A 72,089-nucleotide genomic window follows, 5' to 3' on the forward strand; every position below is an offset into this window, starting at 1 on the left:
AATAATCTAAAAACATAAGCAACATAAGGCTCACACCAGGGTTCAAGAAGTCACACCCTTTTCTCTTTCGCAAACAAGAAAACTCGAATCAAAGATAATTACACATATCTTAATCATTTCAATATCCAGAAAGAGAGAGATAAAGAGAGAGAAATGGTGATCATCATTTAATTTTCTACAAAATAAGCATTCAATAATTGCCATATTAATCCTTCAAGTGGAAAACATTAAGTTAGATCATAATTTTTAAACAAACATAATTCGCACTTTCAAATTCAAGACAAGCACGGACCAATCCAAATAGATTAGTCTAAAGAGTACAACACTTAATAAGGGAAGGTACATATGACTCTCTTTCAGAATAAGAGTAATCATAGACCAAGACAACAATAAGCACACAATGCACAAATAAGCACTCAAACACCAACATCAAGAAGGCGAAAACAAGGTGTGAACACACACGTTACAAACCCAACAAGGTCTTCTCAATCACTCACATGCAAAAGGAGGACAAGCATACACATAAGGTCGATACACCTCACACAAATAGAGGGCACACGCGACACCAGAGATCCCAATGTTTGCAACATGGGCTCTGATACCAAATGTAATGCCCTGCCAGGAAACCCCGAAGGGATTAAGCTATAACACAAGAATAGAGTGCAATTTTTTTTTTTTTAAGGTTACAACACATAAGATGCAACAAGATATCAAAGATTCATATAACAAAGCGGAAGACTTCAACTAACTCCTAAAGAGTTTCCCAACGAGATTACTTAAATTCACGATTCACTTTACTCACACCATTAATCCAAAAGCTGAATATCTTAATAACGAGGTAATTCATATTCAGGATAATTTCTTCCAAAAGATGGAAATATAAATCATAACAAAGATTCACCCATTAAGATATAATCATAATCTTCATTCAAGATTTTCATTTAAAATTACAAGTTATACATCGAATATTCTAATACACTAAAATTCCATCATAACATAAGAGATCTTTTCCAAGCATATTTAAATTCCTTAACAACAACTGAGTATAATTCATTACTCTAAGTTACATTCTTTCATACTCCAATCCATTGCATTTAAAAAGATGATTACATACATGCACCTACGATAAATATCATCTAAACCACTTATGCATTCGATCGACATGACATTCAAGAAGGAACTGAATATAAGCATTTAAAGTTAATTCCATTTATCCACTTAACCATTCTAACATAAGTTAATCATACATGATAAAGCTGAATAAAGGAAACATAAGAGAATAACATCACATAACACCATAATGATCTCGGAGTTCACCCCTAAAGGGCTACATCTCAGGGTCTACTCAACTGCAAGACCCCTCTGATAATTAATAAAGTTAAGAATACAAGAGGTTACACTATACAATCCAACCATCAAGGCGATACATAAACAATATACAAACGACCGCATTGGTCAATTAATACATAAACGATCCTTGAAAAGAACAGGATCCAGCTGAACATAATCAAAGCTAAAACACGAGGTCCATGAGAGCATCCATAAAACTGAGCCATCACCACCCAAGGTCTAACATGAAACCGACACTCACAAGGGCAGAGACAAAAGGACGACCCACGAAGGTACTCTAAACAGGACAAAACGACAACACACTAGCGAACGTAGGGACAAGTGTCATCACACGACCTGGTATGGTTACCAGGGCAAGTCTTCATAGGTCCCGGTCCCATACACTGGGTCACCCTGGCAACCTAATCCGAGCTTCCGGCCCATCCCAGCCTCATGTGGACCCACACATCCTCTCATGAAGACAAGGGAGATGGTTTGCCATTTCAGGCCTTCTCACAGCATGTCGAATCTATGATAGCACTCGTCTCATGTGTGAGGCACATTATCTTATTTAGAGATTACATTCTAATCTACTTAAAGGTTATCACTTATTAGACTCACTTTCGACGGGTTACCCAGCAGCCACTTTGGGCGTGGCCCCCAATCGAAAGCCACTTTCCCATACGACACTAGACCATACTCAGACGAACTCAAACCAAGGAATACACATGGTCAGACGAACGGAGTTCAAGAAGAGAGAAACAATCATCTGGTCAAACACGACTCAAGGGTAATCACTTACTGACGGTACTCTAACTAGAGACCTGACAACTAAGGTTAACCACGAATCATCATTCGACTCACACACAAGAGGATATGACCAACTATGACAACACCACAATACAACAGTCAACTCGGAATCGAGGACTGGAACAGGTACACCAAGTCAATCCATACGACAGGGTCCTACTAAACAAAGCAAAACATGCCATTTCATAATTAAAGGCGAATACAGAAATTAAACTCGCAAGGCAATAATCAGAAAAGACAATATTCCTCAAATTGATTTAATCATTACAAGTCGATCAAGTTTTCTACAAGATCTAAATCAAATTACAGTTATCTACCTCATCAAGGGATAAGTTGTTCTTGGTTTTCTAACTCCTAAGGTTCAAAGCATCGAACAGGCAAATTAAGCCATAATGAGTTTTTAACCAAATCATATTAATAAAATTCAGACAACCATTAATCAACTAAAATAAGATATTTAATCTCCAATCAAAACGTCATAGACCTACTGGTTCAAAATCAATCTCTACATATTCATATTTTCAATTCCAGATGTACTATACGGATCACGGAAATATAAATATAAAAAGGAAGTCCAAATACAGATAATCATTATCAAAAGCATAACGTTAAATTTCTAATGCCCAACGATAATTATTTCACTACTTTACAATTACTCAAATGATATGTTCTACGATAAAATTTAACATCATCAAGCAGTAATTACATCGTATTTCAACGATCAAGATCTAGATTCATTAATCCAAGATCGATCAGAATATAATCTACAATATTAAATTGCAATATTACAGTCGTAGACCTTAATTGGAAAGAGGGCATAAGTCACGAAATGAAGCTAAATAACAATTAACCTATAAGCTCTATTATAAGATTAATCATTATCAAACTGACATTTGGGACGATGAATGCCTCCTTAAACAAAATTAAGAACTAAAAAAAAACTCAACATTAAAATAACATACCTCAAAATGTCATTACATAACATATGCATTTTTTTTGATACAAAAAAAAACACATTAAAAAAAACGTTTTATAAACTATGCTTAAAACGAAGCTCATTAAAAAAGAAAAAAAAATGCAAAGCGAGGCGGCCGTGCCCTAACCCTAGCCAAGGGAAAGGGGCGGCGGCGCTCGCGGGCCGCACCACGGTGGTGCCCGCAGGTGCCGCGGCGCCCTGCGGCCACCGCCCTGGGCCGCAGCCAAAGCAACAACACAGGCGAGCGGAGGTAAGGGGGGGGGGGGTGCGAGTGGGGAAATGGTGGATGTGCGGGGGAGGAGGGGAGGAGGAGCGGGTGGAGCTTCGCTCCCCGCCTCCAATCCCCAAATCACAGTCCGAAACAATTAAAAACGCGCCCAGCTCGGTTATCATAACAAATTTTGATTAAAACACGCACAGTTCGAACATAAAATAATATAGTTCGAACATAAAATAAAATATTTTCTGTTTACACAGTTCGAACTTGGCTAAAAACGCCATGCCCAAATACGTTTAATAAATTTCGATTTGCCATGATCTAGGTTTAAACGAACTGCATTAGGATCTCTTTTTTTTTTTTTTTTTAGATGGTTTTGCTCATCCTTAACATACACCCAAGGGTTTCAAATGCCCAAAAGCAAGGAGGAATTAACAATACCTCAACAACACTACCAGCCAAGCTGGTTAATTTACTAAATCAAACAAAAACATGGCATTCAATGGAGAATCCAAAGCCAAGATAAAACCCCCATTTTCATTTCAAACAAAAAAAACTAAAATTGAGAGAGTTGGATCCTACCTTAACATGCAATCCTGGCATAGCTGAAGGAGAGCCCACCTCCTAGATCCAGCAAAACTGCCTCCTCTCCAAAAACCTCCAATTTCATTTCCAATTTTCTTTCCAACCAAAATTTTCCAAAAAATGTCCCTTTTTCAAAATTTCCCCAAATTTGGGTTATATGGAAGAGTTGACCCAGAATTTCTATTTTTGGAATTTAAAATTCTTATTTACAAATAATACTCAAAAATTAATTCTTTTCAACTATAGCAACAATTTAACTTGCTTTTTAATTCAAAAATGATTTTTCAATCAATTGAAATTTAATTTTTCTAATTTAATAATCCAACAGAATACAAACAATCTATTGCGATAACATACAAAGCTTTCCTTTTCAAAAGCATATATATAATGCATTTGATAATCAAAATCAGTCATTTAATCGAATTCACTCCCAATAAAAAAAATAAGCAATTCATATCAACGAAAATCGCATAACGAATTTCCGATTAATTTAATCCATAAATCTTCAATGCACAAATGCATATTTAATCAAGAAATTACTAAGGACTAATTAATCAAATTAACCAAACACACCAAGCATGCAAATCGAGAAAGCCAACCAAACAGACGACTCGCAAACCCAAACAAGAAGGGATCACCGACGACGACTGATGATGCTCACTTGAGCACGACTAAGGTCAACTAGGGTCTTACGACCACCTAATCCAACTCTAAGGATTAAAAAGGGTATGCTCAAACCTGCAAAACTAGGTGACGATGAACCTCGCACTCATGCGACTTCGTACCTGAAATCTCCTGCAACCAAAGATCATACATGCATACATATATAATAACTTAATGAAAGCATTAGCTCAATATTGATACCACGAAATAGGTACACTAACAACTTGCATACAACTAGTGAGAAAGCCACATCAATAGCTATGCGTAAAATCAACATCTGACTATAACATAATATTACGATAATCTAACCAAGATTAAACCAAGATTAGAGATCGATTACGGTAGGGGTACTACAACTTCAGTCTATAACCTTCACAAACTAAGCAAAATGATGTTGCAAGTACTGAAGTCTTCTTAGAACTAGTTAGAAAGAACTTCAAATGTTAGTTATGAAATGATGTTGCAGTATAATATACCAAATTGAAATACTTAAACATAGAAAAATTACAAAATGAACCAAAACCATTGCACATTCAACACAGTAACATCATGAGCAATAGTCATTGACATATCACAAGATAAATAGATATATTACAACAATGTCAAAGCACTCTGATAAGATCAAAGTAGTGATAAGGTCAGGAAGTTTCACAAAGATTTGAGGGATCCCATAGCCTCTTTGCATCACTAGGATTCTCTAGAGTTTGCAAACTAGGCCAAGCAGTAAGTCAAGAGTAGCTACATTTAAAGGAGATTGAAGGTGACCAACTCCCATCATTTTATGGTTTGGCTCCTGTAAAACAACCATCAGCTAGGTAGCTTGAAGGTGGCACTAAGATGAGACAAGGCAGACAGAGATCCTCTCAAGGTGCAGATTGGAAGATAGAAAGCTTATCAGACATTTATTGGAGCGATAAAAAATGCAAATGTGATTGTGACTACTTATCAAATGGTTTTCAAGATTCCTTTGAAGCAAAAACATGTGTTGTTATTAGATGGTAGATATGGATGAGCTTTCACTTTGACAATTTTTGCCAAAGCTTCAAAAGTATCTTACAGAATAACTAGGAATAGTGGAGTCCATTTTGTGTTAGAAGTTTTGTTCAGTTTATATTGAACCCATTAAGAAAATTATAAACATTTGTATTCATAAGGAAAATCAAAAGTTACGAAAAAAATTGAAATATGCACTATCGGCAAAAGTCAACCTGATGGTAACACTTAAGACAAGTAGAAGCATGTGATTGGGATAGAATACACCAATAAAGTCCATCAACAGAACACACACAAGCGGAAATGGAGAAATTGTGTCTTACTGATAGCCGATGAGGCTATCAGTAAGACTATTCTCAATGAGAATTTTGGCAAAGCTTATGTTGAGGAGACATAACATATCGGGAGGAACTAAGCCAAGGGAAAAGACATCAGGGAAATGATGCCCATCGCCTAAACACATTTTAAGCTATCTTGATGTCCGATGAGACTAGTAGGATAACTCGCACCGATCAACAGGAAGAGAGGTCATCAAATTATGTTATCCCGATGAGTAAGAAGAAATCAGGAGGCTGTGAAAATAATTGGATCGTATGCCGATCAATAGGTAATATCAATGTATTGAAGAAAGGGAGAGAGTTATGCCGATGGCACCAAAATAAAATTACATCAGGGATGCCTGTGCCTATGAGCCGTTGTCAAATCAAATTTCAAAACTAAAGCAAAGAACTTATTAAATGCTTGCATCGGGTTCACACAAAGCCAATTTATGGGATGCTAATCATTGCAAGTTTGGCATTGAATGCATTTGTTATATAATTGAAGTTGCCTAACATAAATCTCACACGGTGAAGGAAATTGGCAGAATAGAGACTTCTAATTCGTAAAGGGTAGAGTGAGAAATTGCAGTTGTAGAAATGGAGGCATCTATTTCTACAAGGAAAAAGAGATTAGCCAAGAGTTCAGAGTTAGGAGCCAAGAAATCCAAAATAGGAGAAGACGCCCCGGTTAGAAAATTGAACCAGGAAAAGATTGATCAAATGCAAGTGTCTGGCCCTAAGTCTAGAAGATCGAAACAACATCTACCTGGTCAAGATCAATTGGAAGATAGATACAAGGATGTTGGGGATGTTTGGACTAGGGTAAGGAGCTATGAGTTATCTTTATTCCATAGTTTGAGGAGAAATAGGGAGGTGTCACTCTACAACCCCTGGGTTACAAATCTAGGTAAGCTAATTCTCCCTAATGATTTTGTAAATCTGATAGTTTTAGATATTCTAGTGAGAAATTATAATTCTGTGGGTAGATACATTCAAACTCCAAATGGAGAAGCCTTCATAAGGTTTTCAGTAAACACTATAAATGAAGTGCTCAACCTAGATTCTGGTTTTGATAAACCTTTGTCTTTTGAGGAATTGGAAGAGGAATATCAAAGAATGGACACTACATACCTTGGGTGGAAACTAGCTGTCCATAAAGAAGAAGTGAGAGAACTTACAAAACAGGATGGGCCACCATTTAACATTGATTTTTTCAGACATTATCTTTAGTACACTTATATGTCTTATGGGTAGTTAGGAGGCATTGAGGTTCTAGACCTCACGAGTATTGGGCCATTAGTTTTATCTTCAGACATTCAAATGTATGAATACAAGCTATTTAATTATGCGTCATATTTGGTGGAGAGTTTGCATGAGGGTTTTTTGAACCTCGGGGATAATAATTGCCCTAATTTTAATTTTTACTCATTATCGATGCATTTAATCTTATTCTATGGATGTTTTAGGGGTATGTGGCCTGAGGAATTGAGGCTTAACGTCAAAAATAGGCAAGGGGAGGAGAAACCTATTCAATTATGGACTTTTATTTGGGATTCTCGTTACACAAGATCAAATTATATCAAATTTGAGGAATGGATAATAAAGCCAATTTATCGGATGTATGGATTTCCTTGTGATGGATCAATCTCAGATGAGATTAAAAGATTTTTAAGACCTAAATATTTTGATGAAAGAAAGATAGTGAATCGTAACTGGGGAGATTGGTATATCCATAAGGACTTCACATGTTTTAGGATATATGGCTTTGAAGGAACTCCCTATATGTTGCCAAAATGTGTTCCTGACCAAATAGCATACTTGGAGATTTTCAGGCAATTGAGTGTCTCAAATACTAAAAACTTTGGGGATCCGCGTAAGAAGGCTTTCTTGTCGGGTACTCTCAGCTTTGGAAATTTCACAATTGTTTTAAAATCCTATGATGTAATTGATAAGAAATTAATAGAATAATTTAATTTATTCAAACATTTTGTAGGAAAGAATTATGACCTGGAAGGATATATCCACTACTGCAAGAAAAGTTAAAATCTAGGTGATTATTTGCATGTGAGTCTAGAAGTGGGAGATATATTTAGGAACATGGAAGATGCAGAGGCTCAAGAAGTGATTGATAACCTAAACAAACAATTGGAGGAGAAAAGAAAGAGGTTAATGGAGATGGACTCAGAAGAAGAAATGTCAGAAAATGAACCAGAAGACACTGAAGCCATTTCTAGGTCATAGGCAAAAGATGTGAAAGAAGAATTCAATGAAGATGACCAAATTGTAACTAAAATGAAATTTATAAAGATGCAAGATTGGATGGACATGATGCTTTTGTGGAAGATGATGTATTTGTTAAATCCAAAGAATTTAAGTCTTTTCTTTATAATTTCAAAGACAAAAGGTTGAGGGAGTCTATCCCAAATGTGGCACCTTAAAATGAGGCAGAATTATTGAAGAAACTAGAAGAGAATATAGAAGCAGAATTGGTGAAAATGACTCCACAGAGAGGGAGACAATTACTGATAGAGGTCAAAGTAATTCTTTTTCTAGGATGGGACCTGAGTTCCTCTTTTATTTTTGATATTTTATTACACTCTGATAATAAGGAATTCAAATTAGATATTCAAGGAGTTAATGGCATTTTTATTGGGTCAAGGTTTGATCTAGATGCGGAAGAACTAATGTTATGGGCATTGTATCCACCCAACAAGAGACCAACAATCATTGATGTGGATAGGGCTTTTGGACACATGATGAAATTAAAGATGGGATAAATTGATCCTATTGTCTCAACAAATATAGGAGTACATATTTTCAAATTCAACAAGACATGAATGGTGTAAGGTCTTCCCCAAACCAAGCTTTGATTAACTTAGTTGACCAGGTTTGACCCTACTAATAAATGCTAAGATTCAATAGGATGGGCTATGTTAGATAGATAGATTGGTGAGAAAAGCAATTGAACTAGGTTACGGAATCATCTCACCTTGAGTTGTACATTTTTATGCATTATGGATTTAGAACTTATAAGATTCCAGGATTTGGATAACATTGATGTATGTTGATGCTTCATTTATATGCTTTATGATATAGAACTCTATATGATTCTAGAATAGGATAAATTGGAGATGATGTATGTCATTATTGGATTTGCAGGACTTTACTATGATGATAGAATTAGGATGTATGTGTTATGTGTGGATCAAAATTATGAGAATTATGATAATTGCTTATGAGGATTTATTTGGATATGAGATATATGGAATTGTGCAAATGAAAATTATATGTGAAGTGTTTGATGTGTATTCTAATTCATGTGTTTAATATTATTCGAGGTTATTGGAAATTACTAATGTGTATTTGAGTGGCATAGGAAAGGATAACCATGTGACCATGGAAATATTATGGAGAACCAAACCTAGACCTATGTATGTTCGTAAAACCAGGGTTTGTCTATTTGGAGAGACAACACCCCATTTGTGTTGTATTTTATTCATAATAGTAAATGATGCATGTGTGTTAAATGTTATTTATTTGATTTATTTAAATCCAACAAGAGACAAGATTTCATGTATGATTTTGTAAAAGTATTTTCTTTGTGGCACTTGACACATGTGTTGATTTATGTTTGAGTTTTCAAATTTGTCTCTTGGAGGGAGTTGTTTAACTATAGCTTTTTCAATTAAATTTAATGAGATTCCATGATTGCCTTAGGTAGAGAATCTTTGGGGTAGTCAACTTAGGTTTGACCCGAAAATTAACTTCAGAGGGGTTTAAAAAGGGTTAAATGGACTCCTAGGGGTAGTTTATTAGGGTTTCCTAAAGCCCATAAGGTATACCTAAGGGTTAGGAGTAATTTTAGGCATGCTTCAACTCTCATGTGACCATTTAGACACCCTAAAAAGTGGCTTTTCTAAGTTGTGCGAAAATTGAAATTAGAAGGTTTGAACTAAGTTGTGAACCTTCCTTTTCGAATGAGAGTTCTCTTTCCCATTTTACCTTACGTTCCTTTTCAATTTTTAGAAACTTGTGAGAACTCTCACTAGGGTCTTCTTAAGCAAGAATGAGAGATTTTGGGGGTAATCACCCACTCTCCATTTTTGGAGACAAAAGAATTTTGAAAAAAAAAAAGATAGATTTGGGATATAGAATTTGGCTAAGGGTAGAAAGAAAAGACTTGTGGAGTTGGGCTGCTCATCCTCAACAAAACTAGCATACTTTTGGGTAGTTTAAGGTTGGTTCTACCTTTCTTGTAACATCTTCTTATTGCATGTTGTTTTGAAAGAAATGTTTGTGTAAAAGACTAGTTTTCTTGCAAGTATCTCTTGGAAATTTATTTGGTGTTTGGTGCTTATGCAATGTAAGTGTTTTGGGAGTAATCAAGAACTCTACTCTTGGGAGAGAGGATGGTCTTGGGGGGTGGTAGAAGTGATAGCCCTTGAGTGAGAGGCTCTCATTATGAGAGTGATCACACGGGATTTTATGTGACCCTTGCTACATGGCTTGTTTATGCATTGGGGGTCATAAGGAGGGAAATAAGGCATGAGTGCCTTGGGGGGGCCTAAGGAATGTGGGGTGCAGTGTAGCCTAGGTTGGGATTGTGTTTGAGATTGTGTTTTCCCTTTTCTTTTGTGTTTGCATGTGTGTTACCTATCTAGGGCTTGGTTCTCCAAGCTCGGGGGGTGGCTACTAGTTAGCCTAGGCTGGGAGGTGAGCACTCCATGGTCATAGCCTATGTTTTATTTGCAGGTTGTTGGAAGAAAGAAAAGAGGTCAAGAAGAGGTTGCTGGTTTTATTTTTTTTATAGAAAAGATTTGGGAATGGAAAATTTATGTTTTTAAGTTGCAGCAATGTAATAGGAAATTATGTTGTATCTATTTTTCGAAAAGAAATGTATCAAATATTTTTAAGATCCTCATTTAATAGAAATGAGAGATCCATTTGCCTTGAAGATTATATCGTATTTTAAATGTACTTTAAAGAAATGAAATATTGTATTATGCTATACTGCAGAAAAGGAATAAGTGATTTCTGATTTTAATTTTTTATGGTTCAGAAAGAAAAAAATAATAATAACATTTGCTATGTATTGAATATTTTGAAAAGAAAGTAAATTGTTTATTTCCGTTACGCATATAAAACAAATTATTAGAAAGGAAATGGGAATTAGATTTGCATGCATATAGTAGGTTGGTAATAAAACATTTGATCTATACATGGAAAGGTTAAATTTAGTTTGTTTAAGTCTGTTATTTAAATTATTTGCAGAAAATAAAATCAAAAATATTATATCTATCTCTAAGGTTAAAATTAATTAATAAAACATTTAATTGCTATTAAAATTATTGAATTTTGTCATTTATATAGATGCTGATTAATTTATTGAATTCTATAAATTACTTGGTTACAGAATATCAAATCTAAAGTTAAATGGTGAATCTATTTTAAATAATACCTTATTATATAGTTGTTGTACAAATTTATTTAATTCTGTCAGATAATTAATTGAAGAGGACAAATAAAAAAAAAATAGTATGATCATCTCTAAGTTTTATTTCAATATTTTCTAGTCTAAAAATAGTGTTGTATAAATTAATTTAATTTTGACATTTTACTTGTTTGCAGAAATTAACATCTAGAATTAAATAGTCTATCTATTTTTAAAAAATATATATATATATAAATATATACATTGTAATAAATCTATTTTGGTATGGCAGAGTTAGTCTGGGATTTAGATGCACCTATCAAATATATATATATATATATATATATACAAAATATATATTTAAACCTATATATATACAAAATATATATATAAACCTATATATATATATACAAAATATTATATTATAAAAGGAATATTTAAAAACAAAAAAATATATATAATAAAACGAAAATGGGCATAGATGAGGGGGTTTCAGGGAAGGAGTTGAAGGGCTAACCATTGTGTGTACACACAGTGGCGCCCGCGGCTTCCACTGTGTGGACACACAATGGACGGCCACGCGGCCGCCACTCTCTGCTCATACAATGGATGACCCCGCGGCCGCCACTGTGTGGTCACATACTGGATGGCCCCGCAGTCGCCACTGTGTGAACACACAGTGGCGGCGGCGCACGACATCCACCCCTCCCTTGTGCTCGGCCGCCGCTACTCCCACATGGAGACCTCCGCCCTGCATTCAACGAGATAAGTAAAACCTTAGCCCGAGTAGGGTTAGGGTGGAATAAGAGAAAAAAAATAGATTATAAATTGTAGAGTATTTTATAATATATATATTGCTAGTTTAGGGTTTTGCAAGGTTATTTTATAATAATATAAAGGCATATTTAGTTATATTTATAAATATATCTTTATATATATAAGAATATATAGAGAGTTTATAACTATGATTGGTTAGGATATAATTTAGATTAAATATTTTATTAAGCGATTATAACTTATATATGTTTTAATAAACATATGGAGCTATTATAAAAAAAAAATGTTTAAATTTTAAATTACTTAGGAAGTTTAATCTTTTATAAACTTATTAATAAAGTTGGGTAAGTTATTTTGGCTATGGGGAAATATTTTCTTTTAGTCCACTAAATATAGGTTTTGATTAAGATTAAACTTTATAGGAAAATATTCATCTGAATTTAACTGACCCCCTTTCGTCGATTTAACTTAAATTCCTTTTAGTTATTGAAAAAAATAAAAATTACACATTATAAACTAAGTTCTAGGACTAACTTAATTAGTTCCTAAAATCAATTATTGGTTATTGGAGATTAATTTTATCTACGTCAAATTAAGGGACTAAATGAATTTATTAGTTAAGATCGATGAGATAATAATTAAGTCATTTAGTAAAACTGCAATTTAATTCTATTTAAGTTATTTCTGCTTAATTGAGTTAGTGGTTAGAGTTAGCTCACACATAGTTAAGACGAAACTTACTAGTGCATTTCATATTCACAAAATTAATAGAAGCCCTAATTAAGTAAGCTATTAAGGAAGGATGTAGTAACAGGATGGAGGAAAACTCGATATTTAGTAAATGATTGATATCCAACCAAATAAATTTTATTAATGTCTATTTAGTAGAAACTAATCTAATTAAGTATTAATATGCACAACTGTAATGAAAAGGACGTTTGAGTGAATTTATTATTACTCCTATAGAATTTATTCGATCTGCTTGATAATAGGAGTTATCGTATTTGTTATGATAGTATTCAATATCATTTAAGAATTCACTTGGAACAACTTGTTAAGATGTATCAACTCAATTAAGCAATGGTTACACGTAATTTAGTGTTATAAAAAAAAATTTGTTGGTCGTGTTTTGCCCAAAAGTTTGGGCATGACATTTTGGTATCAGAGCCCTAGGTTCATACACTAGTGAACATGGGCTACATTCATAACTTAGTTGAAAACAAACTATGGCTTGAAGTATAACATCTAGGTGGAAACTTGTGATATAATAAAGTGGAACATAAGTGAAAATTCTTTTAAATCAACATATCAACAAATATCAATTCAAGGGGTTCCAAAGGTCACTAAAAGCCCTGAATTTGAAACTTATTAGTCAGAATATTTATGACTCAAATAAAACCTTAAAGGGCATGAAATTTTCAATTATTAATTTATAAGAAATATTTTCGGTGTTTAATCATGGAATTTAGCTCTTTAGTACTTATGGGGTTACCATTCACTTGGAACCTAAACACAATAATTGCCCTAATCAAATCAAGTATGAGGAGTTAATTCTACAATAAAATACCTCTAATGGTAACTAAAGAAATGCCATCCATCGAGATATGATCTTGACATGACAAGTCAAGCAAGACAATTAGACATAAGATAAAGGCAATAAATAAGATCGAGATAGTTCAAGTTAAGTTTTTTAAGCTATGTGAAATTATGATGGTTAAAAGATCAAGGCCGCCATTGGAGACATAAATGAGGAAGAGTTAAAAGGGACTCTTGCAAATCTCAGATAGAAGCATTAACCTATCCTAATGACTAGGTATCTTAAGAAGGTGGTTATGCTAGATTTCTTATAAAGAGCATTTGTTAGACAATTCTTGTAGCAATGCATTGAAGCTAGAGTTGGATAAACCTAAAGATAGAAACTAAACTGATGAATGGCAATCCCCCTTGATCAGAAAACCCTAGTGATTCTATAGGTGAGTTAAATAAGGAGAAAGGAGGCATGAACTTCTTGGGTTAAAACACGTAATTACAATAAACCCTAAGTTCATCCTTGGTTATGTAATTGGGGAAACAAGCAAGTAAAACCTCAACTAGTCCCTTTATGGGAAGATAATCTTGGAGAAAGTAAATAGTGGTAGAGAGAGTGGAGCTAATTTGGGAATTGTACAAAAACAAAGAATCTCCATTGAAGTGCAAGGAGTATAAAATTATTAGGATCTTATAATCTGGGAATGAGTAACTAATATTTGTTCAGAAACTAAGGAGAAAAGTGCAACCCAATCATGGTTAGTCGCTAGGTACAAGACAATATGTATCACAATTTAACTACTAGGCACAATCGAAGAAGCTTTACAAAATATGGCACTCAAGTGTGAAAGTATACGAAAACATCAAGTATGGATGAAGCAACATGCGGATGGAAATGGCTTATGGAAAGATAGTATAACAGTAATATAATACCGAAGATTTAATGAGAATTAGTTGGCAATATAAAATATTTTAAAAGAACATTGATAAGGAGCCAAATTATGTGGTTAGCTAAGGGAGAACTTGGAAATTATGGGAATCTTGAGACATTGGTAAGTAATGAGCATCTTTATGTTATACCGTAATTGGGTAACTGGATATTAGGATGGTAAGATGGTTTATTTAGATTGGAGAGATCGAAGGTTGTGATATGCCGAAATTTGGCTAGTAAGTAAATATAAATAAGTAATATGGAATGAGATAACTAACTAAATTTTAATTAAAAAGGATGGGTGTTGGTCACCTTTCGAGTGCACACCCCCTTGATTTCATAATTGCATAAGTGAAGTAGGAAAGGATAAGTCCACGCTCCGAGTTGTTTGAGTTATGTCATGAAATGTGTGGGTAGAAATTGTTGTCAACCATTATTGACCTTACTTGACAATAATTCCAGCCCGAATGGCTCTTAACCATAAGTGTTAGTAATTTGGCAACAAGCTCCTACCTAATGAAGGCAAGTGAATGTTAGAGGTGAAAATATAAGAAGCTAGCATAAGGTGCTAAGAAAACAAATGATGTCCCTAGTTTAAAAATAAAAATTAAAAATAAAATTATATGATTACATTATAAAAATCCTAAGTGGTTCTAAGTAAACAAGTGTCAATTTTGTACCAAACTATCAACCGTGTATGTAAGACATGAAAGTGTCGATGCTTGAGTTACCACGTAACATTGAATCAAGGTTTAGCATATTAAGATAAGTAATGGAAGTCCAAGAAGAATGGACGGAGAATGGTAGAGTTAGTGCAATCACCTGTTAGATATAATTAAGGATGTTAATAACCCTAAATAGATAGCGGATTATATTGGAAAGTGTTGCTGGAAATAGTAAGCACGTGAAGTTTAAAATGGAACATGAGCTATTAAACGATTGCAATCTCTTGTGTATAATCTCAAAAGTCTAATAATCACTTCCTAACACACTCAGGACATGTGATCTTGAGTGATGTGTTGCGGTTACTCCCTATAGCATCACTAGAATGGTCATCTTGTTTCGAGTTTGATTCGACATTATTTTTATTTTATTTTCTTGAATAGCACTTCGTGACCTGGGGGCTAGTACTTTCTGTTTATTTATTTATTTTTATTTTTATGATGAAAGGACCACTAAATTTATGTTTCTTTTTATTTGAGCTATGGCACTTGCCACGTTTCTAGTTTTAATATCTTTCAATTGCCGGCATTCTTCTTCTTTTATTGGACTTGGTAGAAGTAACTTGTATTTTTGTAAGTGTCAAGTGATCATTTTGATGGTTGATATAACTAGCCCTAGTGATGTGATTTGTGTAATATCTATCATGTTCGTTGAACCATTGATAGTGTGTCAAGGGAGAATACCGCAAGGAGTGAAATTAGGCACAAAAGATTAACAAAGGATATATTTTTATCAAATCAAGATAAAGGAAGGAAGATCCTCCTAAATAGAGTAATTGAGAGTAACTTGAAAAAGGAAAAATTTATAACAATAGTGTGATCTAGACCAAATGAATTGCAAAAGTAATAATTGTCGATGGGCAAATTTCACATGTGAATGGAGATCATTGCGTGGATGATGTCTAATAAGTAATAATAAATTCCATCACTCCCTTAGAATGGGATTGTTATGTACCTTAATGTTTGGGAATTGGGAATAATGTACCCTATAAAACTTAAACCTTGGTGCCTAGAAATAAAAACATTTTAATCCCTAGTGATAGAAAACTACCCTATATAGGGGCGGATTTGAAGAACCTAAATTTGATTATGCCTTGTTACCTAAGAAAGTTGGAAGAAATTATGCACCTAGGATGGTTTAGCAAATATTATATTAACACCCTAATGAGGTGCCTTGATGTAGGATAAGTATATTCATTTTGGTTAAGTATGACGTCAATTTCCTTAAGTAACATGCATGGATGGGAATTGCAGTAGCACAAACATGTTTTAAAACAAATCCTAAATAAAGTAGGACTCCTAGGAATTCAATATGTGTAACCTTGATTGTGGGAGTTGATGTGTGTTATTGATATGATTTGGATGGCGCATTAGTGTAAATTGTTGAAAGATAGAACATTGTAAAACACCTACCTAAGACCGAAGGGAAATGTAATATTAATACTAAGAATTTAAACTTGTGAAGATAGTAAGTTAATTACAATAATAAGTTGGTTTTGGTATTTCATACTTCTAGTAGGCAAGATAAGATTTTGAGTAACCCATTGAAATTGTGGGAAATGTTATGTCCCTAATTCATAATTCTACTCATGTGACTTCTAGGAGTAAATAAAACTCTAGGGGAGGAGGATGTAAGGCCTTCCCCAAACCAAGCTTTGATTAACTTAGTTGACCAGGTTTGACCCTACTAATAAATGCTATAATTTAATAGGATGGGCAATGTTAGATAGATAGATTGGTGAGAAAAGCAATTTAACCAGGTTACAGAATCATCTCACCTTGAGGTGTACATTTTTATGCATTATGGATTTAGAACTTATAAGATTCCAGGATTTGGATAACATTAATGTATGCTGATGCTTCATTTATATGCTTTATGATATAGAACTTAATATGATTCTAGAATAGGATAAATTGGAGATGATGTATGTCATTATTGGATTTGCAAGACTTTACTATGATGATAGAATTAGGATGTATGTGTTATGTGTGGATCAAAATTATGATAATTATGATAATTGCTTATGAGGATTTATTTGGATATGAGATATATGGAATTGTGCAAATGTAAATTGTATTCGAAGGGTTTGATGTGTATTCTAATTCATGTGTTTAATATTATACGAGTTTATTGGAAATTACTAATGTGTATTTGAGTGGCACAGGAAAGGATATCCATGTGACAATGGAAATATTATGGAGAACCAAACCTAGACCTATGTATGTTCGTAAAACCAAGGTTTGTCTATTTGGAGAGACAACACCCTATTTGTGTCGTATTTTATTTGCAATAGTAAATGATGCATGTGTGTTAAATGTTATTTATTTGATTTATTTAAATCCAGCAAGAGACAAGATTTCATGTATGATTTTGTAAAAGTATTTTCTTTGTGGCACTTGACACGTGTTGATTTATGTTTGAGTTTTTAAATTTGTCTCTTGGAGGGAGTTGTTTAACTATAGCTTTTTCAATTAAATTTAATGAGATTCCATGATTGCCTTAGGTAGAGAATCTTTGGGGTAGTCAGCTTAGGTTTGACCTAAAAATTAACTTCAAAGGGGTTTAAAAAGGGTTAAATGGACTCCTAGGGGTAGTTTATTAGGGTTTCCTAAAGCCCATAAGTTATACCTAAGGGTTAGGAGTAATTTTAGGCATGCTTCAACTCTCATGTGACCATTTAGACACCCTAAAAAGTGGCTTTTCTAAGTTGTGCGAAAATTGAAATTAGAAGGATTGAACTAAGTTGTGAACCTTCCTTTTCAAATGAGAGTTCCCTTTCCCGTTTTACCTTACCTTCCTTTTCAATTTTTAGAAACTTATGAGAACTCTCACTAGGGTCTTCTTAAGCAAGAATGAGAGATTTTGGGGGTAATCACCCACTCTCCATTTTTGGACAAAAGAATTTTGAAAAAAAAAATATAGATTTGGGATATAGAATTTGGCTAAGGGTAGAAAGAAAAGACTTGTGGAGTTGGGCTGCTCATCCTCAACAAAACTAGCATACCTTTGGGCAGTTTAAGGTTGGTTCTACCTTTCTTGTAACATCTTCTTATTGCATGTTGTTTTGAAAGAAATGTTTGTGTAAAAGACTAGTTTTCTTGCATGTATCTCTTGGAAATTTATTTGGTGTTTGGTGCTTATGCAATGTAAGTGTTTTTGGGAGTAATCAAGACTTCCTACTCTTCGGAGAAAGGATGGTCTTGGGGGGTGGTAGAAGTGATAGCCCTCGAGTGAGAGGCTCTCGTTATGAGAGTGATCACAAGGGATTTTATGTGACCCTTGTTGCATGGCTTGTTTATGCATTGGGGGTCATAAGGAGGGAAATAAGGCATGAATGCCTTGGGGGGGCATAAGGAATGTGGGGTTGTTATACTTGAGGTATTTGATTTGCCATGAGGTGGCTATATGTTTTGGTTTGCCATGAGGTGGCTATATGTTTTACCATACTTGCAGTCTCCTCAAGGTACTTGGTCCACTACCACCCTTGAAAAGACATCACAAATGTGTGGTGCAATGTAGCCTGGGTTGGGATTGTGTTTGAGATTGTGCTTTCCCTTGTCTTTTGTGTTTGCATGTGTGTTACCTGTCTAGGGCTTGGTTCTTCGAGCTCGAGGGTGGCTACTAGTTAGCCTAGGCTGGGAGGTGAGCACTCCATGGTCATAGCCTATGTTTTATTTGCAGGTTGCTAGAAGAAAGAAAAGAGGTCAAGAAGAGGTTGTTGGTTTTACTTTTTTTACAGAAAAGATTTGGGAATGGAAAATTTATGTTTGTAAGTTGCACCAATGTAATAGGAAATTATGTTGTATCTATTTTTCGAAAAGAAATGTATCAATTATTTTAAGATCCTCATTTAATAGAAATGAGAGATCCATTTGCATTGAAGATTATATCATATTTTAAATGTACTTTAAAGAAAAGAAATATTGTATTATGCTATATTGCAGAAAAGGAATACGTAATTTTTGGTTTTAAGTTTTTATGGTTCTGAAAAAAAAAAATGAAACATTTGCTGTGTATTGAATATTTTGAAAAGAAAGTAAATTGTTTATTTTTGTTGCGCATATAAAAAAAATTATTAGAAAGGAAATGGGAGTTAGATTTGCATGCATATAGTAGGTTGGTAATAAAACATTTGATCTATACATGGAAATGTTAAATTTAGTTTGTTTAAGTCTGTTGTTTAAATTATTTGCAGAAAATAAAATCAATAATATTATATCTATCTCTAAGGTTAAAATTAATTAATAAAACATTTAATTGATTTTAAAATTATTGAATTCTGTCATTTATATAGATGTTGATTAATTTATTGAATTTTATAAATTACTTGGTTACAGAATATCAAATCTAAAGTTAAATGGTCAATCTATTTTAAATAATACCTTATTATATAGTTGTTGTACAAATTTATCTAATTCTGTCAGATAATTAATTGAAGGGGACAAATAAAAAAAAATAGTATGATCATCTCTAAGTTTTATTTCAATATTTTCTAGTCTAAAAATAGTGTTGTATAAATTAATTTAATTCTGACATTTTACTTGTTTGTAGAAATTAACATCTAGAATTAAATGGTTTATCTATTTTCTTTTAAAAAAAAAATATAAATATATACATTGTAATAAATCTATTTTGGTATGGTAGAGTTGGTCTGGGATTCAGATGCACCTATCATATATATATATATATATATATATATATATATATATAGTTATTCTTTAAAAAAAAAAAATAATAAGGAGATTTTGTAGATGCAAAATATATATATAAACCTATATATATATACAAAAATAATATATTATAAAAGGAATATTTAAAAACTATATATATATATATATATATAATAAAACAAAAATGGGCATAGACGGGGGGTTTCGGGGAAGGAGCCGAAGGGCTAACCACTGTGTGTACACACAGTGGCGCCCGCGGCTTCCACTATGTGGACACACAGTGGACGGTCCCGCAGCTGCCACTGTGTGGTCACACAGTGGACAACCCCACAGCCACTGACCACAGTGGACGGCCCCGCAGTCACCACTATGTGAACACATAGCGGCGACAGCGCACGACATCCACCCCTCCCTTGTGCTCGGTCGCTGCTACTCCCACATGGAGACCTCCGCACTGCATTCAATGAGATAAGTAAAACCCTAGCCCAGGTAGGGTTAGGGTGGAATAAGAGAAAAAAAAAATAGATTATAAATTGTAGAGTATTTTGTAATATATATATTGCTAGTTTAGGGTTTTGCAAGGTTATTTTATAATAATATAAAGGCATATTTAGTTATATTTATAAATATATCTTTATATATATAAGAATATATATAGAGTTTATAACTATGATTGGTTAGGATATAATGTAGATTAAATATTTTATTAAGCAATTATAACTTATATATGTTTTAATAAACATATGGAGCTATTATAAAAAAAAAAAAATGTTTAAATTTTAAATTACTTAGGAAGTTTAGTCTTTTATAAACTTATTAATAAAGTTGGGTAAGTTATTTTGGCTATGGGGAAATAGTTTCTTTTAGTCCACTAAATATAGGTTTTGATTAAGATTAAACTTTATAGGAAAATATTCATTTGAATTTAATTGACCCCCTTTCATCGATTTAACTTAAATTCCTTTTAATTATTGAAAAAAATAAAAATTACACATTATAAACTAAGTTCTAGGACTAACTTAATTAGTTCCTAAAATCAATTATTGGTTATTGGAGATTAATTTTATCTACGTCAAATTAAGGGACTAAATGAATTTATTAGTTAAGATCAATGAGATAATAATTAAGTCATTTAGTAAAACCGCAATTTAATTCTATTTAAGTTATTTCCGCTTAATTGAGTTAGTGGTTAGAGTTAGCTCACACATAGTTAAGACGAAACTTGCTAGTGCATTTCATATTCGCAAAATTAATAGAAGCCCTAATTAAGTAAGCTATTAAGGAAGGATGTAGTAACAGGATGGAGGAAAACTCGATATTTAGTAAATGATTGATATCCAACCAAATAAATTTTATTAATGTCTATTTAGTAGAAACGGATCTAATTAAGTATTAATATGCACAACTGTAATGAAAGGGACTTTTGTGTGAATTTATTATTACTCTTATAGAATTTATTCAATCCGCTTGATAATAGGAGTTATCGTATTTGTTATGATAGTATTCAATATCATTTAAGAATTCACTTGGAACAACTTGTTAAGATGTATCAACTCAATTAAGCAATGGTTACATGTAATTTAGTGTTATAAGAAAAAAAATTGTTGGTCGTGTTTTGCCCAAAAGTTTGGGCATGACAAATGGTTAGAGTGGTAAGGGAAAGGAATCAGTACAAAACTATGTATGAGAAGGCCATCAGAAGAAGTGGACAGTCTGAACCCATGTTTCTTTCTCCTAAAAATTCAAAATGAAAGAAGAAATGTGAGGAATTGCAATAGGAAAATCAAAGAATTCTCAAACATATGCAAAGTGTAAGAATTGATACTGCTTCTTTCTTATTGAATAAAAGATTTGAAAAGTTGCAGGGTCACTTGGAAGACTTTTGGGCTGTGTTTTAGAAAAATGTGGATAATGCAATATCACATAACAAGATAAAAAATAGACTGGGGGTCAAGCTGCATGAGATGAATTTGGAGGGAGCAGATGCCAAAGAGATTGAGAAAATTGAGAGGCTACTTGCAAAGCATGATAAATTTGATGCATAATTACAAAACAAATATGATGAGTGTAAATATGTAATCCAACATGGTATTCCTATGTTAGTTGGCCATAAAGGTGAAATTAAGAATAAGGATAAATGGATTGTTGAATGCCAGAGTATCCACAGGGTTGCCCGAATAGATGGAATAGAGTTAAAGGAAACCACTGCACAGATGGAGCAGTTTGTCACATTGGAGATCATGGTTAGGGACATGATTTATGATGTAGATACCTAAAAGTCATAAAAGTATTTGGAGCATATTAAGAACTTTGGCTAAGTGCTTGGCAATTAGCTCTTGTTTCGAATGTTTCAATTTGTTGTCTTTTAAAGTCTTATGTAATATGTTTGTTATGTTGGTATTTGTGTTAGGGTCAGTTAGTTGGTTTTTTTAGTTAAGATATTAGTTAGTGTAATTCTGAATGAAGGGGTATTCCCTTTCATTTTGAAATTGAATCCTCATTTGTATATATAGAGTATATTTTGATGAAATGAGAGATAGATTTAGAGATGCAACTATATACAATACTCTTGGGGTTTATTTTCTGGAAATGCCAAACTGGTGAAAAGACATTGTGCTATATGTAATCAGTTGATTATCTTATGTTTATTTGAATACAAAGATCAAGTGTTTTTTAATCTCTGATGGTGTTTATCTTTTTGATTGTTTGATTAGTTCCCTGTGATAAATCTATTCATTTAGATTGTTTCAATGTGCTATCATATGTTATTATAGTTTGGGTTAAGTTTAAGTTTGATGATCAGTTTGAAGGATTGGATGTCAAGATTCATTATGTCTTATTGGTCTTTCAGAGCAAAGTTAAATTCAGTAAGACTAACTACAACATTATGTCAGGGGTGAAGGTACTGGTCTACTATTGTTTGAAGATAATTTAATCAGGTGTTTTAAGAGTAATCTCAATTAAGAAATCTGTAATGTCCCCACTTTGAAATAGGATTCAATAATATATAATAATAATAATAATAAAATTAAAATATAAAAGATTAAAAAAATTACATTTGAATTAAAATGTAAATTAAATATAACAAAAATTTAATATTAAGTTAATGAATGATCAAAAGACATAAAATGAAAAGGTGTGACTCCCTCAAACATGAGATATAAAAGGGAGAAGATAACCTCATTTGAAAGGGGGATAATTGGGGAATGAGAGGTGTAGATCCTATTTAAATAAGAAGTGCAAATCTGATTGTGAAAGGTTGTGTCCCTTTCAAAGGGCAGAAAGAATGAAGAGGTGCACTCTTTCAAAGGGTGCTAATGGTGAAAAGGTGTGTCTCTTTCCAAAAGGAATACATGAAGAGAATTTGATAGTAATATTAATATAGAACATAGAGGAAACTATAGGCGATTGTAATCTGGTCTATGCACACGATAATCACATCCAAGCTTCCACCCTTTTTCTAGTATGTATTTTTGTTTGCATATACTGCAACCCCCATATTAATCTATATATATTCTTGGTCCAATACTTCTACAATAATAAGTTTTACAATAATGATAATAACCTTTATATATACATATATATTAGAATGATCAGTGATATTCAGTGGCCAATGTCACTTGAAGATAAAACTAGAAATAATCTAAAAATTACTAATTCTCTAAAATTGTAAGTGTTGATGGATAAACTGGAATTTAATAACCATTCTAATTGTTGGTAATAGATTAGATAACTGATGATATTTTAAGCACTGGTAACAAAGTAAATAACTGGTAATAATCTGAGTATTGACAATAACTTCAATAACTGATAATAATTCAAACAACTGATAATAAATTTGAATGTTGGTTATGATTCAAATATTGATAATCTGAATAAACTAAATCAATTCATGTGGAGTAGGGAGAACTACTAAAGGGTAGCCTACATGATAATATGGGTAGGAAGAACTGCTAAAGGGCACCCTACAGGATCATTAAGTGGGGAGAACTGTTGAAGGGAACCCTACCTGATAAATGGGTAGGGAGAACTGCTACAAGGCACTCTACAGGATAATTAAGTGGGGAGAACTGTTGAAGGGAACCCTACCTAATAAATGGGTTGGGATAACTGTTATAGGGTACCCTACATGATCATTGGGTAGGGAGAACTGCTATAGGGAACTCTACATGACATTATTGGGTAGGGGAAACTGTTGTGTAAGGCACCCTACATGGTTATATTGGATAAGAGGAAATGGTCAATCAAGACACCCCACCAAATCCCATATCACAACTCACTAACATAACTTATGATTCTATCTTTGATATTATAACAAGGATCCCTCTTTATGTTATATGTAGTTAATTATGTATATAGTCATTTATATGACCATTCCTTAATGAAATTTGTAGCACCTTCTGAGTTTATTTTTGTAGGTTTTTTACTAGAGTAGAGGCTAAGGTATTTTCTCTTAACCCCTACACTAAGAACTAAGATCCATAACTGGGATATTTTAAGGCATTTTATTAGGGGACATTACAAAATCATACTTATAATAAAGTAACCTTTTATTTAAAGCATTCATTTACAAGTAAGCAATTCAAATTTTTTAGTAATTATTTAATTGAAGTGACAATCTCAAGAATCATTTACCCTCTAATGCACATAAACCTTGGAAACATTCAATTCCAATCAGGCATACTTGACAACAATGGGACTAATACACATCAAAAACAATGGGACTAATACCCATCAAAAGTCTCCTCTCAACCTTCAAAACACCCTTACAAGACAACAACTTAATAGACACCAACCATACTTTGAGGAAGACAAACATGAAAAAGGAATCCATTACCTAGTAATGAAGCCAATCACCCTGGTCAGTCTCTTGATATCATTGTTATAGACTTATCCTCCAATTTATAGAAAGATCCAACAGTTCAAATGAAAGTTATGATAATTATTCCAAAACTGCTACATGATACAAGAAAGACAATATTAAGATAAACTATACAAGGTACACATCATGAAGAAAACTACTCAAAATTCTTGATAACATCAAATGAAATATAGTGTTTGATTAGATTCTACTTTCTTTTAAAGTTCTATACAATACCCAGATTTCTATTAACCCATAACAAAATACGCAACTAACAAATAAAATGAAATAAATTATTCATATTTCAAGCCTCGAACTCAAAATGATTCTGCATGATAGAACCAATATCCATTAGGACTCGTTTCACCTTATGTTTTATGATGATGAATTCAATGTGTGGTGAAAAATTTATGGGTTGGATCACTCAGTAGAATATCATTTTGATTTAAGGCTAGTTGATAAGAGGATGATAGATGGCATACTGGTGCTTGGAATTGGGTAGGATGAATGTTAGTAGGCACATGGGCATCTTTTAACAATTTAGTAAGGATCTCTTGATGGATAGATGATAATTTTTAAATATCAAAAATAGATCAATCAATCCTTCTGGGAGAAGAACATCTATAGTAGGGATTGTGAGGCATGTTGTGGCTCTTCGTCGGTATCTTCTGAATCCATTGGCCATGGTTGCAACATTATGTGGTCCTAGCAAAGAGATATTATCATTGAAGATTCATTCACTGGAACATTTCCTTAGTCCAGATGACAAGTGTGAATTTGTGGAACAGGTAATGGTTACAATAACCAACCAAGTTGGTGTTGACATAAACCTAGCAGCATCACATGAATGGATGTTTTCTCCTCTGCAATTTGTAGCTGGCCTTGGGCCTAGAAAAGATGCTTCCATACAAAGGGCTATTTTTAGGGCTGGAAGGGTTTACAGTCGTAGAGAATTGTTGACCCCTCTAGGAGCTATGAAGTGACTCATCTTTATAAATGCTGCTAGTTTTTTAAAGGTTAGAGGGACCAGGCAAGCAACTTCTGGGAACCATGTTATGGATCCTGTTGGTGCCCAAAAATGGGTTTACACTGCCATAGGGCAGAGACCAAGTTCATTCCTTTGAATACATATAGAAATCCACTTTCAACTATCAATATCCTTCAGGCTTGGACCAACTATGACAAGGATACAAAATCCTTCTTCACTTCGCGCTTTGCAAAACCCAGGAGAGTAATCCCTTTAGTGAACCTCCTGATCTTTGCAACACACTCAAGAATTCACTAAAAGAAAAGCATATTATCTCATTAAAGGGCTCGACAAAAAGGGAGAATGTTCAAGGAAGGAAAATCCTTTAGTGATCCTTGACCTTAAACTGGAGCATGAGAGAGGCGAGACAACTCAAAAAATACATGAAAACTTTTAGCAATGATGTTCTCATATTTAAAATATTGTAGTGATTCATCAGTAAAACTGAAACAAGGCTGATTAATAAAACCGATTACAAGCAATGATTAGTGCCTTACTCCATTGGGAAACTGAAGATATGAAACATAAACTTGAAAATGTGACATAGTTTCATCTAATAGTATAAGATCTAAGATAATACAGCCTTACAGTATATCTCATTTGCAATCCCAACCCGAACTACTTATCTAAAAATCCCTACAAAAGCCCTATCATTTTGCAACTATATTCAAGTAGTTTAATTGGCCCCTTGGGCCAAAGAATAAATAGAAAGCTACATACATCACAACAATGCACTAAATAAAATAAACCCTTAGTTGATTTCATTCAAAAATTGATAGAATCATGCAATGGAGAGAAAAGAGTCATAATTCTATTTTTGTTTGAATAAAAATACTATTTCTATCATAGGATGAAATTTACATATAAATCCTTCAAGAACCTGTACAAAGCTTGATGCCAAAACATTTCTTTATTTTTCTCTGTAAAAGACTTTACAGCTTGCTTACTTAACCTAAACTCACTACTGGAAACAAACAAGGAAAAACCAAAGGAACAAGAAAGTTGAACCTACAAGAGATTCCCCAAAAATTTGAACCCCTCTTTTGGCCTTGATTTCTCTTTTTATAGAAGAAAGGGAGCAACAAGCTTTCGAACAGAAGACACATGTCAATAGCAGATTCATTTTTGACAATTAGGCCTAAAAGGCCATATGCAATTCTATTATAGAGATATTTCTATATCCATGTGATGCCACCTGTGAATCAATATCTTCAACTGAAAATTGATAGAAGAAAAACTGCTTGAACCATGTCGTTATCACCCTGACACCTTTGGATGGAGTGTGATATGTTATGCTTCTGTCCTACAGAGAATTTCCCTTCTTGGAAAGGAAATCGGGTCCCAACAAGAAGATAAGTTGCCTCCAAAATAGAAGAGGGTCTCAAGCCTTCATGCCTAGGATCAGAGAAAGTGGAAGGAGGAGCTACAGGAGAAACATAATATGTTGGGTAGGGGTTGTAGCTTCCATGCAGCCACATGGATGATTAGCTACCTGTCATGCCCAAACTTTTGGGCAAAAATGCAACAACAAAAAATAAATTAAACACTTAATTACTTGATGACCTACGTTTAACTAGGTGTGACAACTTATTAAGTTTCACTTAAAAGAGATCTTAATTGACATTAAGAATGGATTTCTAAAGTGAGCGATAATTTATTTAATCTAATTAGGAGACTTAAGTCTTATCTCAATCTCCTAAGCGATCTAAAAAACAATTTAGATTTTAACTTACTTAACAATTACAATAATTACCATTACTTAAATTGATTCATTTACCCCTTTAAAGTCACCGCAACTTAATTAATTAATTAATTTGCCCAATTAAATCCCCCAATAATATTAAGAGTTAATAATAATATCTCGCAATATTTAAATAACTTCAAAATTCATTGAGTTAACATTAATACAATTATTTATAATAATAATTAAACAGGCAATTAATTGAAAACACCTCCACTGTCCTTAAATAACTATATTTAGTTGACTAAGAAAATTAAATCTTCCAATAGATTAAACATTAAAATTAAATCAACTCTTATAAATGTAAATTAATCGTGTATAATTAAATTACCCCCTTAGGGGTTTAATTGACCATTAAAATTTAATATCCCCAAAGATAGATGTTAATAAAAATATTAAACATATATATATATATATATATATATATATATAGAGAGAGAGAGAGAGAGAGAGAGAGAGAGAGAGAGAGAGAGAGAGAATAAAATAGTCTAACCAAGAAAATAAAACCCCATAATTTTTTTATAAAATCAATTAATTCTTATAAATTACCCCCCATACAATAATAAAATCTCTATTAATAATGGAGAAATTTTCCCCCCAAAACTTATTTTAATTTCAAACCCCTTCAATATAATACTTCTTTAAATAAACATATGTGGGTTAACCCTATTTAGGTTTTCCCCATTTAATTTAACAATAATCTATCTATCCCCACTTTTCTTTCTTTTAAATTTCTTATATTCTTTATCTAACCCTAACCCTAAATCGAGTTAGGGTTTCCATGAGAAATTCATTTTAGATCTATTTCTATCTTTTGTTTGAAAACCTCTTATTTTATTTTATGTCTCTTATGCTGCAAGGTTTTCGGCCATGGTAGAGGAATGGTGGAGGCCAAAGAATGGCAGCCAAGGGGGAAGGAGGCAGCGGTAGGTTGCAGATCGATCTTAGGAAGAGGGCAGGGTAGATAAGAGGAAGGGCGGAAGAGGGAAGCAAAGTGGTGGTCATGGGTGGCACCACTGTGTGTGTCATGACCCACACTATGTGTGTCGTGGCCCACATTGTGTGTGCCACGACCCACACAATGTGTGTTGTAGCCTACACTGTGTGTGTCACGGACCACACAGTGCAGTCACAGTCCACACAAGTGTGTCGCGGCCCTGTTGTGTGTGCCTCGATCTACAACTCGCCCTTCCCAATGCACATCAACATTTCTTTGTTGCTAGGTTAATAGTATTTTATTTTTTTTGTTTAAAACAAAATAAACAGTTTGTTAAATTGATATGTAATGTATATTTATATATATATATATTTATGTATGTATATATATATATATATGTATGTATATATATATATACAAATGAGATTCACAGTTTTAGAACAAATTCAATAAATTTTACAGTAGCTTATATTTACATGTTTATATATATATATGGATGAACAACAAAACACATTCATTGATATCCAGTGTATTTTATAGATTGGCATGCTAGTAGTATTATTATTTTATAAACATGTATTCTATAGATATATTTATATCAACATACATTTACTGTGCAAATGTGTTTCCCAAAATAGACTATAATACAACAACATTTAATTTACAAGTAAAATATTTATATTTTCTTAAAGAAGGTCTCACAGAAAAATTACCAAAATAGTTTATATATATAACAGTAATGACTTTTTTTATTTTTTTTAAAGACTAACCAGCAATATAAGTTAGTGTAGATAATGAATAAATCACTATATTTAAATATGAACTTTATCTTGTTGATTTTACATTCTGCTAAATATTTATTTTCTATTGTAGATTTACTACTAGCACCTTTTTATCATAAAGAATATGCTCAAATAAATAAATGATTTGTAAATATATATTTAATCAACACTGCATATTTAGAAATCATACTAAGCTAGTTTTCACCATAAAGATGAGTAAAGAGATAAACTGCATTTTATTTAAATGTTTATCTACTCTTTTATTTTATATATTTTTCTTTTTCCAATAGACATTAAAGAAGAAATAAGTTTACATTTCCTACTCCATTTCATGATAATAAATAACAATATAGGAATATTGTTCAAATGCTTCTTTGATTTCTTTGAAATGAATATACAACAAAGTAAATATACAATCTTTTCTTTTTTAATCCACTTTACAATATTAACACAGTTACAATTTCAAGCCTCTTACATTTCTACAAGAATGAGGGCTTGTTACAATACATATTTTTTTTAATTTCCAAATGAATCTAATAGGAGACTTGCACATGAACTTGGCTTTTCTCCATCCTTTATCCCATATAAATACTTGCAAATAAAATTGATAGGTTGTGACCAAAGCTAAACGGGTTACAAATAAACACAACCACAAAAGAAAGAAGAACTCAAACAACACATGAACTCTGAACCCAAGGATTTACAATGTCACTATGTGACTAACTTTGTGGGGTGAAGGTGGACCAAGTACCTAGAGGAGATCTGCAAGAAAGAGGAACAAATGCCTTCACAAGGCTATCAAAATATAACCAACTCAAGTCACATACTTGACCCAAAACAAATGGTATGTCCCCCATAGCCTACAAGCCCATATCTCCCCTTATGAGCCCCTTTGCATAAGCATAAAAATAATGTAGCAAGGGTCTCATAACCCTTGTGTATCCCTGTCTTCCAAGAAGAGAGTCTCTACACTCATAGGCTGTCAAGCAACCCTTCACCCCCAAGGCTACTCTACCCTCCCAAGGGTGAGTATGGCCTTGAAACACCCATAACACAAATAATAATACAACTTGTTGGGTCTCAAATCAACAGATTGGATAGGTTCTAAGGAAATGCCAACTTCTATGATCAAACCCTCCAATTGACTTGGCCAACATGTAGAGTGAACCTGTTTGGTTGCTACCTCTCTCACTTTAGGCTCTGCAGGACCTAGGCGGGTATACCTATTCACTGAATGTCTCCGGTAACCAGTGCTTTTTATAGCAGATGTATTATCCTAATTTGATACCTCCTGATCTTTGAAATGGCATGAGTTCCTTGGATGGAGATATAGCAGATGAGTTCAAGATTGTTGTTGTAGAAGCTATTCGATCTATGTTTCCTAACTACTTCTATTTGCTTTTTGAAATAACAAATGGTGAAATATAATGATGAGTGTAATCTGTTTTGACCAGTGCCTTCTTTGCTGTTTGGGCTACAGAGTCATTGCACTTTCTTCAGGACTTATTATGCGAGCCTGTGAGACAGTTTTTTAATCCACCCTTTTGTAGACCTGTCGGTTATTATTTCTTTTGAGATCAATTTGAATGCTTATATCATGTGTTAATTGAATGAATTTTAACCCTACCTTTAAGGGACCAATCAATGAAGTACTGCAAGGAACAATTACAATTCGCAAGCAAAACTTTTGTTTCAACGTTATAACATGAAGCACATATTTGATTTCAAGAATATGAATAACCTTATCACTTTAGATAATATCACAGACGATTGCCAAAACAAAGTGAGATAATCCACAACACATACGCAAAGAAAAGCAATAGTTCATAGCATGTATTCCATCGAAATTTGTAAAACTTACAGGCTGTCATACATCGCCATCTTTCTCTTATCTGATCTTTTTTTCTTTTTTCTTTTTTTTCATTACAAAAATCATTCTCATATATATATGAGGATGAAGGCTTTTCACGAAGAGACACGACTTTTCAAAATACTAGTCGTTAACTTGAGTGTTTCTAAATTTAAGCAAAAAGAGATTTAGAAGTCCTAGATGATGAATATAGTCGTCATCTCTGAAGGTTTTGATTCGAGGAGTTTGTTTTTTCAATTCATCTCCCAGCGACAAATATTTGAATATTATCTGGTTGACAGTAGGAGCCATATCTTTACTTCGATCTATCTCTGATAAGGCCCAATCCTTGACGCTGGTAAGCTCTTTTCGCAAATCCTCCAAAGATATCACTTCCCCCTCTTTGTAAACGGAGGGCATTCCAACAGGTTTCTCATCATCTAATTCTTTTAAGTCTCTTCTCAGCGTATCTTCAAGTTTGACATGATTTTCTATATACGCATTCCCCTCAGCCTTTTCCTCTGGTGTCATGGTATCGACATTGTTTAGTACTTCTTGCAATCGTGCTCTTAACCTTTCATGCTTTGTTAGCACTTTTATCATTCCGTTGTATACTATCCAATATGGTTCGACCTGTAAGAGCATGGTGTTAAACCGATGTCCTATGATGTCATTGACCAATTTGTCCATCTTTTGTTGGATATTGTCTGCACGTTTATTGGCCTTTTCTGCTTGATACTTCCAGTACAGAGCATCGGAGACATCGTCCAAGCTGCGCCCCGCGGGGTATGAGGTGTATTCGCTGATAGGAGTCCCCGTCTCTAGTTGCAATACTTTTGCCTGCAGCTTCTGATTTTCCTCCTTAGATTTTTCATACAGTCCTTTATAGGTGACGTTCTCTCTGATCAAAATTTCTGTCTGGTCCAGGTTCAATCTTGCAACATCCAAGTTGAGCTTTGCAGTGACCCTAGGATCAGTTTTCCCAACCTGATGAACCATGAGGTGTCCAAAAGTTTCTTCAATGTCTACAATGATAGGCCTCTTCCCCTTTGGATACAGTGCCCACTGTAGGAGAGCTTTCTTGTCTGGATCATATCCAGAACCTAGGAACAATTTATCTACCTCCTGGGGCAACACCTGTTGATTCAAATCTTGTCTCTTCAGGAAGCCATCAAATAAGAGTGCTGAGTTAATATCCCAACCGGAGAAGATGATTACACCAGCCTCTTTTAATAGTCTCCTCCCTTTCTCAGGAGTCATGTCTTTCATGAGGACATCAATTTCATCCTGTAATCTCTTCATCTGTTCCTCCTCTGGTCTTCCAGCCATGCTTTGTTTTACATGAGCTCCTTTGTATTGGTACAAAAATGAGAGGAACTCCCTAGAAGAGGCAAATCCATCATCAGTAATGAAGTCTTCATGCTCAGTCATTCTGATATCAACAACATCCTTGATGTTAATCTCGCCAGTGTCCATATTCATTTCTGCTTCAAAACCAGGGGGATAATCTTCCCTAGGAGAATCAGGTGGGATACTACTGGCAGTCGACTTTGGTGACATGTGAGCTAGGGGCTGACTGTCCTTCTCAATATTAATAAAATGAAGGAATTGCGAAGGCACTCTGTGCATAATTTCTGCTTCATGTTGAAGCAGCCTTTTAGCTACTTCCAGAGGATCTTGGAGATTTCCAATTAGGTCTCCATCTATCATTCCCCTTGCCCTTTTCCATTTGTAGGCCTCCCAAACTAACTCACTTTTTCCTTTTAAAGCTTTGGCCTCCTCTCGTTCAAGGTTCTTGATTAGGTCATCTGGCATTTTGGCCACATGTATTCCAGCTTTGAGTTTCTGTGAGGCTCTGGCGGCTCTTATATATCCTTCAGGATCAAAATTCTCCCTAGGCTCACCCAGAGTCATACCATAATAGTCTAATTTATTCTGAAGTAAATGATAACTTTTTGAACTTTTGACAATGAAATCAGAAAAAACTAATAAACCTAGAACAATAGATTGTTTACCGAAATCAGTTAAGTGTTTAGCACTGGCAATAGACAATTGCCTTATAATCTCCAAGCTAGCCACTCTATTTGGTACCGTAATTGGAAGCATATGGGGTTGCCCTTCATATCCAAATACCCTTATTTCTGTGTGATTATCATGGCAATACCAATCACCCCAATTATGTTCAATCTGTGACTCTGGAGAGAAGTCCTTTGGTCTGAGAAATCTCTTGATTTCAGGAGACAAAGTGTAATCCCTGTGTTGCCCAAAAGCTGCACTGAGAGGTTTCACAAAGTATTCTTGAAAATGCCAATATTGGTTATTCATGAACCTCTGGTCCCATGCTGATACCCATAACTGAACCGGCTTCTTCAGACCATTCTTATCATAAGATCTAATGCTGAACTCATCTGGCCAGAAGTTAATTTCTTGTCCATAATAAAGAAGGATATGCATTAACATGGAGTATAATGAAAAATGAACATTCACAAGGTCTCCTTTCAATTTCTCTAGCCCATGATTCAAGGCATCTGCAACATAAGTGGCAAAATCAAATGACCTAGGGTCTTTTGATTGCAAGTCGGCACACAGAACCATAACCCCAATATCCATGAGTGGATGAGCCTCTAGGCCTAGTACTTGGGCTGCAGCATAATATGTATACTTGAAATAGGGATGAAAGTGGTTGACATCAAACGGCACCTTGTCATCTTTTCCGAACTGAACAAATGACCCACCCACTTTTGGCCTGTGAACAGGTAGTCTCCAAGTCCTGTAGATATTTTCCAAACTAAAGAATTCTTGTGAAAGTTTCTTCATATCGATACTCTCCTCTACTTCCCAGTCCAAATCAAAAACCATATCAATAGTCTGTTTGTTAATTACTACTAATGTATTCCCTCTGTAATCACATATGGTTTCGGTTCTTGGGTTGTAGCAATCTACCAGAGCTTTCATTAATTCTACATCTACAAACACATTTGGGACTACTAATTTGCCTAAGTTCTTCTTCCATAGATTGCTTATGGGTTCAGGTGCATCCCTTCTTTTGTAACCAAACAAAAATAATTCATGCCCTCTTATCTCGGTCCAAATGTCTCCTAGATTTTCAAATCTATCCTCTAATCCTTCTTCTTCACTTTTAATCTTCTTGGACCTCACACTAGACGATGGACACTGGTCTAACAAATCCTGAGTCAAAGCTCTCCCTTCTTTCTTCTGTCTCTTGGGCTTCTCTTCAGGGTTCAGCTCTTTTCCTTTCCTACTCTTTTTAGAAGAAGAAGACGAAGGTTCCATAATCACAGTAAATAAGAGAGACAACACTTACTTGGTGGAATGCTCAATTCTTCTGGTTATCGCTCGCAAGTCTCCGCAAGTTCTTTGCAATTTTCAATCTTTTAGCATCGATTTGGTTCTTACGAAAATTCACTCAGTTCAACTGTAATCGTATGGGCAACTTGTGTACAGTTAATGTTCTGCATCTATAATGGTTACTCAAGTGTTTAAACTTAATTGCAGATGTGACACTCTTCAACTGGGCCTTTAACTCTTTCGCGGGAAGTACAGTTCGCTCAAAATGCTCATATCTCAAGTTATCGATGAAACCCTTGTCTTCGGCCGAGTGTTTGAATCTTCCATCGAAAGCTCATTTTCTTCGATACTATTATTTCGATGAAAAGCTTATGTCAAGAAGCCGCTTTTAAGACTCATCGAAATCACTCTTTCATCGATAGTCCCCTTTTTCGATAAGTCATATGTAATTTCCATCGAAATCATTCTTTTCGGTGAGTTTCTTTCTTCAGTGAAGGCCTATGTATGTTCATCGATATCCCTTTTTCATCGATATCTCTTTATCGATGAAACAATTTTGCCTTTGCTCGACGTCATGTTCATAGATGAAAACTTGTATTTCGATGAATGCCTTTTGAGTTTCTTCGGTAATGATATTCCTTCGAAATCACCTTTTTGCCTTTTCGCCTTTTGTTTTCACTTTTTCAATGAAACTTAGAGTATCGATGAGTGGTTTTCTACATTCATCGAAGGTAACCTTTTGCCGAAATACCTTTGCTTAGTGCTTGTGTCGATGAAAACACTTCTTTCGATGAAACTTCCTCTGCAATGCTCGATACAGTTTGCTGGTCGAAATATCCATTAGTCTTCATGCTTATGGAAACATACATTTTTTTTTTTATATATTTTTATTTTTTAAAAATAGTGCTCAACACAACTCACAAAAACAAATACAAAGAAGGAGCTTCCACATTCAACTCCAAAAATCACATAAACAACAAAGCTAAAATACACGAATAATTTTTTTTTTCCTTCACATTAATAATGGTATTCAATATGCATGGAAGAACACTACCAACCTTTGATCCTGAAAATGGTATGATGAATTGTTGAAGGAGAGCTGCCCAATATACTAGTCATTTCTTCCCAAAACTTAAAATGCGACTTCTAAAACCCAATTTCCAACAACAACTCTAATTCTCCAAGATTGGAGAGTGGGTGTTCAAAATCCTAAGTTTGAATCCCTTCCCTAAGTAGACTCTTCTCACACTTTCCAACCTCTTGGAAAGGATGTGAGATCTCATAGGTTGGTCTTCCCAACCTATTACATGTTTTCTAAAAATGGCAACTGCAAAAGGTAAGAGAAGGTGGGGAAGAAAAACTATCACTCAAATGGAAGGTTGTCTAACTAAGGAGAAATCCTCAAAAGTTAAATTCCGTCCATCTTGGAAAACTCAACTTTTGAAGTGACTTGATAGTCACATGTGAATGGTCACATGGTTAAAATTGACCTTTACCCATAGGTATAACATATGGGCCTTAATTTTGGAAAATGAAGCAACATGCAGCTAGGAGGAGTAGGAAGCAGCAATGGGAGAATTCAAAATTCAAATTCTCTAAAAGGAGAGAACTCTGGTTCCAATGGTGGGAGCGGCTAGAATGAAGGAGTTGGTCCTATGGGAGAGAAGGAAAAACCTCTGGACATTCTGAAGGTCATTGACATTCCGCAGACTAGTGGTACTTTGCCAGAGAAGAAAGTGGGTTTTGGGTTTTCGAGGGAGGGGTCCAGCGAGGGGTCCAGCCCATGTGAAGAGACCTTGGAGAACGAAAAAGAATCTAGAAAATGGTCATCCCTTTTTGGAACAAAACTATCTAGTAAATCCTCTTTACCTCCTGTCAAGAATATTTCTGATCCAACCGATGGAAAGTCCGCTATCTCTATCCTTGATCTGGTTCTGGATCATAATATAAACAATATGTCGAACTCCTTGGTAGGCAAATTTATGGGTTCGCGTCCAAACATTGAAGTTGTAAGGTCTTATGTCAAATAGAAATGGGCTCTGAAGGGTAATGTTGAAATCTCAGCTTTGCCTAAAGGCCTCCTATCTTTTACCTTCTTGTGTGAAGAAGATAAATTAAGGATACTTTGTGGTAGTCCCTGGATGATAGGAAAGACAACCTTGGTTCTTCGGAAATGGCATCCAAATTTGAACATGAATGACTCTCTTCTAGCACAAGTTTCAGTTTGGGTAAAGTTGCCAGGTCTACCTCTTGAATATTGGGCAGAAAGAATCTTCTCAGGAATAGCAAGCTCCTTTGGCGAACTCCTCTCTATAGACCCAGTCACAACTTCAAAAAGGAGACTCACTCATGCTAGGTTTTGTGTAGGGATAGCCCATGATGCAGACATGCCAGAACAAATAGATATAGTGTCAAAGTTGGGAACATGGAAACAACAAATAGAATATGAATCTATCCCCTTTGCCTGCTTCCATTGCAAGAATGTAGGCCACTGGGCAAAATCTTGTCCTATCAAGCCTCAAGGAGAGATCAAGCAGACTAAACCCCTGGTAGAAAGTAAAAAGGTACCAGATAAAAAGGTATGGCAAGTTAAGAGTTTAGAAAATAAGGAAGCTGACTTTATTGATAACAACTATTTTGAATCCTTGGGGGAAAATAAGGCAGTGGTATCCTCAACTTTTGTCTCCAATCCCCCAACCCATTAAGTATTGAGAAATGAGTCAACCAAAGTAAACAACCCTATGACAGAGCAGATCCGAATAGAGGAATTGAAAGAACAAACTGAATCTTCAAAAGACACAGCTGAAGTGGTCATCGCTGATACTTGTGTTGATAAGGAAATGCAAAAGAAAGAGGAAAAACCTGAGGAAGGGGAGATCTCGAGCTCCCAAGAAGAAGAGACTAACTCTTCCCCACTCATAATAAGCTCTGAAATGCAAGAAGCCCAAAAATATGCAATACTGGGTATGAACCTTTTAGACTCAGATCAAAACTCAAAAATAGTAAATAGTGCTTCACATGATTATAGACTCCCTAATTGGGGTAGTGAAGATGAAATATCCAGAATCCTCAGTAATTCGGAAGCGGTTCTCGAGAAAGAAGCTGACTGGAAAATACCAAAATATAGGAACAAGGATCCACTCCCTCAGCTTCTCAACTAAGGAAATCCAACATAATAGCTCAAGTAGATGTTGGGTATATCTCCTCTTCCCCAGGTCGACCTTCTAACCTTAAATTTAGAGACAAGGAGGCCCAGTAAGAACATTGCAGACGGGACTCAGAAGACTCTTAAGGAGTTAAAAATTGGTAAGTAACTATGAAGATTATCTCTTGGAATATTAGGGGACTTAATAATCCTCATAAACATGATATCATTAGGAATATGATAAGGGACAGTAAACCTGATGTTTTTCTAATTCAAGAGACCAAAATGAGTAGAGAAAAAGTTGAATCTTTGAAGTTTTTTAAAAATAGGAGTATCAATGGTGGTAGCTCAGAAGGTGCTTTGGGAGGTATAGCTACCATTTGGAATCTTAATAGTGTCAAAGGCCATGTTCTTATTCAAGAAAATAATTTCTCTTACATTAGATTTGAGCATTTAAAAGATGGAACTTCATGGGTCCTCACCAACATTTATGCACCCAACACCTTCAAAGCTAGAAACTCCTTCTAGAAAAAACTTATAAAAACTAGGGACAGCTTCAAGAATCTTAGTTGGCTGGTCATGTGAGACTTTAATACTCCTTTGAGAGAGGAGGAAAAATTTGGTGGAAGCCCCTCTCAGTTGGAAAGTAGGTTGACCCTTATGGACTTCATAAATACATAGGCTCTCAACGATGTGGAGATACAAGGATGAAATTACACATGGACTAATAGGAGAACTGCTAATGATCTTATCCAAGTTCATCTTGATAGGGCTCTTATTTCTGATGAATGGTCCAGACATTACTTCTACTCCCTGTCTGCCCACATCCGAGTTGGGTCAAATAATTTTCTCATCACCTTCATTGCTGACCCAATTAATAGAAGAAGACATTTTCCTTTTAGATTTGAAAAAATGTGGACTCATCACCTTGACATCAATCGTAATATTCAGAAATGGAGTATCCAAGTAGAGGGAACTGCTATGTAGAGAGTTGTAAAGAAACTTAAAAGTGTTAAGGACAATATAAGATTGGAATAAATCCAACTTTGGGAATATTTTTGAGGCCAAAGTTAAACTCGAGGATGACCTTAAGAAAATATAGGACCAAATTCAGAAGGATGGTTTCAGTACTGTGTCTTTAGCTGAAGAAAATGGGACCCTTAAAAAATACCATGAAATCATTGCTAAAGAGGAAACTTTTTGGAAGCAGAGATCAAGATGCATTTGGCTAAAGAAAGGAGATAGGAATACAAGATTTATTCATGAGTCGACAATCAAACATAAAGTGGCAAATAGGATTAAAAAATTGGCAGTGGATAATGGGGAACTAGTCAAGGAGGAAGAGATAAGGAATGAGGCCAAAAGGTACTTTTCGAAACTTCTAAGGAGGGATCACAGGTTGGATGTTGATGCTCAATCTTCTTTTCTTCAAAATATTCCTTGTCTCATTGATGAGAAGATGAATGCCTTCCTTTCTTCTATTCCTTTGATCTTGGAAATCAAAAATGTTTTTTCTTTTGATGGTAACAAAGCCCCCGGTCTAGATGGCTTCCCCATGTTCTTTTTTCAAGATTTTTGGGACAATGAAGGGAAGGATGTTTCCAATGGGGTCAAGGAATATTTTGGGGCTAGAAGAATTTTGAAAGAAATTAATGGCACTTTCATTGCACTTATTCCTAAAACCTAAGGTGCTGACTCCATGGACAAGTTCAGACCAATCAGCTTATGCAATTCTTTTTATAAGATTATCTCCAAGGTTCTTACCACCAGAATCCTGATTGTCCTTCCTTCTCTAATTAATCATCAGCAAAATGGTTTTGTCCCAGGAAGACAAATTCTCAACTCCATTATTACTATCCATGAGAATATTAACTCTCTTGTTAGGGCTAAGAAACAGGGTCTCATCCTCAAGCTTGATCTCTCTAAGGCCTATGACCGGGTTGATTGGTCTTTTCTTGTGAAGGTTCTTATGGCTTATGGGTTGTCCACCAAATGTGTTGACCTCTTCAATCAACTTATTACCTTAGCCTCTTTTTTTGTTCTTGTCAATGGTTCCCATTCCCCCTTTTTCCAAGCATCTAGAGGACTGAGGCAAGGGGATCCCATTTCCCCTATCCTCTTCATTATTATGGTTGAATGTTTTGGTAGGTCTATGGTGTCATGCTCTATGAAGTGTACCTATACCTGCAAACACAATGCACTCAATAAATCATTACAAGCAATGGTTAGAAGACATAATCAATGAAACACAAAACCATAGCTAATCGACTTATTGCCTCCTAGTAAATGTGAGTGTGGATTTTGCTCTCAGATCTTAGTATGCAAATTCCAGTGACTTGAATACACTAAGATGGAGGATTTGAATGATTAAGATGCATGATCTAGAAATAATAGCATGATTAAGCTATATGAATGATTGATTATCCTAGCATGATTAAGCTAAGATTTAAGCTAAATTGAGCATGATAACATTGCTAAAACTGATAAACTATAAGCTAGATGCCTATAGTAACAATGCTTAAGCTACGAATGAGATGGGATCAAATGCAAAAATCATATGAAATTGGGACCCTTTGTGCTCCAAAATGAGGTCTATTTATAGGATTTCCCAAGGCTAGGGGTGAGTTGGCATGAATCAACGGTTGAGATTGATCTGAAGATATCAATGGTTAAATTGGAGGAGGTTGGCAAAGGGAGTTGGATTAAAGGGAACACTTAGTCATCTCTATGGTGACAAGTGTCAAGAGGCTTCTAGAAGAGGTAGGATGAAAGGGAACACTTAGTGACAAGTGTCACAAAGGTTCTAGAAGATGTTGGATGAAAGGGGACATGGTGGTAGGTAGAATGGGTTAGGTTTAGGAATGGTTTGGTTTAGGAGTGGCAGAAGTTAGGAGAATTTGAATTTAGAAATTCAAATAATATGAAAAGGATAATTAATCTCAACAACTCATAAATGATTTGTTTTAATTAATTAGGAAATTAGAAGAAATGATTTTGGTGGAGGGAATTAATTAATTTGAATTAATTAATTAAAGGGTTGAAATGAAATGAACCTATTTAATAAATCCTTAGATTTATTAATAAGTAGATGATAGAGAGATTTAAGCAAAATGCTTAGTGAATTCAATTAAATTGGGAAGGAGAGATTAATTAAATAATTGCTTATTTAATTAATTATCTTTAGACCATTTTTAGGTGTATACATATAGAAAACATGGTTATGCAAGGATCTTTTAAGGGACTCCAACCTTCTTCAGCTGATCTTATCTGTTCTTACCAATAGTTTGTGGATGATACCATTATCATGGGGGAGTCAAGTATCTCAGAAGCTAGAACCCTGAAGGACACTCTTTGTAAGTTTGCCTCTACATCTGGTCGGCTCATTAATTGGGTCAAAAGCGAAGTTTTTTTCATCAATACTCTAGAGAGAAGACATCATAGAATCACTAGAATCCTAGAATGTCAGATTGTTGATCTTCCTGCGACTTATCTTGGCCTCCCCTTGTGCATTACACCTCCTGATTCTTTTTGGAGCTCTCTAGTGGACAAGTTTCATAAAAAGCTAGCTGGTTGGAAAGGAGCCCTTTTAAGTCAAGCTAGAAAGCTTCAACTTCTTAAAGCTTCTCTTCAAAGAATACCTATCTATGCCCTAAGCCTTTTCAGAATTCCAGTCAAGTATCTTGATGCAATTGAGAAAATTCAAAGAAAATTTCTATGGTCACAGGTTGAGGATAAGAAAATAATGTCTCTTGTGGCTTGGGATCAGGTATGCAAACTGAAAAGTAAAGGTGGTCTAGGCCTGAGAAGAATCCGGATCTTAAATGAAGCTCTCTTGTCTAAACAGGTTTGCAGAATGTTCCACTCAGAGAGTGAATGGTGTAAAATCTGGCAAAGTAAGTACTCTCTTCTATCTTCCTCTCTTTCCTCTTTTATCAATTATGAAATCAATATTAGTGGGTCCCATATCTGGAATCATGCTTCTAAGTGCAGAGATAGCATTGCTAAAGGGGTTACTTGGAAAGTAGGCAATGGTAGGAAAGTTAATTTTTGGGAAGACACTTGGCTTTTTTATAAACCTTTGATTGATTTCCCAGAATGGGCCCCTTATGCCTCCTCCTATATTAGAACTTTTGGTCCTTTAGTTGAATGATAGTGGACTGGTAATAAATGATAGAACATAGAAAGTATTCACCCAAGCCTTATCAAGCTCAAAAATCATCTATCTTTGGTCTAGTTGAATAAAGAGGAAGACTCCCTCATTTGGAAATATGAACCCAAAGGTAATATCACTGTCTCTTCAATGTATGGTGTTCTCTCCCCTACCCCTTCTAATAATCCTTTCTATTATAAAGCTTGGTTAAAGGGTCTGACCCCCAAAATCAACTTTTTGTATTGGACTATTCTTCAAAACAAAATCTTGACCTGAGATAACCTCAAGGGTAGAGGATTTGCCTTTCCTAATAGATGTGCTCTATGTATTAAGGAGGAAGAGTCAGTGGACTATCTGGCTATCCACCATTCCTATTTTGCTTCTATCTGGGAAAGATTTCTTAAGAGTTTTTGCATTGATTGGGTGTTTCCTAACACTATCAACGAGTTGTTCTAATCCTGGAATTACCGTTGGTCTAACTCCTTTTTGAGATCTATGTGGCAGCTATCTCTCACTCACATTCTGTGGGGATTATCGAAAGAAAGAAATAATTGTATTTTTAGGGACACTTATCTTACTCAGGATATTGTGTTCCAAAAAATATAATGGGTGATTGTGGAGAACATTGGGATCATTGGGGGTCCTTGCTTTTTGATCAACCCATTGGAATCTCACATTTTAAGTTCCTGGAATTTAAAGTATGTTGACAGTTCTGACCCCAAGCAAAACAAAATATTAGAAGCAAGATGGAAAACTCCCCCTCATGGTTGGTTCAAAGTCAATTTTGATGGTGCTACAAAAGGTAATCCGGGCCCTGCGGGATGTGGAGCTATTCTTAGAGATGACAAAGGTATATGTAAGGAAATGGTTGTTGTTCCAATAGGAACCCAAACAAACCACAAGGTAGAAGCAATGGCAGCACTCCAAGGTATTCTCCTCACAAAAAGATGGAATTGCCCCTACATATAGATTGAAGGGGGCTCTAACAACATCATCAAATGCCTTAAGGGGACCTCTAAGCCCTCATGGTCTATTAATAACATTATAAAGGCCGCTAGAGACCTCATTAACACTTTTGAGAAAAGTTACATATCTCACATCTACCGTGAAGCGAATGGTTTTGCTGACTGGGCAGCTAATGTAGCACTCAATCAAGATGAAATGATTACTTGGAAGGGAGAACAAGGCCTCCTAGAGGATGCCAGATTAATCATTTTTAAAGACCGATACAATAGCACCCCAAAGATCATTAATGTACAAAACAATAATGAAATGGATTAAAAAGAGTACTTCAAACAATTATAATATTGTCAGCACCATTTATTATAACACTCAATCTATCACTTCCCACACTTTCTAGGTAAATTTGGTAGCTCTGAGAAACTCTCTGTAGAAAGCTCTCTGCAAGTTTTGACACTGAACTCTGAATAGCAAAAATATGGGCAGAAATAGGCGATGCTACAAACCTAGTTATTGTAAGGAATGGAAGGAAAAGGAGGTGGTCTGGAACATTCTACAGAAGGGAGGGTTTTCAAAATTTATGGAGAGGCTCCATGGACAGGATGCCATAGTCACCAATTTCTTTTGTAAAAACTGGGGAAAGGGCACTTTGAAGATGGGAGACCAATCAGTTGTCATAGATGAAGACCTTATTGCCCAGGCCACGAGACTCCAAAGGGAAGGAAGCAACCACTACAGAGATAGAAAAGTGAGCAAGGACGCCATTTAAAGATATCCTGAAACTAAAAAGGAGAAAAAATGCCTGGTGAAGCTAAGTAAAACTTACTATCCCCCTAGGGCTTTTGTTAAACCATGGAGGGAGGTCCTTTTTTTAATAATGTGCTATATTACTTTGGATGGTAGATTCACTAAAGTATAAGGCTACCATTTTGTTTTTATGAATCATTTTAGGCATGACGAGAAGGTTAACATTCCATATTTTCTATTATCTTCTATGAATGCCATCATTATGGTCTACAAAGAGAACCCTACGGGTGACATTGCCATGCATCAAGGCTTAATGGTTCTTATTTATGACCACCTCAAGGCTAACCAAATAGCCCGCCCACAACCCTTTATTTCTGAGTCTGAGGGGGATGGGTCAGACTCTATTTTTTCTTTGGATGAGGGTTTTGACAGTGATCCAACGAGTGATTCTGAGGAGAGAACGGATGACTTGGAAGTTCAAGTTGGCAAGAAGAGGAAACTTTTGAAAACTAGGCCTTCCTCCTTAAAGGGAAAGAAATCTAAAGGCAAAATTCTCCAGATAAGCTCGAAGGAGGAGGAGGAGGTCTCTAAAAATTCAGGGAAGGAGAAACCCCAGGGTTCTCTGAAAAAGAAACCCAAAGCCTATACTCAGACCAAAAACAAACAAAAGAGAAAGGATGAGAATGTGAAGGAGTTGGAGGAACATAAACAGAAAAAGATTTTGGATGTTGATCAGAACATGGAGGAGGTGACCACTGGAGAAGTTCATAGGGCTGAAGATAAAGGAACTATTGGTGACACCCCAAATAAGGAATAGGACAACTCCGGTAAGATAGATCCCCCCTCAAACCCTCCTCATGAGAGTTTGAAAAGTTTTATGGACACCATGGAATGGTTAATCACTAGTTACAAGAAAGTTATGGATGACAACAAGAAGCTCAACCACAGAATCTAGATTTTGGAAACTATCAACACTGGTGAAGGGAAGACTATGGCAGATTATATGGAGGATTTGACAAATACAGTTGCTAAAGCTGAAAATATAAGAGACTCCTTCAAACCCAGATTCAAGCAAATCGAAAAAAACTTGCTGGAGAGGAAAGTGAATGCTAATGCTATGGATCAAACTATGTCAGGAACTATCAGTAAAGTCAGTAAAATTGAGGAATGTCTCAAAAGTATCGCAGAGCAAAGCTTAAACATTATGAAGGTCTCTGGTGGTAATACCAAAACTTTCATCAGCAAATTGGATGAGGAGAAGGACATCCTGGAAATTGACCCTGACACTAAAGGTACAGGAGATGTTCAAGGACCCAAAACAAGAACCAAAGGTAAAAAGAAGGAGAAGAAGCCTAAAAAGGACCTAGATGAACTCAAAGTTGTTGCAGCCACCTATGACCAGTTGGTGATTAAGGCAGAGGACCTCCTGAAGACTCTTTAACTGTGCAGTGTTTTCTTGGTTTCTATTGTTTTGTTGTTTGTATCTTTTTGTTGTCCTTTCTATTTACTGGCCTTTTTGCCAGTCATTTTTTAAACAGTTTTTAATGGTCTGGATACTCTATGATGATACTTCTTAATCTCCTATGTTAAAGGTTTCGGGTCTTGAAAACCTATTTTTCTTATTAAAGTAGAACATATGGACCTTCAAAAATGCCCTAAACCTAACCTTAGGAGTTAGTTTCAACCTCTATAAACTCACCTAAAGTTTACCTATAGGTCAAACTTGAGTTGACCATTCCAATGGTTCTCTATCCAAGACATATTGGGACCACAATAAGCTATTTTGAATAATGCATTGTTTATACAAATTCACTCCAAGGGATATGTCATTGCCAACTCACTTCACAACACAAGTGTCAAGTGACACCATAAAAATTCACAATACTTTAATATGCATGGCATGTCCCTTTTTGGAATTAACAAATTTAACAAATACAAATTAAACACACGTTCAAGCATTCGCACTTTAAAAAAAACACATTACACATGAGGTGTTGTCTCTCCAAATAGACAACCCTTGGCTTCAAAAACACACATAGGTTTAGCTTGATTATCCAAATAGTTTCCATGGTCACATGGATTAGTTTTCCTGCACATCTCACTTTGCACATTAATAATCTCAAATAATCACATGCATTATTAGTATATGAAAAGGGTACAATTCAGACACTTTGCATACAATCATAACAATCAAATTATCAATTTATCCAATAGAATCCACATGAAATAATTTAATCAATGGAAACATCATAATCATCATGAATTCAATCATTCATAAGGTATGCATCCATGTTTTCTAACATCATAAGTGAAGTACTGTAAATCAGAAATAAATGGCATACATCATATCAATGTTATCCAATCATTGGATCATATAGAATCTAAAATCATATTGCATCAAAATGTGCACTGCAAGGTAAAATGATTCCATAACATGGTTCAATTACTTTTCCCAACAATTCACATGCAGTCATATACTCATTTGCAACACCAATTCAATCTTATAAAATAATCACTAGTTAGGCATGCACAATTAATCACCACATCATCAATCTAAGTACTGAAATCAATCATAATGTGGAACTACATCTTATCCACTAGTCTCTTAGGGATCCTATACCAAAAGGGTCTCATGATTGTGATGTATCAAGGTTCTAGGTTGAAAGATAAGTCCATGACAGAAATGAAAGATACTCTTATGATGGGTCTGGGATAGGACCTCAAACCCCTAACATATATATGATACACAAGCAAATTACATCTAATTATTACCCAAGGGGTCAACATTTACTAATTTATTTGTCTAACATAGCCCATCCTATTGAATCATATCACATTTACATAGTGTACCCATCACCCATGCAAACTATTAATAAGGTCAACCATGGTTAAACGAGGTTAACCAGAGCTTGATCAAGGAGGGGCTCTACACTACCACTCCCTACCCGAACATGTTCTTCTTTCATTCCTCAATGGGCTCTCTCTCAGAACCCCTTGTCATCCAGTGATAGAGTAGAAGTAGAGGTTATGCTATGCATGGCCTTTCTTCATAAGAAAAATCTTTGATGCCCCCTCTAGCAATCCTCCCCACTTTCACAACCCCTCTGACAATAAACATACTTACACAAGAGAGAAAACATCCATCTAGTATCACAAAGCATACATCAACTCCATTTATGACCCTGATCAGACATCATTTTCCTTACAGAAGAAAGAACTACACTCAGAAAATAGAAAAGCTTCATTTTTCTCCTACCAATTAAGTCACCACCCTACTGCGTTTATAGTCAAAACACTTCATCTAGTAGTGCTTATTCATATAAAAAATCATCACTTCAGTGCTTTCAATTCAACTTGCCAACTATGGACTCTAGAAATCATGCCTATCATATCCACTATATTTTCCTGCCAAGGTTCATCTTGTGTGAATGATTTTGTTCTGATTTTATTCTTCCATGAGTACATTTTCTGCTTCACGATCCCTATCAACAAGCAATCTCCAAATTCATCAAAGAACCCGTAATCCATCATATCTAAACCTAAATCTTATCCCAATCCTTTCACATCTCTAGGATATTTTCCTTGCCTTGTCAAATCAATTTTGACTTAATAGAAAAAATGAAAATAATCCTTCTGGAATGAGTCGGCATCTAAATCTCCCAACTTGTCACTATCAACTCTAAGTTGACAAGTTTGCATTTTCTCATCCTATCTTTCCTGCCTGAGCTACAAACAATACCTTTAATGATCCCTTTTAATTTCAAATTTGAAACTTAGTTGTAGACCCTACTCAACCTGGCAGATCTAACGATCACTAATGGTCGATGTGGCAATTGAACTTCCATCTGTACTTGTGGACCCATAAAATAATAACAAATCAATGCCATGTCATCTCTTAACCCAACACTATCAAGGACCCCACCGTAAGTCTTTCTAGTCAGCCCAAGACATGTGGCATCATCTTGTGATGTCACGGTCCATAACCTTCTTGCAACTTCTATCCTAGGGATACGAAGGCCATCGGATATGTTCACACTTTACAGCTTCAACACAGTGCCTGTTTAAAACCTAAAGTAACACTACATCTCCCATGAAGATGGAGTGGAAAGGAGAGGAGAAAAAAGGAGCGGGAATCCCAAATTTCAAATTGGGAAATGGTGGAATTCCTGGGAATGGCGGATTTCCTAGAAACTGTTGTTCCCCCGGGATCGAATCTGGCACACAGGCAGGAGGTCAAACATCTCAAGGGTCAGAAGAGGACAAGGAAATAGCAAAACCAGAAGAAGAAAAAAATTCAACCCCCAGGGACCCACACGATAGAGGAAAATGGAAAAAATGGTCCTCGCTCTTTGGAGTGAACCCACTAGTTAAATCTGGGCTTCCGAAAGTTACGAACATTTTAGACCCTGTCTCTGGTCTGATTGTTATTCCTGTTCTAGATAAAGTGGTTGATATGACTGTAGCTGGCCTATCCATGACCTTAGTGGGATGATTCTCTGGCTTTAGGCCCAACATCGATGATGTTAGGAATTTCATAAAGAGAAAATGGATGGTAAAATGACAAGTGGAAGTGGCGGCACTGCCTAGAGGGTTTTTTACCTTCACCTTCAACTCTGAAGAAGACATGAACAAAGCTCTCTGCAAAGGCCCCTGGATGTTTGGCAAGTCTTCCCTGGCTCTCTAGAAATGGGCCCCGAATCTCATCCTAGATGAATCATTCTTCATTTTTGCGCTAGTTTGGACTTGCCTCCCGGGTCTCCTGCTTGAATACTGGAACAAGGAAGTTTTCAAGGGCATTGATAAATCCTTTGGAGAACTCTTATCGATTGACCCGATGATGGTGGCTAAATCAAGGTTAGTCTTTGCTCGCATTTGTATAAATGTTAACCAAATGATAGATATGCCCCAATCCATAGATATCATATCTAAACTTGGAAAATGGTCCCAAGCTATTGAATATGAATCTCTACTGTTTGTCTGTTTCCACTGCAAAAAATTAGGGCACTGGGAAAAATCTTGTCCACTCAAGAAAGGCAAGGAACCCAAGATAGATAGTATCTCTAAGAACAAAAAGATCTGGCAAACGACAAACAAAAAAGCAGATTCATCAATATCCGAGAGTAATCAAAAAAAGGATGCAACGGAAAATATGAATGAAGTCAAGAGGACTGGGAGTAGCAGCAATGATAAATAGGATTGTGTTTGCTCCAACGACACACCAGAGAGCTCTAAAGAAGCAGAGCCAAGAACTGAGTTGATCAACAAAGAAATCCCAGAAGCCCAGGTGAATGAATCTATAAGCCAGGATAAGGATGAATCCATTCCGGACTAGAAGGACGGATCAGCTAGCTAGGAGAAGGAAGAACCATTTCCAGCCTCTTCACTCTCTAAATCGGCCGACACAAACTTTAATGACTTTAATGAAGCCCAAGACCCTTCTGACTCTAAGCCCTTATTTCTCTTAACTAATGGAAGCCCAAAGCATCTCCTCTGTAAAAACCCCTTCCCAAAGCGTGCTTATGCTGGATGAAACCCTCCAGATTCCCGAGTTGAGAGAAGGAAAATTGAACAAGGAGGATCTAAAGGAAGGAATCTCAACTAGAAGCAAGATTAAGAAAAGGAAGATGTTGGAAGCCAAAATAAAAAGCAGGGAAGGCCATCCCTAAAACATCAAAGGGAACATGAAAGTTGGAAGAACCGTGCTGATGGAACACAGTGTTCCATCAAGTCAACCCTATCCCCAGTTATGAAATGTCATCAGAGATCATAAACCAAATGTGGTCCTTGTTTAGGAAACCAAGATGTCTAAAGAAAAAGTTGAAAGGATCAGAATTTTTAAAGAAAATGGAGTCATAGGAACTAGCTCGGAGGGCACCTCTAGAGGAACTGCGATCTTTTGGAACAAAAATACTATAATAGGAAAGGAAATTATCTCAGCCTTTAATAGGAACTCAGTTTTGCTCAAGCATATTAAGGACAACTTTGTTTGGGTGTTATCTAATGTCTACACTCCTAACTCTAAATTCAGGAGAGCTAAATTTTGGAAAAGCCTTGTGGCCGACAGACTCCAGTTTGCTGATCAAAGCTGGATTATCATGGGAGACTTCAATAACCTACTTAGAGATGAAGATAAGATGGGAGGAATCCCCTTACATCTTGATGGAAAACAAGACCCTATGGATTTCATTAATGACCAAGCTCTCATTGATGTTGATCTCTAGGGCATCAATTACACCTAGACCAATAGAAGAACCGGAGCTGATTTGATTCAAGTCAGGCTTCACAAATCTTTAATTTCTCCTGACTGGCTTTCTAAGTATAGTTGTTCCCTTGGTTCTATTATCAAAATTGGTTCAGACCATTTCCCTATCTCGTTTTTTGCCAACTCCTTTTCGGCTAAGAGAAACTTCCCTTTCAGATTTGAAAAAGCTTGGCTCTCCCATCCTTCTCTGGAAGCCTGCATAATTGAATGGTGGAACTCTGAAGTGGAGGGTAAGGCTCCTTTCAGAATTTCTAAAAAGCTCAACATCATAAAAGCCAAAATTAAAACCTAGAACAAGGAGATATTTGGGGACATATTCAAGAACAAAACTCAAGTTAAAACTGAACTAAAACTTGTTCAGGATAGAATCCAAGAGGTGGGGTTGACCAAAGATCTTAGGATGGCTGAAAATGATCAGTTATCTAAATACCACTCCAACATTTCTAATGAAGAGACTTTCTGGAGACAAAGATCTAGAGCTCTGTTCCTGAAGGAAGGCGATAAAAACACTCGCTTCTTTCACTTAACTGCCCTTAAGCATAGGGCAGCCAATAGAATATCCAGACTTACTTGCAATAAAGGTGTCCTAACAGAGGATTGTGACATCAGTAAGGAAGCTCTCAATCATTTCAGCACCTTGTTGGGTGAAGTGGACAACCTGGACCATAGTAAGAAAAACACTCTTTTACAAGCTATTCCTTCTATCTTATAAGAAGCTGACAATTGCCTCTTATCCCATATTCCCACTAATCCTAAAATTAGAAAGGTGGTGTTTTCCTTTCAGGGTGATAAATCCCCTGGCATGGACAACTTTCCCATGTTTTTCTTCCAAAAATTTTGGCACATTGTGGAGGCGGACATTTGCAATGGTGTTAAAGAATTCTTTGGCTCCAGAAGACTTCTTAAGGAACTGAATGCCAATTTCATTATCCTTATCCCGAAGATACTCAGAGCTGATTCTCTCAACAAGTCTAGACCCATCAGCTTGTGCAACTCTGTCTACAAGATCCTTTCCAAGGTTTTGACTTCCAGGTTGCTTGATGTTCTCCCAAGGATTATCTCTATCCAACAAAATGGCTTTGTCCCTGGAAGACAGATTTTGGACTCCATTATCTCTTTTCAAGAAAATATCCACTCCCTAAAAGTGGTGAGTAAACAGGGATTCTTCCTTAAGTTAGACATGGCTAAAGCTTTCGATAGAGTGAACTGGCAGTTTCTCCTCAGGATTATGGAATCATTTGGTTTTGGTGACAAAGTTATCTAGCTCTGTTCTCAACTCATGGGAACTTCCTCCTCAGCTGTTATTGTCAATGGCTCCCCATCTAATTTCTTCAAAAGCTCCAGAGGTCTCAGACAGGGAGACCCCATCTCCCCCATCTTGTTTACTATTCTTGTTGAATGCCTGGGTAGATTCATCCTTAAAAATGTGGAAGAAGGCAATCTCAATAGTCTAAAAGCCTCTTCTTCCAACGTTGCTTGCTCTCATGAACAATTTGTTGATGATTCTATCACCATGGGGGAAGCCACCATCTTGGAAGCCAAAAACATGAAATTCATTCTGAATACCTATGAAGTGGCCTCTAGTCAAAAAATCAACTGGGATAAAAGCTCTCTATTTTTCATTAACACTCAAGCCCAAAGGCAAATTAGGATTGGCAGGATTCTTGGTTGTAACATATCTGAGTTTCCTTCTACCTATTTGGGGCTTCCTCTCTATCTCAAGCCTGAGGATTCCTTTTGGAATATGTTAATTGATAGACTCAACCTGAAACTCACTGGCTAGAAAGGGGTTGTTCTTAGTCAAGCTGGTAAAGTTACTCTACTCAAAGCCACTCTCCAAAATCTTCCTGTGTATGCTCTTAGCTTGTTCAAAATACCCTCTAAGTTTCTTTGGTCGGGAGTGGAAGCTAAAAATAGAATCCCCCTTATATCCTGGAATAACATTTGTACTCCTAAGGCCTTAGGTGGGCTGGGCTTAAGGAACATTAGCTCTATCAATAAAGCTTTATTAGCCAAACAAATCTGGAGATTCAAAGGGGAGGAAAGAGAATGGAACTCTATTTGGAAAAACAAATACCTCTATATGCAACCTACTGAGGAAGAATTCTTTGACAATTCTTTCTCTATTGATGGATCTGCCATTTGGAATGCAGTGCAATCTGCTAAAGGCTAGGCTGCTACTGGCAGAACCTGGAACCTTGGGGATGGGAGGAAAATTAGATTTTGGGAAGATAGATGGATCCTGGATAAACCTCTGGTGGATATCCCTATCATCAAAGACTAGAAAGATAGCTTCACATGCAGGTATGGTGAAATGGTAAGAGATTATAGGAAAAATGGGGATTGGATTGACTTTAGCCAGCAGAGCCCGGATCTCAACTTCCTTCAGATTTCTCTTTTTGCTAAAATCCCTAAAGACAACAAAAATGACATTCTAATATGGGGGAATACTCTAGATGGGAAATACTTTGTCTCCTCTACTGTTGCTATTCATAATGTCCTAGAGGAAGCCACTCCCATCTGAGCTAAAGTCTAGAATAAGAATCTAGTTCCCAAAATCAACATCTTCTTTTGGATTTTCATCCAAAATAAGATATTAACCCTAGATAATCTTCATAAAAGAGGCATCATTTTTCCTAATATGTGTTCTCTTTGTTGTAGGGAAGAACAGACAGCTTGCCATATTCTCAATCAATGGTCTTTTAGCCATGACATCTGGAAAATTGTCCTGACCAGGTGGAACCTGAGCTGGGTCTTCCCGTATTCTCTTGGTGATACTTGTCTTCAATGGCATTGTCCTAACTCTAATCCTAAAATTGTGGAGATCTGGAGACTTACTCTACCAATTGTTATCTGGAATATTTGGAAAGAGTGAAACAACAGGATTTTCAGAGATAAAAGGGCTATTCCTAAAGTGGTTGCAGACAAAATCTATAGGAGTATTTTTGAATGCCTCTATGGCACTAATCAGGGAATTGCTACTAAAGAGGATTTCAAAGATAGATGGAACCTTTCCACTACCACTACTAGTAAGGAGAAAGGCAGAGAAGGCCTTGTCTGGTGTTTCCCCCCGTAGAGATGGATTAAGGCCAACTTCGACGGGGCTTCTAAAGGAAATCTAGGTAAAGCTGGATATGGGGGCTGGCTGGTCCTCTGGAGAATCAAACTAGCCATTTTGTTGAAGCCTCCACTGCCTTGCATACTTTAATTATAGCCAAAAATCTCAATCATGATAAAATATGGCTTGGGGGGGATTCACTTAATATTATTAAGTGCTTAAAGGGGGAATCGGAGCCTTCTTGGTCCATTGAGAATATCATCATGAAAGCTAGAGAGATTATCACCAGTTTCAAATAAATTATTATACGACATGCCTACAAAGAGAAAAATAGTGTTGCTGACTGTTTAGCGAATGCTGGAGTTAATTCTGACATTCAAATGATTTGGCATGAGGATGATCTCAATTTAAACATTAAAGAGATTCTCAGAAAGGACCGTTATATGGGGAGAGAAGGACAATTAAATCATGACAAGTAAAAAGCACCACTCGCACCTCGCTGGAAAGGCCATCATTACCTGGCACTGCGGCAAACTCCTACTATTTCCAAAAAATTGCTGCATGCTTTATGGGTTACTCAGGGTGATAATTTGAGTTGCAAAGGGAAAGAAGTTCTTAATTTGTAGAGAAATAGAGTCAACATCCTGCATCCAAAAATGGGAGGAGATCTAAGACGCGAAGAACCTAACAACATGTAGACCTGGAAAGAAATGCCTAAAGTATAGGCAAAGTTGGAGAAGGGCCATCTCACTAGCTTCATGGAAAAGCTTGAGGACTATGACAAAGGTAGAGTCAACCTTGCTATTTCCAAGATTTCTGAAAACTGGTCTAATGGCTCTTTTAAACTTTATGGAGTTAAATTTAAGTTGGATGCTAGGCTTATTTCTACTGTAACTGGAATGCCCCACTCTGGGCTCAACTTCTTTCAAGACCTCAAGGTCTCCAACAATGTCGTTACCCTATTCCCGCATAAAGAGAAAGAGCGGGCCAAAATCGGCAAGGCTATCGAGGGCTACTACAATGCTGCAAACATCAAGAAGTTGTGGGGCTGGGTCCTAAATGCAATCATGGAGTATATTACGGCTGAAGGCCATTTCTCTAGGGCCCACACTTACCACTTCGTGCTCTTGAACCATTTCAAGCACAACAAAAAAGTGTCTTTGCCCTACTACCTTTTTCGATCCCTCTCCAGGTCCCTAAACAAGCACATGTTGAACCCTTCCAGCCTGATTCTCCACTGCAAGCTCCTGTTGCTCATCTATGAGCATTGCAAAACCCTCTCTCTATAGGAAAACAAGCAGATTTCTGCCTCCCCTAGTAAAAGGAGGATGGAAGAGGGAGATACTAGCAAGGAGAAGGCGTCATCCAACAAGAAAAGGAAAAGCTCCCCTGGGTTGGAATCTGAGGACATTGTCAAGGAAAGTAGTGGTATGGAGATAGACGACTCTAATGGAGAAGACAGTTGGAAGGAAGAGGAACTGGGCAACAAGGAAGAAAGTGGAGATTTTGAGCCTGGTCAAGATAGTCCTATTCCAAGTGATCACCTTGGTAAGGACAATAGCCACCTTATGGAGGAGATGACTCCCAAGGATAATGAGGAAGCTGAAGTTAATTCTGAGAAGGGAACAAACAAATGCTCTGAGAAGAACCTAGCTGAGGAAGGGGATAGCAAGGCTAAGGATAGTGCTGGCGAGGGGCTTATCCTAGATAATCTCAAGAAGCTCTTGGAGGCCAGAATGAATTTTGACATAAGGACTTACAAAACTCTGAAAAACCTAGAGAAGCAAAGGATAAATTCGGATGAAAAGAGAGTGGATGAAAACAAAGAGCATTCTACCTGGAAGCAGGAAATGGAGAATAAGGTAAAATCGTTGGAAGAGGGAAAAGAAGTAATGAAAAATCTGATGGGAATTATCCCAAGTATCCTCTCTGCTATCACCAAAAACCTAGAAGACATTGCCAAGGTCTTTGACCATACTCCTAAACTGGTTGTGGACCTCGACCTGGAGGAGGAGACCATCCAGACTAGAAGTGGTGGTGATGCTACCCCGGCGGGCGGAACTGCTAAGAGAACCAGGGCCAGTATCAAGAAAGTTGTGGCTGTTGCGGCTAAGGAGGACCCTCCCAACCTCAAAGACAACATCAAAGAGCTGCAAGAAATTAGCAGCACCCTGGCTAAAGCCCTAGATAAAATCTGATTCCTGGACAGCCTGCTGGCTTTTAGGGGCTTTTGTGGATTTTTCTCAATTTTTCGTTGGTTTTTTCCTTTTGTTCTGTTCCTCTTTGTTTCTTGTGGCTTTGCTATTTTAATCTTGCTTGTATAGGGTTTCGGGGCCCCTTCAAAACCTGCTTTTTCATTAATCAAAAACACAGTGCCCGTTTACCGTTTTCAATTTTAAAAATCGGGCATTTTTTTGCCTTGAACATAACATCACCATCCATTTGTAACATGTGCTTATTGATAGGACCATCAGTAAATTGGTCTTTACCGCCTGAGAACTGGTAACACAAGGTTTTGGATTGTTACATCGCCAACTTGCCCTTTTCTATCGAAGACACATGGCATCATCTCGTGATTGTGCGGTCTTTATCTTCACTGCACTTTCGATCATGGGGAAGCATAGACCATTAGATTTGTTTTGCTTTTATCAACTAGTTGAAACATTTAGGAACTTTGGACTTAGGAAAATTTATGGGCGTGGGCACAAATATTAAAATGAGATCAACTATAGAGAATTTTTTTAATGCAACTTTAGGAAAATCATTAGATAAACTGGTTGAACCCAATTTAGCACTTAGGATATAAAATGGCCCCGCAAATGGTAACCAACCCTTGGCCTAAGTGGGAAAGGGTAACAATGGAACATTACAAAGTTAGGGTTTTTCTTCACAAAGCTTAGGATAAATTGATAAACCCTAAACCCTAGACATTGAACCTTGACAAAGGACACAATAAAACCCGAAAGATCAATATTTAAGCTCAAAAGATGAAAAATCATGTAATCATTTTTTGGGGCTATTGGTGGCTCTAGTTGGGGATGTTCATTTCACATAAATGAGCCGAGAAATCTGAATCTTTGGTGAAGCAGACCAAAAAAGAAATTACCTAGATAGGGTAACCCCAACAAAAAGAAACTACACTACTAGAGAAACCCTAACTAATGCTCATGGATAACAGCTACTTGAAGAAAAGTAGAGCCTCAAAAATTGTCCATGAACAGGAAATTCAAGAGGAAATTTATTAATTATTCCATTAGGCATAGAGTCAAAACAATTACTCTAACCCAAGTTGCTTGTGGCCTGTAGGTCAAACCACATGTGATGGCCCAATGCCATATGTTAATATCAACCATTGTTTCCCTCTGTCATAAAAATGGTTCTCTTCTGAATGCACCAAAAGAAATTTAATAACACAAGTGGAATGCAATTTTCCAAACCTGTTGGCCACTCTTGTCCAACTACTATGCTTAAAATTATCATTGCACTTACTGTCGAAACCCTGAAACTTATGCAATGACTTAAAATATTGGTCACCTTGTAGTATATATGTGTTGTATTGACCATAACATACATCCTGACTGAAACTAATATCCCACTCTATAAAAACATCATTCAGTTGAAAGAAGAAAATCTCATATTCTAGCACATAACTAAGAAAACGAGCTTCATTTAAAACATCAGTCTGCTTACTGAAAAAAGAACTCCTGAAAGAATCAACTCTCTTACTGAGCATAACAAGAAAATTGTTATCAAGAGGAGGAAAAGGATCAGATATTATCCTTTCATGTAACTACGAATCATAAAACTGAAGAAAAACTTTAGCCTCCTATTCAGAATCCCGTTTGATGTTAACAATATCAGCAATAGAGAGAAACTCGTCATTGTTACTCAACATCAATTTAGGTATCACATCTTTATCTTTATAATTATCTATTTCAAAATTTGATGCAATAGTGTTTGGACTCTCAATTGTTTCTTCATATAAAGGGTTAATAACAATATGAAAACCCTTCGCAAAAACATTATAGCAAAGCATTAACTAATCCTCATCTGCATCCTCATCAAATAATGCATTAATATTTTCACTAAAACCACTGCTCACCTTAACTTCACATTCATCAGGAATTAAGGAATCATAATCTGAACTAGAACATCACCCAGCAATATAATCCTCACAATACAAATGTTCCATATCATGATCTTCATAGGCTTCAGCAAAGTTGCTATGACTATTTTGACCCTTTTGAACTGTATTCCTCTCAAACATACATGCTAACTCAGGGACATTTTGGTAATGAGAATATCTAAAAATAGTCTAATCCTCAGTACTAAAAGTGGCTTGTAATGGGACAACTTCTTAACTAGTACACACCATGCAACTTTCTATCTCAATAGTATCATCAACTAAAATTGGTGGCATCTCTTCACCTAAATTTTGTTATCATATACAATTGATTCCTAGGAGACTAAATTCATATCATCAATATACTGCATACTTGCATCTGCTTCAGATGTACAACTTGCCAATTCTTCATCCTCACTTTTGGTTCTATCTGAAACACAAGATGGTGGATGAATCTCTTGTGGGATCTCCTTCATGGAATAACTATTGTTGTTGTCATTTGGTGAAGTGATTTAAATCATCTCCATCTCTATATCAATTATGTCACATAATTTATCACTAACCTTGTCTTCATTAACATGAGGAATAACCACTATTTGGGGCAAGTTCTCTTCACTCACATTTTTGTTTAAATCATAATTGATAATAGGGTTAATGTGATCAATAGGAATGTAAATGCCTTGACATTAATCTTTAACTTTTGGATCATGCCTCTCTTCAAAATATAATGTCTTTGGATAGCATACCCTTGTAGATAGATAACCTTTAGGAATTCCATACTTCAAGTTATTTTTAATATCCATTGTTATCCTATAAGCCTGATGCAAGGTTTTAGGATCCTTATCTCTTAGCAGATAACTCTCTTCCTCATCAAATGCAGCCAAGTAAACAACTAAACATACTACATCATTTGGTCTATAACTGCTAGGAAAGTCATCCAATGTTCTAGCAAACCTGAGATTAAAAACAAGAACTAGTTCATCCTCTTCCTTCTGAATACCCATGAATATTTTCATAACTGAACTTGGACTAATTCTTTCACCAAACTATTCCATGAATGCTACCTTTAGTTCATCCCATGAAGAGATAGAACATGCTGGTATATAAGAAAACCAATCTCTAGCATGTTCCTTCAAAGATTGAACAAACAACTTCATGAAGACATCTTCCTAATTTATCTCAAAATCTCCCATTAATTCAAAATATTCCTGCCAATGTTGGCGTGCTGATTCTAATATTTTCCCACTGAATTTTGGTAGATGTTCCCTAACCTTAGTAGGAACAAGGTTTGGGAAACCTTGGATACCATTAAAACTTAATGGCTTATCTTTTTATAAATAAAACTCTATGGTGATTTGGCAGAGGTTGCACATTTATACTTGACATTTCATAGGGAAGTACATACACATAATACATATTTTTATTCATTTCCCTACTTCTTTCCTTTGCCATAAATCTTAAACTATTACAAAGCATAGCTTAAAACATACTCCATCTAACCTCATACAGAATGTGAAAATTATGTCACTGAAGTATGTAAGATAATCACTACCACTCCCTTCCTTAGTGCTTTACTCACTTTCTAGGGAATATTTTTACACATAATTTTCATGAAAGTATACTTGACTCATGAAAATTAAAATACCTAGAAATGTTGAGGCTGTTTCTACCTTCTTTGATTGGGGATTCAAAAAATCACCTTCAATTTTTCAAATCTTTAACACTGATCTTTGACAAAGTCGCCATTTTCTTATGGAGGACAAATATTCAAACAACTGGAATTTTCTTCACAAGTCAAATTTGTTTCAAGACAACGCTACAACACTTCCTTACCATCACATGGAAATATATGGATTCCATCCTCAACTTGTCGGGGTACTTCACCATAAGAGCTCAAATTTGCTTCACCTCTTCTACAAATTATTTGGTTCTTCATAGTTCTTCTTCAAACAATGCACACTGGTGCAAAGATCTAAGAGTCTCAGAGTAGCCACTCACAATCTGTGAGGTATTATAAAATAATCTTGAAACATGGATAGATATAGATAGAACTTATATCAAAAGATGAATTACAGTATATTCTTTGACAACATTTATGAGAATTGACTCAAACCGACAAGGGACAGATTAAGAAACTCTTCACTCTACGAGGCAAAGATTTGGGTCTTGTGACACAGGAGCAAAGCTCAACCATCAAATCATAGGAAGACATGGAAAATTTTAGGCAATATCTTCCCTAGCAGAGTCACCATTTTTGTTGTTGACTCAGATGGGATAATCTCAACTATATATTAGGAAAATCTTTTCAAACCAAAGATTCTCGACAGTTCATTTCCCTAGCAAAGTCGCCATTTTTGTTGGTGCCCAAAAACGGGTTTACATTGCCATAGGGAAGAGACCAATCTGATTCCTCTGAATACCTATGCAAGCCACTTCCAATTATCAATTGATAACTCAATTATGAACAATAAGTACCAAACCGGTACTGAGAGGGGGGGGTGAATCAGTATAGGCACAATATCTTCATCCTAACTGGTTTGATTGTAAACACTACAAATGTCTGACAGACAGTAACACCAGTCTGAAACAAAGTGCAACTGATAATGCTAAGAATAACTATGACAAGCATTAACCGGTTGATCACTTAGATTTCCACTCAACATAATATTATACTTCCATTTCACCCTTATGCATGAATAGGTGATCTATTATCAGAAATATAATAACGGCTAGCTCAACATGATTTACCTTCAGACATAAATCACTTAAATCATCACATGAAAAATAGTACACATGACATAGATTTTTCACGTGGAAACCCAACTGGGAAAAACCATAGTGGGGATGAATACCCACAAGCTGCTTTTGAACTCTTTAGAAGTCCGCTCTGTTAGGAGCCTAGTCCAGTTAGAGACTGTTACAATAGGTTCTGCTAGGAACCGATCCTGTTAGAGATCACCCAATTAAGGGATGGCTAAATACCCAGTTAAGGGTTAAACCCTCTTAGAGGTTACCTTGTTAGAGGATTTCAAAAACTCAATGAGTTTGAGTCACCCGGTTAAAGGATTTACAGCAAGCTGATCAAAGCTACCCGGTTAAGGGATTTTCCAACTATTGAAGTCGTTAAAGATCACTAGGTATTACAATGATCTAATAGTAGTACTCAATGCCTAATGCAGATTTGCTTAAGTTCCTTCCTTCAGCACACCCACAATGCAGGAATTAATCCTCTTATCTCATCTAGTTTGGCAAGAATCACATATCCCTTCACTTGGATATACACACACCATTTTCCAACAACTTCAAAAGAAACACAACATTGACCTTATAGGAAACAGATAGGTCGGTAGCATAAACCCTAAACCCTAAACATTTAGGTTAAGCAATTCAGGCGGTTCAATCCTGGCCATTGAACACTTTGCATTTGGATACAAAAGTCTTGAACATATCTCAAGACATTCTCCATCATTCATTCTTCACCGTTTTCATGGCGGCTTGTAACCCATCACACATTCTACACCATTTACAGGGACCTCGCACATTCTCAAGGTAGATAGGATCAATCTCCTTTATGCAAGATCCTTCACGTGCTCAAGCTGACATGGCAACATGATCAGATCTTCATTACAATGCTAACTCATCACACAATGTCATCGATTGAGTTACACAAGATTGGAACACTTCAACCGGAAACCCTTAAGCTAAGATTACCAACTAGTAGTCATATCATGTTCAGTCCTCATAGAGAACATTTCATATGTCAGTTCACATTTCATCATACCGGTTCTCTTGGACAAACATACCACTTCACCTACTGCTCAATATATCAATTTATATCATTATATCGGTTCACTTCTTTGCACATATACTGGTTCACCACATTGTACCGGTTCACATTTCAGCATATTGTCAGTTCACTCTTCAATCATATTGACATCAATGACAATATAATATCATCATGTCAACATACTCAGCACAAATGCCAACAATCTCCCCCTTTGGCATTGATGGCAATATACAAAGATCTCTCTTTCTGCATCACATCTTCTCCCCATTGCTGCGGATATCTTCTCCAATTCACATCTTACTTCACCGCTTCACATCTTCTCCCCCTTTGACAACAATGCCAAAGTGGAGGCACAAGTTTTCTTGTTCCACTATGTTGCTCCCCCTGAGGAGTAGCATCCTTCAACACATCAATCCGGAAAAATTTAGTGTCATGCCCAAATTTTAGGGCACGAACAGGATATTTTTTTTTTAAAATAACAACCTAATAACATTAAATTTGCTAATACGAAATGCACTAACAAGTTTTGTCTTACTATGTTTGAGTTAACTCTAACCACTAACTCAAGTAAGCAAAAAATAATTTAAATTAAATGCGGAATACTAAACGAGCTATTTATTATCTCATCAATTTTAATCAATAAATTAATTTAACCAAAAATCTCTAAATTAATTGACAATGATAGTATGAATCTCCAATATCCATTAATTGCCTTTAGGAACTTAATAAATTAGTCCTAGCGCTTAGATTATTAATGCCTATATTTTATTTAAACAAGAATTAAAATGTAGTTAAACTAATTCGACTAAAGGATCAATTAAATTCCATAATGTAAATTGCTCTATAAAATTTAGTCTGGAATAGCCAAAATTTAGTTGGGCTACAATAATCCCCTATGACCAAATTAACTTACAAAGTCATTATAATTTATTCTAAAACAAACATTATAAAAATACCCATGAAACCTAATTTAAAATATTATAAAATGCCCTTTCAAACCATATCTTTTAGTCCTTTCATAATTTCAAAATACCCTAACCCAAACCGAGTTAGGGTTTCATATTTTTGTTTTGTTGCAAGGAAGAGGCCAAAGGCAAATGGCGTATCCACGAGAGGGCTGCAAGGGGGGGGGGGGGGGGGTGGGTTGTTGCAGGTAGTGGCAGTGGCAGAGGTTGTTATGCAGGGGGAGGCGGTTGTGACGGTGGGGGCTCCCCGCAGGGATGGCCGTAGCCATGCCTACAGGTCGCGGCCCACAAAGGCGGCCTTGGCCGCCGCTGTGAGTCACAGCCCGCAACCTGACTGCGCCGTCACTATGGGGCATCACCCACAGGGGGGGTCGAAGCCTCATCGACTATGCATTGCAGCCCACAGCGCGGGGGGGCCACCCTGTGGGGGTTCCACATGGGCCGAGCCCCTTTTTTCCTTTGTTATTAAATTATTATTTTTTTCAAAACTTATTTTATATTATTTTAAAAAAAAGATATATATGTGTGTGTGTGTGTGTGTGTGTGTGTGTGTGTGTGTAATATATATATATATAGTTACCTTCAAGAGTATATTTATATATTTGATATTTTTTAAATATACTTTGGATATTTTAAGGCAAGATTTAATATGCAAATATATATATATATATATATATTGAAACCAACTTGCAAGATATTAACAAAATAATGATAGTAAAATAAACAACAAGTTTATTTATTTATTTATTTATTTTTTATCATGATCATTTCTTGGATAACTTATAAATAGGTTAAATAAATTTTTTAGATTTAAAACAATGTATTTTCTCTTCTTTTTTTTTAATTACCATGTAGCTAAAATCAGAGATAGACTAATTAACTTTAGATTTATTTTCTGCAATTAAGTAAAATGACAGAATTAAATAAATTTAAGCAGCAACTATATTAGACTAGAAATCATTGAAATAAATCTTAGAGATATGCATGTTAAATTTATTAAACCATGATATGTATTTGGAAATAAATAATTAGAACTAAATGCAAAATTTTCTTTTACTAACATGCAAGCTTTCTACTTTACTCATTTCCCATTATTTCAATATGCATAAGGAGATAAAATGAACCTTTATTTCAAAACTAACATGCATACTACAAATATTATTTCATTAACTATAGGGAACTTAATCCAAGATAAACATTCCATTTTTGCAACAAAATAATACTTAATAAAAATACTGCATTTCTTTAAAGTGTATTTAAAATAGAATATAGCCAACAATACAAATGGGAGAGATACCCAACTAGTCTCTCATTTCTATTAAATGAGGACTTTAAATAAAATAGATACATTTCCTCTTTTTTGTTAAGAAAATATAACATACAGCTTTTTATTTACATTTCTGCAACATGAAAATATAGCATCCATTTTCTTAATCTTTTTCTGCAAATCAAGTAAAAACAGCAACACCTAGCTTGACTTTTTCTTTCCTTTCCAAGCAACCTGTAAATAAATCATAAGGCTTGACCATGGAGTGCTCACCTCCCAGCCTAGGCTTACTAGAAGCCACCCTCGAGCTTGGAGAACCAAGCCCTAGACAGGTTACACACCTGCAAACACAATAAGCAAGGGGAAAACATACAACAACACTTTCCCAACCAAGGCTACACTTCATCACAAAATGTGATGATTTTACATGGGTGGTAATGGACCAAATACCCTAAGGAGACTGCAAGAATGGTAGATCAAAAATCCACCTCATGGAAAATAAAGATATATCATAAGTTCATTAACCCTACATTCTTTATGCCCCCCAAGGCATTCATGCCATACTTTCTCCCCTTATGACCCCCAAATGCACAAACCAGGTCATGCAGCAAGGGTCACATATACACCCCTTGAGATCACTCTCATAATGAGAGCCTCTCACTCGAGGGTTGTCAAACTTCTACCACCTGCAAGACCATCCTACTCTCCCAAGAGTAGAAGGCCTTGGTTACTCCCAAATCACAGAAAATGCATAAAAGAATAAAAGATAGGATGCATAATAATTTTTACAAAAGAAAATACAAGGCAACAACTTTTTCATTCAAACAATCTTTCCAACATAAGAATGCATCTTAAAAAGAAACAAAAGAAGAAGATGAACCAACCTTCAAACAACCCAAAGGTTTGCTAGAACTAGTTTGAGGATGAGCAGCCCAAATCCACAAATCTTCCTTCTACACTTAGCCAAAATTCTATCCCAAAACTATATTTTTTTAAAATTGCATCATCTCCAAAAATGGAGAGTGGGTGATTACCCACAAAATCTCTCATTCTTGCCTAAGAAGACCTCAGTGAGAGTTCTCACATGTTTCTAAAATTGAAAAAGGAAAAAGTAAGAAAAAGTGAAAAAAGGATCTCTCATCAAAAAGGAAGGTTATCTAACCTAGATGGTACCTTCTAATTTCAATTTTCACTCACCTTAGGAAACCCACTTTTTGAGGTGACTAAACAGTCACATGCGAGTAGACACATGCCTAAAAACTCTCCTAACCCATAGGTATACCTTATGGACTTTAGGAAACACCTTTAAACTACCCCTAGGAGTCCATTTGACCCCTTATAAACTCATCTGAAGTTAAATTTCGGGACAAACCTGTGTTGACCACTCCAAAGACTCTCTACCCAAGGAAAATTTAGAACCACATTCAAATGCTTGAAAAAGATATGGTTGAAACAACTCCCTCCAAGAGACAAGTCAAAAATCAAGACATAAATGAACACATGTGTCAAGTGACACGATAAAATACATTACAAAATTACACATGGAAATTGTCTCTCATTGGATTTAAATAAATCAATAAATAAAATTTAACACACATGCATCATTTACTATTACAAATAAAATACGATACATACGGGGTGTTGTCTCTCCAAATAGACAACCCCTGGCTTTACGAATGTACATAGGTCTAGGTTTGGTTCTCCATAATATTTCCATGGTCACATGGATAATTTTCCTGCACATCTCAATTACACATTAGTACTTCCAAATAACCTCATATAATATTTAAACACATGAATAAGAATACACGTCAAACACTCTACATATAATTGACATTAAACAAAGTCAATATATCTTGTATCAAAATAAATCCACATAAGTAATTATCATAATCCTCATAATTTTGATCCATACATAAGACATGCACCCTATTTCTATCATCATAGTAAAGTCCTGCATATCCAATAATGACATACATCATCACAAAGTTATCCTATTCTAGAATCATATAGAGTTCTATATCTATAATCCATAGAAATGAAGCATCAATATATATCAATGTTATCCAAATCATGGAATCATATAAGTTCTAAATCCATAATGCATAAAAATAAAGAATCCATAATAGTCTCAACATGAAAATCACTGAAATGCTAGGATGAGTCGAGGTACCGCCTCATACCCTCCCCCTCTAGGCATGAACTTCCTCCTGGAGTTCATTAAAAAGATAGGGGTACTCTGATCTCATATGTGTTGCCTCCTCCCATGAGGCCAGAACCTCATCATAGCAATCCCATTGGACCCTAACCTGGTCTAGCTCTCGACCTCGAAGGGCGAACATCCGGTGTGCCAAGATGCGAATGGGCTCCAAAGCTAGCTGTCCGTCCGACTCCACCTACAAGGCATCCCAATTTGAAATATGAGACTCATCATAGATATACTTCCTCAAAATTGATACATGAAACACATCATGGATGCATGAAAGGCTAGGTGGCAATGCTAAATGATAGGCAAATGGTCCTATCCTCTCAAGGATTTCAAATGGTCCTACAAAGTGAGGTGCGAGCTTAGAACCCTTTCCATAATGGATTGGACTCTTATGCGGCCACACTCTCAAGAAGACTTTATCTCCAACCAAGTAGCTATGATCTATCATCTTTGCATTTGCATACTTCTTCTATCTATCCTGTGCCTCTCTAAGATGCTACCTAATCAAATATGCCTACTGCTCCATATCCTAAACTATCTCAGGACCAATAGCAACTCTATCCTCTATGCGGTCCCAACTCAACAGTGTCCCACAAGGCCTACCGTATAATGCCTAATAGGGTGGCATCCCCAACAAAGTGTGATGCCCATTGTTATAGGCAAACTCCACTAAGGGAAGGTACTCTTCCCATCTAGTCTAATGATCCATGACATACATGCGAAGCATATCCTCTAACACCTGGTTAACCCTCTCTTTCTGACCATCCATTTCTGAATGATAGGTTGTACTGAAATTGAGCTTGGTGCCCATAGCTGCCTATAATGCCTTCCAAAAGGAAGAAGTGAAGAGGGAATCCCTATCAGAAATAATCTTGCATGGAACACCATGAAGTCTGACAATGTCTCGCAAGAACACTTGTGCTACTGCTGGTGTTGTAAAGGTAGTCCGAACTAGTGAAAAGTGGGCCACTTTGGTCAACTTGTCAACTGTCACCAAGATGGCATCATGGTGGTGAGAAGATATAGGGAGACTAATGATGAAATCCATGGATATAGTATCCCACTTCCACTCTGGTATAGCATGAGACTGGAGCAACCTACCAGGATGGCGGTGCTCTGCCTTGACTCTCTGACACTTGAGGCATTGAGCTACTAACTCAGCAATGAGCTACCGCATTCCTAGCCAATGATATAACTGTCTCAAGTTAGCATGTATCTTCTTAACTCTGGGATGTGCTACATAAGGAGCTCTATGAGCCTCCGTGACAATGAATTCTCATAATCCCTTGGAAGAAGGTACATAGATGCACCCTTTATGGTGTAATAACCCATCAGACTCTAAGGAATAATCCATGTATTTCCCTTCTAGAGTTTCCTAAGATTGTATCACCTAAGAAACCTCTAAATACCATCCATCCTCTGGCAACTGCTGCAATATATGATCTCTCAGATCCATGCCCATAGATATGGTGTATACCTCATGATGTCTCCTACTCAAAGCATCTGCAACTATGTTTTCTTTCCCTTTGATGTAGTGAATGTCAAAATCATACTTGCACAAGATTTCCATCCATCTCCTCTGACGTGCATTAAGGTTTGACTAAGTGAATATGTACTGAAGGCTTTGATGGTCTAAATGAAGCTCAAAATGATGACCCAAAAGGAAGTGTCTCCACCTCACAAGTGCATGCACTACTGCTGCAAGCTCTAGGTCATGAGTAGGATAGTTAAGCTCGTGAGTCTTAAGTTTCCTAGACTCAAAAGCTATAGCCCTACCATCCTGCATAAGGACTGCTCCTAAACCCTCTAGGGAAGCATTTGTGCAAACCATGAAGTCAGCTAAGGGATCTGGTACTACAAGGATAGGTGCGCTAGTAAGTGCCTTTTTGAGTTCCTAAAAGGCCCTCTCGCACTTTTTTGTCCACTCAAATTTCTTCCCTTTATGCTAAAGAGAAGTAATAGGATGTGCAACTCTAGAGAATCCCTCAACAAAGCGTCAGTAATAACCTGCTAAGCCCATGAAGCTCCTGACTTGTTTCACATTGGTTGGCGTTGGCCAATCCATAATAGCTCTAATCTTGGATGGGTCTACTGAGATCCCATCACTGGAAATAACGTGCCCAAGGTACTTGACCTTAGAATGAAAGAAAGAACACTTCGACAAACTTCCATACAACTGATTATCCCTCAAACACTGCAAAACCTATCTTAGGTGCTCCTCATGCTCCTTCTCATTCTGAGAATATATCAATATGTCATCGAGGAACACAATCACAAAATGGTCAAGAAATGTGCGGAATACCCCATTCATGAGGCTCATGAAAATAGTTGGAGCATTTGTAAGACCAAAGGGAACCATGGTGAACTCATAGTGGCCATATCTAGTGTGAAATGCGGTCTTGTGGATATCACTTTCCACTATTCTCAACTGATGGTATCCTGACTTCAAATCAATTTTGGAAAATACTTTGGCACCCTGAAGTTGGCCGAATAAATCATCAATCCTAGGCAAGGGATATCGGTTCTTAATGGTTACTTTGTTCAACTGACGATAACCGAAGAGATCCATCCTTCTTCTTCATGAAGATAAATGGTGCACCCCAAGGGGATACACTAGGCCAAATGTGACCCTTCTCTAGGAGTTCCTCAAGCTACATCTTGAGCTTATTAAGCTCATTTGTGGTCATCCTATAAGGTGCTCTTGAAACTGGCTCAGCTCCTAGTACAAGGTCTATATGGAAGTCAATCTCACTATGGGGTGGCATTCCAGGTAGCTCTAAAGGAAACACATCTGAATATCCCTTAAGGATAGGATGGTTGTCAATCGATGTTTCCTTTTCATCCTCTTCCCCTCTATCATTGATGGTGATGGCAAATAACTAACATCCCCTTCACATTCTCCACTTAAGCTGCATTGAGGAAATCATACGAAGAGACACGAGTCTCTGAATCCCGATGATTACTATGGGCGAACCTTGATCATCCTCACACTCGATCTCCTTCTGGTGGCAATCCATCTTGGCTCTATGGGCATAAAGCCAATCCATGCCAAGTACAATACCATAAGATCCAAGTGGTGTAACTCTAAGGTCTACTAAGGTGGTGGTATTACCAATCTGAAGCTGACATGCCCTAACCTCTGATTCCACTGATACTCTAGCCCCTGAAGCTAACTCCACTTCCCAACTGACACCTTGTCTAGTTTCCACTAGCTCACAATGCTCCACAACCAATGGAGATATAAAGGAGTCAGTAGCTCTTGAATCAAATTATATAGATACACTGCTACCTCTGCTCATACCTATAGCCTCAATGACTGTGGCCTGGTGCTCTACCTAGCGGTTGTCAACTGCTACGAAGACTCTATGGGACCTGCCCATATCTCCAACTGTAGACTTTGATGCTGCCATCCTCTGATTTCCTGCCATCTGACCCTGAGGACCCTCTCTCGCCATGTGCCCCATGGCTCCACATGTGAAACAAGCACCACGTGCCTAAAACTGGATGCCCTGAGGCCTAGAGAAAGATTGTCCCCCTGTCCTACTAGAACCTTTGTACCCACCCTTGGAGGACTACTGAGTCCTCACAGGAGGTGTGTAAGGAACCTAAGATCACTAATCTCGCCTTTGACCCTGAGACTGCTACTACTTGGGCTTTGCACCCTGCTGACTCTACGGAGGCCTCTACCTCTGGTTTTGTTGTGACTATTACAGAAGAGGGGGTTTGGATAACCTCGGTGTGTGCCTATTATTACCATTCCAATGGGGTTTCTAAAACCCATATGTCTGGGGTATAGGGTTTTAGTTCTGGAACTAATCCCTTGTATCTTGTGGCTTGACCTGAATCTCCTCTACTATCAAATCCTTCTCCATGTCAACCCGAAGGCTCCCTGGAGCGGACATCCTCACTGGTCCTACTATGCCGACATTCATCCCTCTAATAAAATGGTTGATGAGAAGCTTCTCATCTTTCAAGTAGTCCATGCATGGAAAGAGCTCAAAGAATTTGCTCTCGTACTGGGTCACTGAGAGACCCTTCTACTAGAGGTCATGGAACTCATCTATCCTACGTTGTCTATAATGCTCTGACAAGTACCTCTCCTTGAACCTCTCTATAAAAATTTCTGATGTGAGAGTATCAACAACTAAACCACACTTGTATTTCTCTTGTCTCGACCATGTGGAGGCCGTTGCTCTCAATAGGTGAACTGCTACACATGCCTTTAGATTGCTCTCGTAAGAGTGCAATACAAAGCACCTATCTAGGCTCAAAAGCCAAGCCTCAGCTTCTACCCCGTCGATAGACCCCCCATATGATGGTGGCTGGAGGTGCATAACCTCTGGAGGTGCATAATACACTGGCTCTACTGCAAAAGGTGGTCCTGGTAGGTGAATGAACTTGGGCTCATGCCCACCCTGACTCTCTATGGGAATAGGAGGTGGACTCCTACTCCGTTCCCTATCTATCGATCTATAGCTCCCTGAGTTCTGGTTTTCAACATGATGATCCTCTACTAGAAGCCTTTCTTGGACTATCCCTATCAAGTTCTGGAGTGCTTCTAAAATGTTTCGATTTGGGTCAACCAGTCATTTAGGAGGGGCCTCTGGGTTCCTTTCTAGAACTGATTCCTCCCTATCAACCTCTTCATGTGCCATGCTTTCACGCCGAGGACCTCTACCACATCTGTGAGCTTGTCGCATAGTCGAAGGCATCCTTATGAGAAAATAAAAATAAAATAAAATAAATAAATGATTTTTCAAAAAAACATTTAATTAATTAAAAATAAATATCATAAAATAAAATTAATTAATTAACTAATTAAAGCGAAACGTAATGGAGAAAGGTTCCTAGTGTTGGAAACCTTGCTCTGATACCAAAATGTCATACGCAAACTTTTGGGCATGAACGGGATAATTTTTTTTTTTTAAATAACAACCTAATAACATTAAATTTGCCAATACGAAACACATTAACAAGTTTTGTCTTACTATGTTTGAGTTAACTCTAACCACTAACTCAAGTAAGCGAAAAATAATTTAAATTAAATGCGGAATACTAAACGAGCTATTTATTATCTCATCAATTTTAATCAATAAATTAATTTAACCAAAAATCTCTAAATTAATTGACAATGATAGTATTAATCTCCAATATCCATTAATTGCCTTTAGGAACTGAATAAATTAGTCCTAGCGCTTAGATTATTAGTGCCTATATTTTATTTAAACAAGAATTAAAATGTAGTTAAACTAATTTGACTAAAGGGTCAATTAAATTCCATAATATAAATTGCTCTATAAAATTTAGTCTAGAATAGCCAAAATTTAGGTGGGCTACAATAATCCCCTATGGCCAAATTAACTTACAAAGTCATTATAATTTCCTAAAAGATTAAACCCCAAAATAATTTTAAAAAATTAAAACATCATATTTAGTTTTTTTTAAATAAATATTATGAATGATTAACTAAAATCAATTAAAACTAAGTTAGATGTATACATTCATATTCTTAACTATATATATATATATATATATATATATATATATATTCATTAAACTCCTATATATTTATTTATGAGGAAATTTATTCTAGAACAAATATTATAAAAATACCCATGAAACCTAATTTAAAATATTATAAAATGCCCTTTCAAACCATATCTTTTATTCCTTTCATAATTTCAAAATACCCTAACCCAAACCGAGTTAGGGTTTCATATTTTTGTTTTGTTGTAGGGAGGAGGTCGAAGGCAAATGGCATATCCGCGAGAGGGCTGCCAGTTTGGGGGGGGGTGTTGCAGGTAGCTGCGGTGGCGGACTTTGTCATGTAGGGGGAGGCGGTTGTAACGGTGGGGGCTCCCCGCAGGGATGGCCGCAACCGTGTCTGTGGGTCGAGGCCCACCGCCTCTGTGAGTCACGGCCCGCAGCTCGGTTGCTTCGTCGTTGTGGGGCGCCACCCACAGGGGGGGTCGAAGCCTCCCCGACTATGGGCTGCAGTGTAGTACCCCTACCGTAATCTACTTCTAACCTTGGTTTAATCTGGATTAGTTTATCGTAATATTATGATTAGTGTCAGATGTTGGATTTAACGCATAGCTATTGTTGTGGTTCTCACACTAGTTGTATGCAGGTTATTCAGTGTACCTATTTCGTGATTTTAGTATCGGACTAACGCTTCTTTAGATTTTATAAATGTATGCATGTATGATCTTTTGTTGCAGGAGATTTCAGGTGCGAAGTCGCATGAGTGCGAGGTTCGTCGTCACCTGGTTTTGCAGGTTTGAGCATACCGTTTAATCCTTAGAGTTGGATTAGGTGGTCGTAAGACCTTAGTTGACCTTAGTCGTGCTCTAGTGAGCATCGCCAGTCGTCGTCGGTAATCCCTTCTTGTTTGGGTTTGCGAGTCGTCTGTTTGGTTGACCTTCTCGGTTTGCATGCCTGGTGTGTTTGGTTAATTGATTAATTAGTCCTTAGCATTATTTTGAGTATTTATGCATTTGTGCAGTGAAGATTAATGGATTAAATTGATTGAGAATTCGTTATGCGATTTTCGTTGTTAATGAATTGCCTGTTTTAAATTGGAAGCACATTTGATTTAATGATTGAATTGGAATATTTAATGCATTATAATTATGCTGTTGAAAAGAACGTTTTAGATTTTTATCGCCATAGAATTAATTGCTTTCTGTTGGATTCTGGTATTTGAAAGGTTAAATTGAATTGATTGTGAAAGAAATCGATTTTTAATTGATTAAGCAAGTTATTTTGTTGATAGTTAAAAAAGGATTAAATTTAGAGGATTAATTGTAAATAAAAGTTTTTATTCCAAAAATAGAAATTTGGAGTCAACTCTTCCATATAACCCAATTTGGGAAATTTGGAGAGGATGGACGATTTTGGAGGAGATTTTGGGGAATCTGACAGGTGGGCTCTCCCTCAGCCATACCAGGATTGCGAA

At 36.2% G+C, this 72,089-nt stretch overlaps 1 protein-coding gene across 1 annotated transcript; it reads left to right on the forward strand.

The window, feature by feature from the left end:
- Positions 1-7,990: 7,990 nt before the first annotated feature.
- Positions 7,991-44,277, forward strand: LOC131062582 (uncharacterized). The gene is made up of 2 exons (XM_057996275.1): positions 7,991-8,127; positions 43,893-44,277. Exons 1-2 carry the CDS (start codon positions 7,991-7,993, stop codon positions 44,275-44,277), a joined length of 522 nt encoding a protein of 173 aa, XP_057852258.1.
- The last annotated feature ends 27,812 nt before the right edge of the window (positions 44,278-72,089 follow it).

Source organism: Cryptomeria japonica, chromosome 6 (genome assembly GCF_030272615.1).
Source record: "Cryptomeria japonica chromosome 6, Sugi_1.0, whole genome shotgun sequence".
In the NCBI taxonomy this organism is placed as follows: domain Eukaryota; kingdom Viridiplantae; phylum Streptophyta; class Pinopsida; order Cupressales; family Cupressaceae; genus Cryptomeria; species Cryptomeria japonica.

Coding starts and splice junctions, on each gene's coding strand:
- LOC131062582 (XM_057996275.1), top strand. CDS start 7,991: ATGGAAGATGCAGAGGCTCAAGAAGTGATTGATAACCTAAACAAACAA. Junction 8,128..43,892: donor GACACTGAAGCCATTTCTAG/GTCATAGGCAAA, acceptor GGGTTTTGACAG/TGATCCAACGAGTGATTCTG.